A 72,089-nucleotide genomic window follows, 5' to 3' on the forward strand; every position below is an offset into this window, starting at 1 on the left:
GAGATATGTAGGATATGTGTATGTATATATAGGGTGTGGAATAGGTTAAATTAGATTAGGGTTTGGGGATTAAGGGTTAAAATGATGGGGTAGTGGGAACAAATCGTGGGTTTATGGGCTAAAATATGTTTTTTTTATGCACTTCAATTTTTTTTTTTCTGGCAGTCGACCCCTGAGCGGTCGCTCAGCAAAGCTGCGCGGGCGCCCAGCTTGCTGAGCGGTCGCTTTGCTGAGCGACCGCTCAGGGGGTCACTGGAAATTTTTTTTTCAGCCCCGTTTTTCTGATTTTTTTTGTGTTTTTGGATAGGTTATTAACTTCTAAGGGTTCCTGTAACAACAAATCAAGGGTTGCCTCCCACACAACGCTTCTTTTTCGTCATAAGCTTGACGTTGCGTACCTTTCTCAAGTAGTCAACATGATGGCACTAACCACTTCTCGGTTTGCCATGTCCCCATAGTAGTGCTTCAAACGCTGACCGTTAACCTTGAATGCTTGGTCCGGATCTTTCTCAAAAATTTCCACAGCTCCATGTGGAAACACAGTTTTGACAATAAAAGGTCCAGACCATCTCGATTTCAACTTCCCAGGAAAAAGTCGGAGACGAGAGTTGAATAAGAGAACTTGTTGCCCCGGCACGAATAACTTAGGATGTAGCTTCCTATCGTGCCACCTCTTCACCTTTTCCTTATACATTTTGTTATTCTTGTACGCTTGAAGTCGAAATTCATCAAGTTCATTAAGCTGAAGCATTCTTTTCTTACCAGCTGCATCTAAATCCAGGTTCAACTTTTTCAATGCCCAGTAGGCCTTATGCTCAAGCTCCACAGGTAGATGACATCCCTTACCGTACACCAACTGAAACGGGGACATACCAAGTGGAGTTTTGTATGCTGTTCTGTAAGCCCAAACAGCTTCATCGAGCTTTAAAGACCAATCCTTCCTTGACGGACAAACAACCTTCTCTATAATGCGCTTGATCTCTCTGTTAGACACTTCCGCTTGACCATTTGTTTATGGATGATAGGTAGTAGCCACTCGATGATTCACATTATAACGCTGCATCATAGAAGTGAACTTACGGTTGCAGAAATACGACCCTTCATCACTTATGATTACCCGAGGTGTTCCAAACCTTGTGAAAACCTGCTTATGAAGAAAATTTAGCACTGCCTTTGCATCATTTGTCGGTAAAGCTTTGACTTCTACCCATTTTGATACATAATCGACTGCCAGCAAGATGTACTGATTATTGCAAGATGAGACAAAAGGCCCCATGAAATCGATTCCCCAAACATCAAAGACCTCGACTTGAAGCATCACAATTAACGGCATCTCATCCTTTCTCGTCAAATTTCCCACTCTTTGGCAACGATCACACCTTAAAATAAACTGATGAGCATCCTTAAACAAAGTAGGCCAGAAAAAACCTGCTTGCAGAATACGAGCTGCCGTCTTCTCACCACCATAGTGTCCACCATAAACCGTGGAGTGGCAGTCTCGTAATATCCCCTCCGTCTCACAGAACGGGATACATCTCCTGATGATCGGGTCAGCTCCCTGTCTAAATAAATATGGTTCATCCCACATATACCACTTCACCTCATGCAGAAACTTCTTCTTTTGAGCTGAGGTCAATTTAGGAGGCATTACATTGCTGACGAGATAGTTTACAATATCTACAAACCATGGTTCTTGCTCCTGAACTGCAAACAACTGCTCATCCGGAAAAGATTCATTGATTAATGTCCTATCTTGTGAAGTAGAATAGGGATTCTCCAACCTAGAGAGATGGTCAGCTACTTGATTCTCAGTACCTTTTCTATCCTTGATCTCTAACTCAAATTCCTGAAGTAAAAGCACCCAACGAATGAGTCTCGGCTTCGAATCCTTCTTGGAAACCAGATAGCGAATGGCCGCATGATCAGTGAATACTGTTACTTTAGTACCAAGTAGATAGGATCGAAATTTCTCGAAACCAAAGACTATAGCCAAGAGCTCCTTCTCAGTAGTGATGTAGTTCATTTGGGCCCCATTTAAAGTCTTACTCGCATAGTAGACCACATGGAAGAGATTTTTCTTGCGCTGTCCCAAAACTGCACCTACCGCATAATCACTCGCATCACACATCATCTCAAACGGTTCTTTCCAATCTGGTGCTATAATAATTGGTGCAGTGATCAAACTCTTCTTGAGAGTCTCGAATGCTTCCCAACATTCATCATCAAATTTGAAAGGCACATCTTTCTCAAGCAAATTGCACAACGGCTTAGATATCTTTGAAAAGTCCTTGATGAATCTCCGATAAAAACCCGCATGACCAAGAAAACTACGGATTCCTTTCACAGAATTAGATGGTGGAAGATTTTCAATGACTCCCACCTTGGCCTTGTCCACCTCCAGACCCTTGTTAGAGACCTTATGCCCAAGAATAATGCCTTCACGCACCATAAAATGACATTTCTCCCAATTGAGCACCAAATTAGTTTCCACGCACCTTTTGAGTACGGCGCGAAGATTATTCAAACATTCATCATATGAATATCCAAAGACGGAGAAGTCGTCCATGAACACTTCGACATTATTTCCAATCATGTCAGAGAATATAGCCATCATACATCTCTGAAAAGTGGCCGGTGCGCCACCTAACCCAAATAAAACTCTGCGAAAAGCAAACGTGCCAAATGGACAAGTGAAGGTAGTCTTTTCCTGATCCTCTGGTGCAATACAAATCTGATTATACCCTGAATAGCCATCCAGAAGACAAAAATACTCATGACCAGCCAACCTGTCAAGCATCTGATCAATAAACGGAAGAGGAAAGTGATCCTTCCTTGTGGCTTTGTTCAATTTTCGATAATCCATGCATACTCTCCATCCTGTAACTGTTCGAAAGGGGATGAGCTCATTCTTTTCATTTGCTACCACAGTGATACCTCCTTTCTTAGGTACACATTGTACGGGGCTCACCCACGAACTGTCAGAAATAGGATAAATGATGCCTGCATCCAGCCATTTCAGAATTTCTTTCTTCACCACCTCCTTCATGATAGGATTCAGTCTGCGCTGCTGTTCAACAGTCGGCTTACTACCTTCCTCTAGCAGAATTTTATGCATACAATATGAAGGACTTATCCCCTTGATGTCTGCTATGGTCCATCCAATAGCCGATTTGAATTCTCTCAAAATCCTTAAGAGCTTGTCTTCCTCACTACCTGAAAGGTCAGATGAAATAATAACAGGTAAAGTAGATGCATCACCTAAAAAAACATACCTCAAGTGTTCAGGTAATGGCTTGAGCTCCAAGGTAGGTGCTTCCTCTATTGATGGTTTGAGCTTTCCTTCAGCATTCTTGAGGTTAGAAGTACCAAGAGATTCAAACGGCATGTCCAGCTTTCGCTTCCAGGGAGAAGCGTTCAGATATTATAATTGCTCGTTGCCATCTTCATCATCGCTGTCAAAATCCCCCACTAAGGCCTTTTCCAATGCATCAGACATTAGCATGCGATCGAGTTCCGAAGTAACCGCAGAATCAATCACATCCACTTTTAAGCATTCCTCATCTTCTGTAGGGAATTTCATTGCCTTGAAGACGTTGAATGTCACATCCTGATCTTGTACCCGCATAGTAAGTTCACCTTTTTACACATCTATCAAGGTACGGCCAGTAGCCAAGAAAGGTCTTCCCAAGATTATGTGAATCTTCTTATCTTCCTCAAAATCCAGAATAACAAAATCTGCAGGAAAGAAGAGCTTCTCCACCTTGACTAGCACATCCTCCATTATGCCCCTTGGGTAAGTAATGGAACGATCAGCCTATTGTAGAGACATGTATGTGGGTTTTGGATCAGGCAAATCCAACTTTTTAAAGATCGACAACGGCATCAGATTAATGCTTGCTCCCAAATCACAAAGGCACTTGTCAAAAGTTAACTTGCCAATGGTGCAAGGAATGGTGAAGCTTCCTGGATCTTTCAGTTTTGGCGGTAACTTTTGTTGCAGAGCAGCGCTGCATTCTTCCGTGAGAGCAACGGTCTCAAGGTCATCCAGTTTCACCTTCCTTGAAAGAATACTCTTCATAAACTTCGCATAACTAGGCATTTGCTCCAGAGCCTCATCGAAAGGTATATTGATGTGAAGTTTCTTGAACACCTCCAGAAACTTACCGAACTGTGTATCCAGCTTTTGTTGCTGCAATCTCTTAGAAAAGGTGGTGGAGGATAGAGCTGTTTCTCCCCTGTATTACCCTCAGGCAGAGTGTGTTCAACAGTAGTCTTCCTTGGTTCCGCCGCTTTCTCCTTTTGCTTAGCTTCTTCATCTCTAATTTCAGCTTCTCCTTCTTTTGTTTTTTCAGCATCAGCAACTTTTCCAGACCTTAAGGTAATAGCCTTGACTTGCACTTTAGCTTCCTTCCTGCCTGGTACTTCCGTGTCACTGGGAAGAGTGCCAAAAACTTGTTAGGGCGAAAACACGCGCTAGTATTCACGCAAGTATATGCGTTCGCAAGTAATATAGAATACTTTCTAGTTCGTTCCCTCAGAGACTCAGACTAAATTATTGTCTAATTAAACTCACTCACCAATGTATGATTACTTCTCAATGTTAAGATACTAACACTTAAAATTGTTGATTAAATATTAACTATAATTAACTACTTAATTAATCACTTAACTAACACTTCAATTTATCAATAATAAAACACTCATGAGATCACAACTTCATTATTACTTCCTTCTATAGCCATTGTTATTACCTTTAGCATGTGACAGTGATGATATTAATCGAATAACACGAAACTGATAAAAGCCAACTTTCATTGTACTAATACCATTCTACCAAGCATCCACAATTAAGATAGAAGTTGAATAGTCATCAATTATGTTGAGTTCCCATATGTCTACAGAAATTGACAACACAACGATTTAAGCACAAGTTATTCCTTTTGATTACATAGGGCAAAAAAAACTGTTAGAGTTACCCACTGTTAGGGCGAAAACACGCACTAATATTCACGCAAGTATACGCGTTCGCAAGTAATATAGAATACTTTCTAGTTCGTTCCCTCAGAGACTCAGACTAAATTATTGTCTAATTAAACTCACTCACCAATGTATGATTACTTCTCAATGTTAAGATAATAACACTTAAAATTGTTGATCAAATATTGACTATAATTAACTACTTAATTAACCACTTATCTAACACTTCAAATTATCAATAATAAAACACTCATGAGATCACAACTTCATTATTACTTCCTTCTATAGCCATTGTTATTACATTTAGCATGTGACAGTGATGACATTAATCGAATAACACGAAACTGATAAAAGCCAACTTTCATTGTACTAATACATTCTACCAAGCATCCACAATTAAGATAGAAGTTGAATAGTCATCAATTATGTTGAGTTCCTATATGTCTACAGAAATTGACAACACAACGATTTAAGCACAAGTTATTCCTTTTGATTACATAGGGCAAATAAAACTATTAGAGTCACCCACTAATCATGCACAACGTACATGAACCTATGCTAGCATGGCATGTTCTAAATCTCAAGATCCACCGTCGCTTTACAAGAGATTAACACCCTATCTTATATGTTCGCGACGCACATAAGACGAATATGCGCAACCAATACTAGATATCATGCAATCATCACACACTAAAGTATTAAACAATTAACTAAAGAATTCCATAATAAATCCGTTGTAACCCCATGATCACGATTAGCCCATAATAGAACTCATCGCCATCATGGGTTCATATGAAATCATGATAAACAAACACAAGAAAATAATAACTAAACTAATTATATTAAAACAGAGTACGTCACAAGAGTAAATAAGTCAAAGCAAGAAAACTAGCATCCAACGTTACAACGAAACAAGAATCACAAGAATATATGCTTCCTCTTCGTTGCGGTGTGCTAAATCGGTCTTCTTCCTTATCTCCTTCGCTTCTTGCGTAAAACACAATCTAAAACATAATCTCCTTAATAATCTCTATGAAAACGTCTCAAATCTACCTATATAATAGTCCCATAAAACTCAGATTACATAGAAGTTGGAAGCCACACAGAAGTAGAAGTCTAAAATAATTCAACTTTTTCCCCGACCTTGCGCGGCCGCTCAGCATTTCTGCGCGGGCGCGCAGGCCGCTGCGCGGCCGCTCAGCATTACTGCGCGGGCGCGCAGGACCCTACTGGAAAAATTCCAAGCTTGTTCCGTTTCTTCGCCGTAATCTGCCCATTCCTTTCCTCTCGCAATGGTGAACACATGCCAAGGCTTATTCTTGATGATTCCTCCCCCGAAATGCAACTAATACCCTGAAATGCATAAACACTAGAAAAACGCATTAAATACACATAATACTTGATTTCAAGACACCAATTTAAGCCATTTTAAGACGTTCTAAGTGGTATAAAATGCCACTTATCACACCCCCAAACTTAAATCGATGCTTGTCCTCAAGCGTCACAGACTCAAAACAAATAAAAATATGCATGAGTGCAATCTATATGAAAATGCAACGATCCCCCTTACTACAATTAACCAACCAAATTGTCACATCTCAACGAATGCAGTTAGACATCTAAAGATCAATAAACTCATGCAACCGGACAAACAGCCAGAAACGTGGTGTGTGCAAATGCTTAACAGATATGCTTCAGAACTAGACCAATTACTATAACTAGACTATCCTCAAGGCAATCCTACGATTATACAAAGAATAAAAATTCTAGGCACAAAGTGATATACAACACTACAAGAACTCTGGAGCTTACTACGGAATTGTGCTTTCTATTTACAACTCAAATGCTTATTTGACCGTGCAATGAGTGAGGTCCACAAAAGACTTATACAATGGTATCCATGTAACGAGCGTTAGGTTAGCGGATCCCAGACTCTAAAAGCCTTAGGTCACTAGGCACAAAGTCCCCTAAGAACTTAATAACTCGAATACCAAAGAGCCCACTCTTGATCAATTATGCAGAAATTTATTTATTTATTTATTTTTTTTTCATAACTTCTGAGCAAGTGCATTTCGCTCCATCTTACTCAACCCTAGACTACTCGCAACATAAGCGAGCCGGCTACTAGCCATTTGACACCTAGCCACAACTAGCAACAACTTCCATATTTTTTTTCTCCAAAAAAAATTTTCTTTTTCATGTTTTTATCACTAAGAACCTATAATCGAATTCTAAGCATAATAAATAGATTGACCTTGAAAACAACCAAATCATAACAACAATCTAGCCCTTACGTATTCTTTAAGACTCAGTGGACTTACAATTGTTTCTAGCATGCATATCAACCTACACAACTTAATATCACTTTAATGCTATCACTACACTCGCATCAATATCACAATTCAGTCGATAAATCATTGCAAAAGGGATCATAGTAAATGCATGAGCTACATGACATTCATAAAAAAAACTATATGGCATAAATTATGTAACTATATGAACTAACTATCATGAATATGCAACTAAATGACACACACACAATATTCCTTTAACTACCACCCCCAAACTAAAAATCTTCACTGTCCTCAGTGAAAGTAGTAGAAAGGAACACAGGGTATACCTACTCGGAGTCATCATCATCATCACCCTCAGCGGGTGGAGTATCAGGCGGCGGGTATGCAGAGTCCTCACCAAAAACTGGCCACTGGATATCAGCTCCAAGGCCTCGAAAAGCAGTCCCTAACGCAAGGGTGAGCTCCTGAGCAAACCTACTCTGCGTTTCATACATGGCATCCATCCGCCGTGAAAGCCTCCTATACTGGGCATCACCCATCCCAGCACCCTCCTGAGCTCTCGACGAACCAGCCTCACCACGCCCTGGCCTAGCCATAGTAGCACCTCGTGCTGGACGCCCTCTTGGAAGACGATAACCCAGCCCATGCTCCTCAGGCTCACCACCGGTCCACTCCTGCATCCCATTCAGAGTGCCAGAATCTATCAGAGCTGCTGGCAACTGCAACTACTCATGATCCGGCCAGTTCACTCCCACTGCTCGGCATAGCTTCGTAACCGTGGATGCATAAGGGATGTTCATATGCTTTGCTCCCCTCAAAAACTTCAGAATTCCTTGGTAGATAAACTCACCAAGGTCCACATAGTATTCCTCATTCAGAATTCCCCACAACAGCTGTGCTCTCTCAACTGTGACCTCGTGTGCATGTGAAGAAGGCAAAATATTAGCACATATAAATGCATTCCATGCACGGGCATACCTGTTCATGGCGATCGCCGGAAAGTGACGATACTCATTATTGGCTGGACTGCGGTTCCAAACTGTGCCCGGTCGACAGAGAGTCGCACAAATCAAATCCAAGTCAAAATCCTCAGCAGTCTTTTCATTCCAGTTCTCCTCCTCGGGCTTCCTCTCTCGCTGTCCAATCACACGGCGAATCGCCGCAAGATGATAATCAACCGTCAGCCCACGGACTACAGAAAACCCATTCTTTTCAGCCTTCGCGTTCGCGTAGAACTCGCGAACAACGCTCATCGGTACTGCTTCGGGTGACTCACAAAAAGCTATCCACCCCTTCTCTGTAATCATGGGCAACAACTCACCATCCCTCCCTGATGGTAAAAACCCCCTCTCCTTCAGAATCGGCTTCCCCAACAGCCTAGTGTACTCCTCCTCCGCAGCTCTGTCAGTTAACCGAGGCCTTGCAGCAGTGCCCCTCGAAGAATCAGCAGTAGGAACTGTGCTGCTGCTGTCAATAGTGCGTGCTCTCTTTGGTGCCATTGATTCGTGAATAGAAGTGTGTAAGAACTGATTTTTGATATTTGTGAGAGGGTTTAAGTGTAGGAAGTTTTGTGGGAGATATGTAGGATAGGTGTATGTATATATGGATTAGATTAGGGTTTGGAAATTAAGGGTTAAAATGATGGGGTATTGGGAACAATTCGTGGGTTTATCGGCTAAAACTATTTTTGTGTTTTTGTTTTTTTTTTCTGAACTGCAAAAAATTTTTTGGAACTCGACCCCTGCGCGGCCGCTCAGCATTTCTGCGCGGGCGCGCAGTAAGCTGCGCGGCCGCTCAGCATAGCTGCGCGGGCGCGCAGAGGGTCTCTGGAATTTTTTTTTTTCAGCCCCTGTTTTCTGATTTTTTTTGTGTTTTTGGATAGGTTATTAACTTCTAAGGGTTCCTGTAACAACAATTCATGGGTTGCCTCCCACGCAGCGCTTCTTTTTCGTCATTAGCTTGACGTTCCGTACCTTTCTCAAGTAGTCAACAAAATGGCACTAACCACCTCTCGGTTTGCCATGTCCCCATAGTAGTGCTTCAACCGCTGACCGTTAACCTTGAATGCTTGGTCTGAATCATTCTCAAAAATTTCCACCGCTCCATGTGGAAACACAGTTTTGACAATAAAAGGTCCAGACCACCTTGATTTCAACTTCCCAGGAAAAAGTCGGAGTCGAGAGTTGAATAAAAGAACTTGTTGCCATGGCACAAATAACTTAGGATGTAGCTTCCTATCGTGCCACCTCTTCACCTTTTCCTTATACATTTTGTTATTATCGTACGCTTGAAGTCGAAATTCATCAAGTTCATTAAGCTGAAGCATTCTTTTCTTACCAGCTGCATCTAATTCCAGGTTCAATTTCTTCAATGCCCAGTAGGCCTTATGCTCAAGCTCCGCTGGTAGATGACATCCCTTACCGTACACCAACTGAAATGGTGACATCCCTAGTGGAGTTTTGTATGCTGTTCTGTAAGCCCAAACAGCTTCATCGAGCTTTAAAGACCAATCCTTCCTTGACGGACAAACAACCTTCTCTAGAATGCGCTTTATCTCTCTGTTATACACTTCCGCTTGACCATTTGTTTGCGGATGATAGGCAGTAGCTACTCGATGATTCACATAATAACGCTGCATCATAGAAGTGAACTTACGGTTGCAAAAATGCGATACTTCATCACTTATGATTACCCGAGGCGTTCCAAACCTTGTGAAAATTTGCTTATGAAGAAAATTTAGTACTACCTTTGCATCATTTATCGGTAAAGCTTTAACTTCGACCCATTTTGAGACATAATCGACTGCCAGCAAGATGTACTGATTATTGCAAGACGAGATAAAAGGCCCCATGAAATCGATTCCCCACACATCAAAGACCTCGACTTCAAGCATCACATTTAATGGCATCTCATCCTTCCTTTACAAATTTCCCACTCTTTGGCAACGATCACACCTGAAAACAAACTGATGAGCATCCTTGAACAAAGTAGGCCAGAAAAAACCTGCTTGCAAAATACGAGCTGCCGTCTTCTCACCTCCATAGTGTCCACCATAAACCGTGGAATGGCAGTCTCGTAATATCCCCTCCGTCTCACAGAACGGGATACATCTCCTGATGATCTGGTCAGCTCCCTGTGTAAACAAATATGGTTCATCCCACATATACCACTTCACCTCATGCAGAAACTTCTTCTTTTGGCGGATGTCAAATTAAGAGGCATTATATTGCTGACAAGATATTTTATAATATCTGCAAACCATGGTTCTTCCTCCTGAATTGCAAACAACTGCTCATCCGGAAAAGATTCATTGATTAACGTCCTATCTTGTGAAGTAGAATCAGGATTCTCCAACCTAGAGAGATGGTCAGCTACTTGATTCTCGGTACCTTTTCTATCTTTGATCTCTAACTCAAATTCCTGATGTAAAAGCACCCAACGAATGAGTCTCGGCTTTGAATCCTTCTTAGAAACCAGATAGCGAATAGCTGCATGATCAGTGAATACTGTTACTTTCGTACCAAGCAGATAAGATCAAAATTTCTCAAAGCCAAAGACTATAGCCAAAAGCTCCTTCTCAGTAGTGGTGTAGTTCAATTGGGCACCATTTAAAGTCTTACTCGCATAGTAGACCACATGGAAGAGATTTTTCTTGCGCTGTCCTAGAACTGCACCTACCGCATAATCACTCGCATCACACATCATCTCAAACGGTTCTGTTCAATCTGGTGCTGTAATAACTGGTGCAGTGATCAAACTCTTCTTGAGAGTCTCGAATGCTGCCAAACATTCATCATCAAATTTGAAAGACACATCTTTCTCAAGCAAATTGCACAACGGCTTAGATATCTTTGAAAAGTCCTTGATGAATCGCCGATAAATACCCGCATGACCAAGAAAACTACGGATTCCTTTCACAGAATTGGGTGGGGGAAGATTTTCAATGACTCCCACCTTGGCCTTGTCCACCTCCAGACCCTTGCTAGAGACCTTATGCCCAAGGATAATGCCTTCACACACCATAAAATGACATTTCTCCCAATTAAGCACCAAGTTAGTTTCCACGCATCTTTTGAGTACGGCGCGCATATTATTCAAACATTCATCATATGAGTGTCCAAAGACGGAGAAGTCATCCATGAACACTTCGACGTTATTTCCAATCATGTCAGAGAATATAGCCATCATACATCTCTGAAAGGTGGCCGGGGCGCAACATAACCCAAACGAAACTCTACGAAAAGCAAATGTGCCAAATGGACAAGTGAAGGTAGTCTTTTCCTGATCCTCTCGTGCAATACAAATCTGATTATACCCGGAATAACCATCCAGAAGACAAAAATACTCATGTCCCGCCAATCTGTCAAGCATTTGATCAATAAATGGAAGAGGAAAGTGATCCTTCCTTGTGGCTTTGTTCAATTTCCTATAATCCATGCATACTCTGCATCCTGTAACTGTTCGAGTAGGGATGAGCTCATTCTTTTCATTTGCGACCACAGTGATACCTCCTTTCTTAGGTACACATTGTACGGGGCTCACCCACGAGCTGTCAGAAATAGGATAAATGATGCCTGCATCTAGCCATTTCAGAATTTCTTTCTTCACCACCTCCTTCATGATGGGATTCAGTCTTCGTTGCTGTTCCACAGTTGGCTTACTACCTTCCTCTAGCAGAATTTTATGCATACAATATGAAGGACTTATCCCCTTGATATCTGCTATGGTCCATCCTATAGCCGATTTGAATTCTCTCAAAATCCTTAAGAGCTTGTCTTCCTCACTACCTGAAAGGTCAGCTGAAATAATAACAGGTAACGTAGATGAATCACCTAAAAAAGCATACCTCAAGTGTTCAGGTAGTGGTTTGAGCTCCAAGGTAGGTGCTTCCTCTATTGATGGTTTGAGCTTCCCTTCAGCATTCTTAAGGTCAGAAGTACCAAGAGATTCAAATGGTATGTCCAGCTTTCGCTTCCAGGGAGAAGCATTCAGATATTGTAATTGCTCGTTGCTATCTTCATCATCACTGTCAAATTCCCCCACTAAGGCCTTTTCCAATGCATCAGACATTAGCATGTGCTCGAGTTCCGAAGTAACCGCGGAATCAATCACATCCACTTTTAAGCACTCCTCATCTTCTGTAGGGAATTTCATTGCCTTGAATACGTTGAAGGTCACATCCTGATCTTGGACCCGCATAGTAAGTTCCCCTTTTTGCACATCTATCAAGGTACGGCCAGTAGCCAAGAAAGGCCTCCCCAAGATTATGGGAATCTTCTTATCTTCCTCAAAATCCAGAATAACAAAATCTGCTGGAAAGAAGACCTTATCCACCTTGACGAGCACATCCTCAACTATGCCCCTTGGGTAAGTAATGGAACGGTCCGCCAATTGTAGCGACATGTATGTGGGTTTTGGATCAGGCAGATCCAGCTTTTTAAAGATCGACAAGGGCATCAGATTAATGCTTGCTCCCAAATCACAAAGGCACTTGTCAAAAGTTAGATTGCCAATGGTGCAAGGAATGGTAAAGCTTCCTGGATCTTTCAGTTTTGGTGGTAACTTTTGTTGCAGAACAGCGCTGCATTCTTCCGTGAGAGCAACGGTTTCAAGGTCATCCAGTTTCACCTTTCTTGAAAGAATAGTCTTCATAAACTTCGCATAACTAGGCATTTGTTCCAGAGCCTCAGCGAAAGGTATATTGATGTGAAGTTTCTTGAACACCTCCAGAAACTTCCCGAACTGTCTATCCAGCTTTTGTTGCTGCAATCTCTTAGGAAAAGGTGGTGGAGGATAGAGCTGTTTCTCCCCTGTATTAGCCTCAGGAAGAATGTGTTCAACAGTAGTCTTCCTTGGTTCCGCCGCTTTCTCCTTTTTCTTAGATTCTTCATCTCTAACTTCAGCTTCTACTTCTTTTGCCTTTTCATCCTCAGCTACTTTTCCAGACCTTAAGGTAATAGCCTTGACTTGCTCTTTAGCTTCCTTCCTGCCTGGTACTTCCGTGTCACTGGGAAGAGTGCCAGGTTGACGATTGAGCACTGCATTGGCTAATTGACCGATTTGATTTTCCAAGGTCTTGATAGAAACCGCCTGACTCTTGCACAACAGCTTAAGTTCCTCAAAATCAGCACTAGTAGGTGCAGCTGCACTTCCCTGTTGAGGATATGATTGCCTTGTAGCATACTGCTGTGGTTGCTGGAATCCAGATGGGTTAAACTGTTTACTCACCCCTTGCTGATATGGTGGCTGAATAGCATTCTGATTATTCCCCCAGCTGAAATTTGGATGATTTCTGTTATTAGGATGATAGGTCGCTGGCACTGGCTGCTGTTGTCGCTGATAATTATTCACATACTGAACAGATTCGTTGACAAGAGAACACTGATCCGTAGCATGAGAACCTGCACAAAGCTCACAAACCATAGCTATTTGATTAACTCCATACGTAGCCAGAGAATCAACCTTCATTGATAGCCCTTGGAGCTGGGCTGCAATAGCGGTGGCTGCATCAACTTCCAGAATACCTGCGACCTTGCCTGACGTCATCCTCTGAGTTGGATTTTGATGCTCATTTGCAGCCATTGTCTCTATAAGATTATACGCCTCAGTATAGCTTTTAGCCCATAAGGCTCCTCCAGCTGCTGCATCGAGCATGGGCCGAGATTGGGCCCCCAAACCATTATAAAAACCAGTGATTACCATCCAATTCGGCATTCCATGATGTGGACATTTTCTCAACATTTCCTTGTAGCGTTCCCAAGCCTCGCACATAGATTCTGTAGGTTGCTGCGCAAACTGAGTAAGAGCACTCCTCATAGCAGCAGTCTTTGCCATTGGATAAAACTTCACCAGAAACTTTTGCGCAAGATCTTGCCACGTAGTGATGGACCCAGCTGGTTCAGAATGTAACCAGTCTTTAGCCTTATCCCTCAGTGAGAATGGGAAAAGCCTCAACTTGATAGCCTCATCAGTCACGCCATTATACTTAAAAGTGCTGCAGATCTCAACAAAATTTCTTATGTGCATGTTGGGGTCTTCAGTTGCCGCTCCTCCAAAAGAAACAGAATTCTGCACCATCTGAATAGTGCCCGGCTTGATTTCAAAGGTGTTAGCTTGAATAGCCGGATGAAGGATGCTTGACTGAATATCATCAATTTTAGGCCGAGAAAAATCCATAAGAGCTGGATCATCTTGAACAATACGATCTCCCATGTTTACTGGTTCTTTCTGCTCAGCGCCTGAATCCGAATCCTCAAAATCTAACTTCTCCGGAATATCAAGAACTTCGTTTGTCTCCTCAGTTGTATCTAAAGTCCTCTTGCGAGCACGAGAACGAGTTTGCATAAACGCTTGCTAAAGTACCTGAAACACAACCGAAAAGAGTAAGTAACTACTACGTCCTAATCACTGAGTCCTAATGACCAATGATGGTAAGTACATAAACTAAACAAATACGCCGAGTCCCCGGCAGCGGCGCCAAAAACTTGTTAGGGCGAAAACACGCACTAATATTCACGCAAGTATACGCGTTCGCAAGTAATATAGAATACTTTCTAGTTCGTTCCCTCAGAGACTCAGACTAAATTATTGTCTAATTAAACTCACTCACCAATGTATGATTACTTCTCAATGTTAAGATAATAACACTTAAAATTGTTGATCAAATATTGACTATAATTAACTACTTAATTAACCACTTAACTAACACTTCAAATTATCAATAATAAAACACTCATGAGATCACAACTTCATTATTACTTCCTTCTATAGCCATTGTTATTACATTTAGCATTTGACAGTGATGACATTAATCGAATAACACGAAACTGATAAAAGCCAACTTTCATTGTACTAATACCATTCTACCAAGCATCCACAATTAAGATAGAAGTTGAATAGTCATCAATTATGTTGAGTTCCTATATGTCTACAGAAATTGACAACACAACGATTTAAGCACAAGTTATTCCTTTTGATTACATAGGGCAAATAAAACTATTAGAGTCACCCACTAATCATGCACAACGTACATGAACCTATGCTAGCATGGCAAGTTCTAAATCTCAAGATCCACCATCGCTTCACAAGAGATTAACACCCTATCTTATATGTTCGCGACGCACATAAGACGAATACGCGCAACCAATACTAGATATCATGCAATCATCACACACTAAAGTATTAAACAATTAACTAAAGAATTCCATAATAAATCCGTTGTAACCCCATGATCACGATTAGCCCATAATAGAACTCATCGCCATCATGGGTTCATATGAAATCATGATAAACAAACACAAGAAAATAATAACTAAACTAATTATATTAAAACAGAGTACGTCACAAGAGTAAATAAGTCAAAGCAAGAAAACTAGCATCCAACGTTACAACGAAACAAGAATCACAAGAATATATGCTTCCTCTTCGTTGCGGTGTGCTAAATCGGTCTTCTTCCTTATCTCCTTCGCTTCTTGCGTAAAACACAATCTAAAACATAATCTCCTTAATAATCTCTATGAAAACGTCTCAAATCTACCTATATAATAGTCCCATAAAACTCAGATTACATAGAAGTTGGAAGCCACACAGAAGTAGAAGTCTAAAATAATTCAGCTTTTTCCCCGACCTTGCGCGGCCGCTCAGCATTTCTGCGCGGGCGCGCAGGCTGCTGCGCGGCCGCTCAGCATTGCTGCGCGGGCGCGCAGGACCCTACTGGAAAAATTCCAAGCTTGCTCCGTTTCTTCGCCGTAATCTGCCCATTCCTTTCCTCTCGCAATGGTGAACACATGCCAAGGCTTATTCTTGATGATTCCTCCCCCGAAATGCAACTAATACCCTGAAATGCATAAACACTAGAAAAACGCATTAAATACACAGAATACTTGATTTCAAGACACCAATTTAAGCCATTTTAAGACGTTCTAAGTGGTATAAAATGCCACTTATCACCCACTAATCATGCACAACGTACATGAACCTATGCTAGCATGGCAAGTTCTAAATCTCAAGATCCACCGTCGCTTCACAAGAGATTAACACCCTATCTTATATGTTCGCGACGCACATAAGACGAATACGCACAACCAATACTAGATATCATGCAATCATCACACACTAAAGTATTAAACAATTAACTAAAGAATTCCATAATAAATCCGTTGCAACCCCATGATCACGATTAGCCCATAATAGCACTTATCGTCATCATGGGTTCATATGAAATCATGATAAACAAACACAAGAAAATAATAACTAAACTAATTATATTAAAACAGAGTACGTCACAAGAGTAAATAAGTTCAAAGCAAGAAAACTAGCATCCAACGTTAAAATGAAACAAGAATCACAAGAATATATGCTTCCTCTTCGTTGCGGTGTGCTAAATCGGTCTTCTTCCTTATCTCCTTCGCTCCTTGCATAATACCACGATCCTCTCTCTTAAAAACGTCTCCAAATCTACTTATATAATAGTCCCATAAAACTCAGATTACATAGAAGTGGAAGCCAAACAGAAATAGAAGTCCTAAAAAAAATTATCTTTTTTTCCGACCTTGCGCGGCCGCTCAGCATAGCTGAGCGGGCGCTCAGCTTTCTGCGCGGCCGCTCAGCATTGCTGAGCGGGCGCTCAGGACCCTTCTGGAAAATTCCTGAGTTTGCTCCGTTCCTTCGCTGTAATCTGCCCATTTCTTCCCTCTCTCAATGATGAACACATGCCAAGGTTATTCTTGATTATTACTCCTCTGAAATGCAACTAATACCCTGAAATGCATAAACACTAGAAAAACGCATCAAATACACAAAATACTTGATTTCAATTCACCAATTTAAGCCATTTTAAGATGTTCTAAATGGTTTAAAATGCCACTTATCAACTCCCTTGATAGAAATTGGTGGAGGAAGGTTTTCAATGACCCCCACCTTGGCTTTGTCCACCTCAAGACCTTTACTAGAGACCTTGTGCCTAAGAATATTGCCTTGTTACACCATGAAGTAACATTTCTCCCAGTTGAGAACCAAATTGGTTTCAACACACCTTTTAAGAACGGCGCCAAGATTTTGCAAGCACTCGTCAAAAGAATCACCGAACACAGAGAAATCGTCCATAAACACCTCCACATCCTGACCAATCATGTTAGAAAAGATAGCCATCATGCATCTCTGAAATGTGGCAGGTGCTCCACACAAACCAAAAGAAACTCTTCTGAAGTCGAAAGTCTCAAACGGACATGTGAAGGTAGTATTTTCCTGATCTTCTGGAGTAATGCAAATCTGATTATAGACTGAATAACCATCCAGAAGAAAATAATACTCATGCCCAGCCAATCTGTCAAGCATCTGATCAATAAAAGGACGAGGGAAGTGATCCTTCCTTGTTGCCTTGTTCAGCTTTCTGTAATCCATGCAAACTCTCCACCCAGTGACTGTTCGAGTAGGAGTGAGCTCATTCTTTTCATTAGCAACCACTGTGATGCCTCCTTTTTTCGGTACACTTTAAACTGGACTCACCCAAGAAGTGTCAGAAATGGGATAGATGATCCCTGCATCTAGTTACTTAAGAATTTCCTTCTTCACAACTTCTTTCATGATCGGATTAAGCCTTCTCTGTTGCTCAACAGTAGGCTTGCTACCTTCCTCTAGCAAAATTTTATGCATACAATAAGAAGAGATGATTCCCTTGATATCTGCTATAGTCCATCCAATTGCCGACTTGAACTCTCTCATAATTCTTAAGAGCTTTTCCTCATCACTACCTGAAAGGACAGATGCAATAATAATAGGAAAAGTAGATGCATCACCTAAAAAAGCATACCTTAAGTGTCCAGGCAATGGTTTAAGCTCAAGTATAGGAGCTTCCCCAATAGATGGCTTGAGGTGCTTTGGAGACTTGTTCAGCTCCTCCAATCTAAGAGATTCAAACGGCATATCCAGCCTTCGTTTCCAAGGAGAAGCATTCAAATACTGCAACTGTTCATAACCTTCATCGTCTTTACTATCTGAATTCCCCAACAAGGCCTTCTCTAAGGCATCAGACCTTAGCATTTGATCAAGTTCTGAAGTAACCACAGAATCGACCAATTCCACTTTTTTAAGTACTCCTTATTATCAGTAGGAAATTTCATGGCATTGAAAACATTGAACGTCACATCCTGATCCAGTACTTGCATACTGAGTTCACCCTTCTACACATCAATCAAGGTTCGGCCAATAGCCAAAAATGGTCTTCCCAAAATTTTGGGAATATTTTTATCCTCCTCAAAATCAAGAATTACAAAATTAGCAGGAAAGATGAGTTTTTCCACCTTGACCAAAACATCCTCTACAATGCCTCGTGGATATGTAATAGAACGATCGACCAATTGTAAGGACATATAAGTAGGCTTTGGATCAGGTAAGTCTAACTTCTTGAAGACAGAAAAAGGCATCAGATTGATGTTAGCTCCCAAATCACATAAACACTTGTCGAACGATAAGTTTCCAATGGTGTAAGGAATAGTGAAGCTTCCAGGATCTTTAAGCTTCGGAGGCAACTTCTGTTGTAGCACGACGCTGCATTCCTCCGTTAGAGCGACTGGACCGGAGCTCGGGCATTAGCGTGTTCGCCCCGTGAAGTGCCGACTGCCGCCCTTTCTAAGGCAAGTTTTTCTTAAGTCTTTTTCCTAATCTTTTCCAGGAGTGAGCATTTACCGGTTCAGAACCGAGAACCGAACCAAACCGATCAAAAATTGCGGTTCCGATTCGGTTCTTCACTAATTCGGGTCCGGTTCGGTTCTTGTTTTTCTAGAAATTTCGGTTCTCGGTTCGGTTCGGTTCTTAACATACTAGAACCGTAAGAACCGAACCGTATATAAATGAATAAATATAACTATATATATAAATATATGTATATATATTACGTATTATGTTTTCTTATTTATAATATTTTGATAAATTTTAAGAAAAATATGATTTTTATTGTATTTCTCGTTTCTTTAAATATATATGGAGTTTCGAATATTTTTATAATTTTTTTTCCTTCTTATAGATTAGAAAGTAATCGAATTTAAAATGATCCACCACTAGTAAATATTTTTTTTACTAAGTTACCCTTAATAAATAATCAAAACTAGTCAAAATTTAAAAAGTTAGAATATAAAATACTATGCAAAATAAATAAATAGAAAATAAAATATAACTTCGGTTCTTTCGGTTCGGAACCGAACCGAACCGGAATTTACGGTTCGGTTCTGGTTCGGTTCTTACATTTAAACGGGTCCGATTCGGTTCTTGAAATAATGCTATTTCGGTTCTCAGTTCTTTCGGTTCTGGTTTGGTCCGGTTCTGACCCGTTGCTCACCCCTAGTCCCGACTACTAGTTAGCGGGACTTTGGGCATCCGAAGGGATACCAGAGCCCCATAGTTTATCGTCTCTTCTAGAGACAAGTCCGGCATTAATAGGCGAGTCGGTTTGACCTCACGCCAAACACCGAACTCCTTCAAGTAAAGACCGGATATATAACACTAGTGTATATGGCTCTTCTTGATACTTGAATTGGTAGCACACTAATCCCCTCGGTCGGCCCCACGACCGATGGTATAAAATCCCAGACTCTTCCCGTTCTTCCGATAGTCGTAGTGGAACTAGAAAAGACGAGTTGACGGCTTGATGTCGGCCACCATGCAACGACACTGGAATGTGTTAATATGGATGAATCCATTCAGATCCATCTGGGCGAACGCGATTTTCATTTGTCTAAACAAATGTTTTAACAACTTTAGGAGGGGGACACGAAAACCACACTTTAAGGCCGCTTCGTAGATTCCGATGGCATGACCTCCACACCCTGAAGGGACCGGGGGGCAGCTGAAGATACGGTCCGAACTTTTGGGTTGGTAGAGATGGTAAGCCCCCTTCGGAATTTGATATTTGCCATAAAATGTCTCAATGTCTGCGGACCTCAGCTGCTTGGGGTTTTTCGCAGCCGGGAAAGAAATAATATCGCTGAAGTGGGCCGGACCGCTAGGTATCGGAGGACCTCCAACATATATCTGATCCATAATCATGCATTCGAAGATGAGGAATGTTAGCCGTGCACTCAGACCAAATGATAGAATAAAAGTAAAAAATTGTGTGAAGACGCCAAGTACAACACGCCAGGATCGGTCTGGGGACTCGAGGGATCGGCTCCCAGGGTATGTTCCGAAGCTTAGGCATCCTGAAGGATGCCTAAGGCCCACAACATGCCTGCATGCCATCTTTAAATCCCGGCAAGACCCTAAGTGAAAAAGAAAAAATAGGAAGAAGAAGAAAAAGAAAAAGCAAAGTGAAGACCTAGGTGCCAAAGTATGTTCTAAAGGCCGAAGACTGTTCCAAGGCTTAAAGACGCCGAAGAATGTTCAAGCCCAAAAACAACCCACTTTTCCTTCCCTAAAAAGCTTCATAAACCTATGTTTACCCTAAAACTAATGCAACTTAGAGATAGGGTAAAAATAAAAAAAAATATAGAAGAAAATGGACAGTAAACATGCCCGGGTAATACTCTACGCTACCACAGGAAATGCATGCAAATCGTATACCCAAAAGCAAAAAACAGAAAACATGGAACATTAAAGTAAAAGAAGATTCGCTTACTTGTGTATGAAAAGTGTGGAGGCTGTTGATAAAATTTTGATCTCGTATTGCCTGTGATTGGATGCCTGGAGTTGCTACTTTTCTTTTGTAGAGATTTTGGAGTTATAGAGAAATGTAAAAGAAAAGGTCGTAATTGAGGGCAACTATATAGGGGAACCAGGGACATGACCCTTGGGTTCCTCGATCCAGGAGACGTTGGTTTTGAAAGCAACGGTTGAGATCAAGTCGTCTGGAATTCAATGGTTAAGATGGGGTTGGGTGTTTCGAGACAGGACAACTGTCATCATTAAGACATGTGCAGGTTCCCAATCAATACTCGCCCCTGAAGAGAGCTAGTGGGCCGAAGCGTTTGGACTTCATCTTAGAAAATCATTCTCTGCCGAAGCCAAAGGACATGTTGGAGGCCCACTACGTTAGACCCATGTTTAAGGTTGGGCCGAAACGGAATCGGTGTGACGCAGACCGAAAGATGGTCGACACATGAAATGGAGATCCGGAGCAATCCAGTAAGGAAGACGACGAGGTCACCTGTCCACAACGTCCACTATCCCCAAAAGGTGGAACGAACCGAATGTAGTGGGCAGAGACGTTACCTCAATTCGGGGATATATACACAAAGGGAGGTTCAGTTTTCACACACACAAATATCGGTATTCTCTCGTATTCTAAATTATCCATTCTAAAAACATTAACTTATTCTTACACCGGAGGTGAATAATGGAGATCATCCCTCACAATATTCTTTTTGCAGGCCGAAGTCTACTTTCCGGACGAAGACGAGGTCGACAGAATATATGTTATAATACTAATAATTAATAATTCGTAAATTTTAAAAGTTGTCTATGTTATCTCTAAATTAAATTATAAAAGACACATAATTAAAAAAAGTATCATTGATATTCATTTTTTATTATATATGTATTTTAAATTTTTTCCAAATTTTGACAACTTAAATAAACAATTTCTTAATGATCATACAATTCTAATAGGTTGAGCTTGCATGTCACATACGACTTGGGGCTCGTTTGAGATTTTTTAAAAAATATAACTTCTGACTTAAAGTTGAAAAATGTCTTATAAGTGATATGAAATTCGTAACTTATAAGTTATTTAGGTGTTTGAATAATTTAATTTATAATTTACTTATAAGTTGGTGATGTGTTTGGTAAATTATAACTTATAAGTTATAAATTTTTTTAAAAAAATAATAATTTAATATAATAATTTAACAAATGAAAATAAAATTAAAAAGATAAAATATTAAAAAGGGATTTCAAAATACAAATTTTGAAAGAAAAGAAAATAGCTTAAGCTGCTATGTTGGTAGAGGAATGAGATACACTAATAAAAATGAAACAATTGTGAAATGAGAATGTAAGGCTGAACCAACTTTCAAATTTTCGTCATATATGAGAATATATGATCATTTGCTCAAGTGTCCCAAACAGTCCTCACAAACTAAAAATGAGCGTTTGGCCCATTTATGTCTCTTCGTAACCTCTATCGGTGATAGTCTAAATAATTTTATGTAATGCTTTAGATCATCTATAACCTAGCACTAAAAATCCAAATTTGGGTCTGTTTTTCCCGAACTACATCAAACCGGGGATCCCCTCCAAATTTGGATGATCCAAATATTTTTAGTATTATTATATTAATATTTTTTCTATTTTGTTAATATTATTAGATATAAATTAATTAAGATTAAAATGTACATTAAAACAACGATGAATAATAAAATACAATTTCAAATACATAAAGACTCAAAAACATGAAAATTAAAAACTAAAAGAAAATTAATACTTTATGTAATATTTTAATATTTTAAATTTATTTTTATGTACCGCTTTACTTTTTTTCAAATTTTCATGTAACATTTGTTCTTTACCTAATTATTTATGTTATTGTTATAATTAATAATAAAATTATTTTTTTTTCAAAGTATTTAAAATTAAAATACAGAAATATAATAATGAAGATTGAATTTGAATTAATATTTGGATCACAAAACTGGAATATGATATGAATCACCGGGTATGCGGCCCCAAACTTGAATCACCCGAATATCCAAATAAGTATGCATGGGTTGAGCTAATTTTTTTTTATATTATTGGTTTGAGCTTCATTATTGATGAGTACGCATGGGTTCAACTTGGAGCTTCATTTTTTTATGTGTTGCAATTTAATTTATATATTGATAACATATAAATTGGCAGGAGCGAAATTTAAAGTCCCGCAACTTCTTCATTTAGGAAAAAACCTATTTGCAAAAAAAATAAATACTGAAATTCCAATATAAAATGTACGGTGCTACTTTAATAAGTATTCTTAGGTAGGTATTCTATACCTGGCTGAAAATGTAGTATGGACTGACCGGCATGTCGTGTCCTGGGGATGTTGCGAGAAAGAGTACCCCATTATATGATCCCCTCTTTCGTCAAAAGATTTGTGGGTCCTCCACATGTCTCTCCTATACACTCCATAAACAATTTTTTTTTTTTTAATTCCCGGCAAGCTAATCGGTGAAACTATTTTTAGTTATTTACTAGCACTACTCTTTTAATGTCCCAACAAGGCAGGATATAAATCCAGACTCCTCACGCTTGATGTTGAGGCCAAGAGACCAGGTGAATGTGTATGTGAATTCTCTACGTTGAATACAAACAATTGTACTGCAACAGCCAGCAAGGTTATATAAACTTGCACAACTCTTTTAGCAGATTTCGCCTGTATAACTAGATCCTGGAGCCATTATGATGGTATGGGTATAAGTAGACTGCTTCAGACAATCTTAAGTTGAAGGTTCTGCACTTCAACATAATGTGCACAATACATAAGATAGAGAATTCTATCATACTTATCATACAAGTATATTTTGTAAATTTGAAACTGCCTATTCAGACTTGGAAGAAAAAAACCGAGAAAGAAGATGAAGGAAAAGGAAACTGCCTATTCAGCCAAATTTCTTGCAATTACTACTGCCACAGTGAAACGAGCGAAAAGGAATGTGTATATTCTGGTGCATTATCAGATATTTATTATCATAGAGGGTATGGATCAACATCCATAGCAGGAGAACTAGATTGTTCAAGTCGAATTCCTCTCAGTAAACTCTTTGCTTGTTCCCTCTCCTGCAATGATAATCCAAGCAATAATAGTGGCTTAATTTAAGATGTCATGAAATCAATACAAGAACATCATTTATAATGTTGCACATTGCAACTAATTTTGATAAAAAGAAAGAAGCAACTTACTGGCCCAGTATAATCAAGCAGACGGGTACAATATACTGCCGCTTCTTCGAATCTCTTTTGCTCTTTGCAGTGCTGAGCAAGAAACATCAAAGCTTTTACCATGTCAGGCCCTTCCCTTTCTTCGGTTTCCATCATTTTTAAGTACTTTTTGTAGTAGTGTGCTGCCTCTTCAGAACGCCCAAGCTCAGTGTGCAACTTTGCTAGCTGGGGAAGAGCAATTGCTTCACTGTCAGTGCAGTTTGTCGCCCTCCTGTAACACTTTATTGCCTCCTCAATCATATGAAGCTGATCGGATTCGTAACACTGACCCATGGCAATCCACAACCTAGAATCATTAGGCTGCAAAAACACTGATTTTTTGAAATAATGAAGAGCATATAATGGCATCCCCATCATTTCATATGCTTGTCCTAAGCCATACCATGCTCTATAATCACAAGGATTAATGTCTACAGCTCGCCGATATGCATCAACAGCTGCAGCGGTGTTTTTCATCTCAACATACTCATGTCCCATAAGTGTCCAAGCTGATAAATACTTGCTATCTAATTTAAGTGCTCTCCTGAAATACATGACCGACTTCTCATGCTGTCCCTTTAAACTGTAGTAATTCCCAATAATGCAGCATGATTCGGGCCTGTACTTATCTGTTATAAATACTCTGTGGGCAAGATAACTTAATGCTGCAAAGCACTCCCTTGCATAGAGCACATTAGAATAGACATCCATATCATCAACCCGATAAGGGTCATTTCTTAAAAGATCTTCAAATATTTCTTCTACTTGATCAAATTCCCTCAGACTGTACTGGACCTTGGCAATTTGAGCTTGGATGTAGTTGCTATACCCAAAAATTTCACCTAGATGCTCGTATTTTGCTAAGGATTCATTATGCATTCGGAGTTCATGGTATACACTGGCAAGAAAGAAGTCTTTCATCCAACGGTTATTTATATTAATGCTGTTCAATGTATCAGCTGTAGTGCATACAGATTGGAGCGCTCTCCAAGCACTCCAGTTCCACGGGTAGCTATTTACAGAATCCAGAAGTACCGCACGTGCACCATTCTCATTGCCTTTTTCTTTGAGAACAAGACCATAAAGGTACAGTCCAAAGGAATCAATTGTGCCCTTCTTTTCAAGCACATACAATTCCTTCTCAAGTGAAACCAGTTCCTGATTCACAGCATCACTCTTGCCCAGGGGTCCATCAAGCTCAATATTCTCTTCTTCTTTTCTCTTTTGTCCAGCCTATACAAAACAAAGAGGAATACATGGTAATTACAAATAAAGCTTTGTTGATTCCTATTTATATGTATAATGACTTCATTGTTAACAACTCTACAAAGGAGCTTTGTGTGAAGAAAAAATATTCACACATGAATAAAATATAGTAACACTCAGGAAGATTAAGCTTGAGACACGTATGAGTTTATCAGCATTCCTAATTTAGAGATTGTGCATTTATAACTATTCCACATATTCAAAAAATTGAATACCCTTCAAATAAATACAAATGTAGACCCTGATATTGGGAAGATAGGAGAAATATATAGCATGTCTGCAACGGCTCCATCCCGAGGTGAAGTACAAGTTTTTCTGTTGAAGTATCTATACATATCTTCAGCAACAAATAAAAAGACGCTATGTTTACCTGTAGGTACATAATACCCAGTATTTTAACAATTCAGGTACCTTCTAGAAAGTAATCAGCTAATCGGATAATTTTAATATGCACTCAAATAAAATTCATTTTTTTTATAAAAGTTGCTCAAATGATTTAATTAGCCATTAGGCCATTTTTCAGCAGCTTGATTTTTAATCCAATAGTATATTTAATTACTCACTTTAGAAATCCAATTACTATTCGACAAATTAAATAACATTTATACGGGACATGCCAAAATTATAATTACATGTAATTCTTTGTTTTTGGCAGTATAAATAATTTTAATTTAAAGAATAAAATTCAAACTAAAAAACAGATCATCAATATTCTGTAAGCACTAGTTATAATTTATACTTCCTTTGTCAGTTCCCTATATATGTGCCACACATTCCCTTTCTATTAATCTTTACCTGCAATATGAAGAAGATTCTAGTGCTTTTAAACACACACACACATACGCACATATACATTTCCATATATCACAAGGGACATTCTTGAATTCAATCTCTGCTTTGTGAGCTCTATCGCTCAGGCGTAAACTCTTTCAATTCAATCAGTGTCATTGAGGTATGTTTATGTACACTTCTTATATATAGGTTTATATTGATTACTTACTCTAAACTGAGATCTAAACTTTATGTACATTTGTACTCATACAGTGTACTTGTAGAGGTATGTTTTGGCCTGATTTGTTTTGTTTATGCCCGATATCCCCTATAAACGCCTAGATGTTCAATTTTTACATGATTAGAGCAATCAGCCCCCGCCTATCGTCAAGATGCTGACTTCAAAAATAAAGATAATTGATCGAGCTTCGAGGCCCTCAATGCCAAGTACCTTCGAGAAGACTAGTAGTCAACTAGTCATCTTCATGACTACCACGATGATACGTACACTAGAAAATGTAACAGTCATGGAAATATTCATGACATATTAGCCACCCATATGTAAAGGCCATGTGTCCAAAAACTTGGGTAACCATTTAAAAAATAGGAAACTGGAGGAAGGGATCTGGTCTAGCCATTCAGGGCAGATTGAAGAAAGAGGCTGGAAAGAGGGACAAAATCTATATCCGCAGAGAAACAGTAAAGACAAACAAATCCCTGAGGCCCCCTTAAAAAGTTTTCTGCTGTTATATAAATTTTTTCATACACATTCTGAGTGCCGTACTTGTAAATATAGAGTTCGCTCCTTAGTTTCCTTAAATTTCCTGCTTTCGTATCAAAAATTAAATCCTTATATATTTACTACTTTCCAATATAATTCTAGTAATATAACTAAATAAAGGGAAAAAAACTTTAATAACTATAATCATACTATTACCATCAATCTGCTCCACTGGTTTACATAAGTTCTTACATATTCAATAAATAGAAAAATAATAATTTACTTATTAAACGATGACGCAGATGTATAAATTCTGTTAAAAATGATTTATCTAGTAGATCCACGCAACAACATGATTAGTGCTTTGAAGGTAAATCATGGACACAAATTAAAGAACCAACACTTATTCTATGTGTAGTGAAGCACAAAGACATAAATACAAGTTCATATTATATATATATTTAAACAAGTGCAATTAAAACTCATAATCTTAAAACTAAAAATATTGTTTGAATAATAAAAGCAAATACAAATTAAAAAAATTATAAGAGCATCTCCAAGGGGAGCTATTTCCATTAGCTATATAAGTAGAAAATAGATATTATGTAAAATTTGTTTAAACCGTAAGGAATTGTGCTTCAGAAGTATTTAGCTATAATGATTAGCTGTATTTAAAAAAACAGTTTTTATTGTTATTTTCAAATTTCAACGGTTATATTTCAACCGTAATCTTTTATCAAAAAGGGTTGGTAAGAAATTATTAATAAATATTAATTATTTTTTACTTGATATAAGTGGAAATAATATATATATAACATATTTAATGATGTTATAATATTTAAATCACGATAAAAATTAGTTAACAAACATTACTTTTATATATTATAAAACATTTAACTAATTCTTTTTTATCCAAGTAATTTGTTAATAGTTTTTTATATAAAAATGTAAAGTAAAATTATAATATAAGTAATTAATAAATTTGGTTAACAGTGAGTTTTTTTTACAGTTTTTTGATAATAATTTTTTACAATTAATATTACCAAAAGTTAAAATATAAATTTAAATTAGTAATTATATATATTCAAATTTAGAGATACAAAGGATCCCTCCATTTTTGTAAAACTCCATTCAATTCTAAAAACCCAAACCTTAATTATAAATATTTGATGGACCCAAATGTTGTAGCGGAAAGGTGTACAGTAACGGGAAAATAAGCAGCTGGAGAATAAATTTAGAGGGAAATGACGTGGCCTGGATATAGATGATGGCCACTCATTCAACATATCTGGCATGCTTCTTTCTCGACATCTAAAATTTTAACTGACAGGTGTCTCCCTTGGAGTACTGTTTTTTTACACATTATGTATATTATTAATACATTTTTAAAAAAATAGGGTTGCCATGTAGACCTTATTGCTAACAAGTGATTGCCCTTGGAAATGGTATAAAAAGATATATTAAGAAACCCGTGCGCCACACGGCACACGGATTCAAGTTGTAATTATATCGTTATATATAATAAGCGTAAGAGAGTTCTTATCCAAAAACTTTAGACGTGTACCGCCAAAAAAATCTCAGCCGTTAATATGATATTTCTAAAAGTAAACGATCAAGATTATTACTATTTAGAAAAATAAGAGCACTAAAATCAATTGAAAAAAATTCGTAATACAATCATAAATAAAAATTAATTTATATTGTTTTACTACTATTTAAACACAATGCGATACAATATTCTAATACAATCCTATTTAGAATATATTTTATGGTTCAACCAATCATAAATATAAAATGATTGAATTGTTCTACTACAATTCAGACACAAAAATATGATACAATGATACAATCCAAGATAGATTATTATTAAATATTTTACTATATATCTATATAAAATACATCGCTAAAAAGGTTATTTAATTCAACGTCATTCAATTCAACATATGAATATTTCTCAATTTCTGCATAATTGTTGCAACAATATTTCAACAAACTATAAAAAAATAAGAACATCGAAACAACATCAGAAAAACAATATATGTACATTAAAAAATTATAAAAATAGATTGATGATTTTTAAAAAATAATACAGGTTCATTTTAGAAACCGTGCATCCCACGGTTATAAACTAGTATATTTAAACAAGTGCAATTACAAACAAAGATCACGAAAAGTGCAATTCCAAAAAAGATAATAATTTAAACGGGATATAATTCAACATAATCAACAAACAGATACCAGGATACTTGAACGAGTAATGAGATTCGAAACAAACCAAGAAAAGAGAATAACCGCGCAAGAAAATTGTTTTCTTGCCTGTCTGATCACGGAGCACATGAGCAGCACGCCTATACTCCTTACAATCGAAATAAGACTTAGCCAAAACATAGTAATCATTGTCCATCCCATCATTGTATTCGTCCCGCCGCACCGGAGTAGAGACATAGGAACCAGCACCTACGGCTGAAGAAGATTCATCAGTCCGGGACCGTCTTCGAGTGCTAGAATCCACTTTCAGGTACTTATTGCGAACCGGAATATTTTTTTCCTCGTCAATTACTATCCCCATCAACAGTTCTGCTGCCCTGTAAACCAATACAAGAATCATGCTAAAAACCTCCACAATTCACTAAATGTACAAAAAATTCACTAACCATATAAAAAAGATACACCCTAAACATAAAAGATATAATTCTAAGTCACTAAAATAATCAAAAATCACTATATATACATAAAATTAATAGTTGGACCAATTTGGGTTGTGTTCAATTGCAAGCCTACACACACACATGATATTTACAATAAATTCAAGAATTAATTAAAACAACATGAAGATCAAATTTTGATCAAATGGGTATTCACAAAACACAAAATTAACACAACATAAACATAGCCCATGTGATCAAAACATTCAATATTTGATCAAATTAAGAAAAGTAAAATTAGGGTTACCATTTAGAGGCAGAGTAAAGACAACGTTCATTAAGATCACGAATTGCAGATCGGAGCTCGTTTTTGTAAATCTCCTTAGTGCCCATTAATCGTCTTTTCTTGTATGGTTATGATAATTGTGTGTGTATATGTTGGATGTATATTCCAGTGCGGAGAGGAGTATTGAGAATTCAAATAACTACTGTCTCAGTTTTACACCACGTCCGCGCTTTCCCTTGTTATTCCCTTTTTACAAATTGTAACTTCAATCCAATAAAAACGGGTTTAATTCTTTATTTTGGTCCGTGATATAAAAAATTTCTTTTTTTTTTTTACGAAAAGCTGGAGTTTTATTAATTGCTCAAATCCAATTCAATACATCGTTTAACAGAAAATGGGATAGAATCCCTATTAAAGCTACGACCTGAATAATTATACGACTTCCTAGCAAGCTGATGGGCAGCCCTATTTGCAGATCGTTTCACATGATACAGACCAATTTTGTTCAACCTTCGAAGATACTCCCGACATTCTTCAATAACGTTTCCAAACTGTGACCTCATAGGTGTTATACTCCTGATTGCTTGTACAACTACCAGACAATCCGAGACCAGTGTAACATCCATCCACTTCATTCTGTCGATCCAGCTGAGCGCCTCCTTCACTGCCATTGCTTCTGCTAATACTGGGGTGACAACGCCTGCAAATATTCCTGTTTTGGCTTGAAGAAGCATTCCTTCAGAGTCTCTGGTAATTAAACCAAAACCTGACCCCTCTTTATCTTCAAAAACAGCCGCGTCAACTGATACCTTACCTGAGTTCTGCTGAGGATTGGCCCAAACAACATCCCCGTCTCCTTCATGAACAGGTTGAAGAAGAACTACCGATGACCTACTTTGGGCTAGTGACCATTGTGTAAGGTATTGCTTCGCTGCAGCTACTGTTTTGTTGACAGAAGAGAATCTTTGGTTCCAAACAATATCATTACGGTTACGCCATATTGCCCAGCAAAGTGAGATAATTACTGCACTCTCTCTTGCATTCACAGCTTGTAAGATGTCTTCCAGCCATGTACCAAAGTCTGCAAAAACCCTCCCCTGAGTATCCACTTTGATTGACAACCAACACTGTTTTGCAAAAGAACATGTTACTAGGCTATGCAGAATTGTTTCATTATCCTCATGACAAACTGGGCACTCCGTTTGGACTTGGACTCGTTTTGATTGTAATTGTATCAGAGTAGGGAGACAGTTAGAAATTTCTCTCCAGACTACATTGATAGTCTTTGGTGGTGCTCTGATTTTCCAAAGCTTTGCCCAGATACTTATCGAGTCTTCAGCCCTCCATGCTCCCTTCTTCTGTTGTAACCATTTGTACGCACTACGAACCGAATAATTACCTGTATCTTCCTGGTTCCAGAACAACATGTCATCACTGTTTATAATCGGAACTCGTGTGTCCAGGATACACTTCTGGTCCCTATCATTAAATTCAGATTTAATGATGTCCACATTCCACCTTTTGCTTTCACCCTCAAATAAATAATCCACTGTCTTTCCTTCCAAAGCCTGGGAAGTAGTCGAGACATATGGATCCGCATTATTCAACTACCAGGGTTGACCAATGATGTTAATCTTTTTACCCGTCCCAATTCTCCATCTGACTCCATCCACAATCAGGTTTTTAGCTTCACAAATACTACGCCATATGAAACTGGGGCTATGTCCCATCTCTGAGTTCAAAAAATCCTTATCTGCAAAATATCTGGCCTTGTATAATCTCGTGACTAGACTGTTAGGATTAGAGATAAATCTCCACCCTTGTTTACCTAGCATGGCAAGATTGAAATCACGAAAATCTCGAAACCCCATACCACCTGCAGATTTATGCTTTGTCATCCTCTCCCAACTCATCCAGTTCAACCGGGAGTTGTTTTTTGACGACGATTTCCACCAGAAGTTTGACAGCGTTTTCTCAATGCTCTTCGTGATTTCCAAGGGTAACAGGAAAACATTCATAGCATATGTAGGTAACGCCTGAGCCACCGATTTGATCAAAACTTCTTTACCTGACCTTGAGATAAAATTGCCATCCCAACTCTTCACTTTTGCACAGGCTTTTTCCTTGAGATAACCTAGCATAGCTGATTTGTTTCTACCCAAGATACTAGGTAACCCCAAATATTTAGTATTCACATCGGCTTCCCCCATTTGCAACTTCTGACATACCGATTGCCTATTATAATCCAGCACGTTCGAACTAAAAAACACTGAAGATTTTCCCCTGTTGATTTTTTGGCCAGATGCCTTCTCATAGACATTCAACAACTCGATAACTTTAGAAGCTTCGGTTGTGTTGGCTTTACAGTAAAAATAGGAGTCATCAGCAAATAACATATGTGAGATTACATGAGCTTTACGACAAACCTTAATCCCATGAATCCATTGATTGGCTTCATATTTGCTAATTAAAGAAGATAACCCCTCTGCACATATTATAAACAGATAAGGGGATAATGGATCCCCTTGTCGAATGCCTCTCGTAGGAATGATTGGCCCCATCTCGTACTCTCCATGCACTACAGAATAAGAAACCGTGGTAACACATTGCATTACAAGATACACCCACCAGTCACAAAAACCCAATTTCCGTAATATTGCCTCCAAAAACTTCCATTCGATCCGATCGTAAGCCTTGCTCATATCCAGCTTAAGTGCCATAAACCCCTCTTTGCCAAATTTCTTCCTCTTCAAATAGTGCATTACCTCGTACGATATCATGATATTATCAGAAATTAATCTACCCGGGATAAACGCACTTTGTGTGTCCGACACCACCACATCCAGCAGTTTTTTCATACGATTTGCTAAAACCTTCGTAATTATTTTGACTAGCACATTACATAGAGCTATAGGTCGAAGGTCTCCAACTACTGTTGGATTTTTCTTTTTTGGCAGAAGCACTACATTCGTTTCATTCAACCCTCCTATCATTATGCCCGTACGAAAAAAATCCCTCGTCATCTTGATCACATCCTTCCCCACAACATTCCAGTGTTTCTGAAAGAATGTCGGGGTCATACCATCTGGCCCCGGAGCTTTGTCTGGATGCATATGAAAGATGGCCTCTCTAACCTCCTCCTCCGTAATCTCCTTCATAAGTTGCACATTCTGTTCCTCAGAAATTTTTGGTTTAACACAATTGATCACCTCATCACTATCAACCTGAGAGGAACTGTATAACTCCTGGTAATAATTCGTGAGTAGCTCCTTTAAGCCATCTTGCCATTTCACCCAACTGCCGTTCTCATCTTTCAGTTTCTGAATTTTGTTTGTTCGACGTCGAGAGCTGCTAGCAGCGTGAAAATATTTTGTATTTTTGTCCCCTGATTGGAGCCAAAGCTGCTTTGATCTCTGTCTCCAAAAAATTTCTTTCTGATCAAGAACCAGATGAAGTTGTTGCTGAGCCTCTTTATATTTCTGTAACGACTGCACATCCCTCCCATTTCGATACTGTTTCAATTGCATCTTACATTCTTTAATTCTCTTACTAAAGCAACCTGTAACTTCTCTTCCCCAGACTTCCAGTTTTTCACCGCACTGCTGTACTTTATAAACGATGCTAGAATCCTCATTAACCTCCCAGTTGTCCTTGACAATTTGCATACACAATGGCTCTGTTAACCAAGCATTTTCAAAACGAAAGCGTTTTTTCCTTTGCCAACGCTGATTAACCTTGGGTTCCAAATAAATGGGACAGTGATCTGATGGTGACCCTTCCATCGTATACAGCTTAGCCATAGGAAATAAGTCGAACCAGTTGTGTGTAACTAAAGCCCTGTCCAGTCTAATTTCTAACCAGTTCTCCGTGTTACGACCTCTTTCCCAGGTGAATTGGTGACCATGTAAATCCATGTCTTGTAGACCTGTGTCCTCCAACACTGCGTTAAAACCATCTATCAAGCTTTGAGGGTATGCTGCTCCACCTTTTTTATCCAGTTGGGGGACTATGTTGTTCATATCGCCCAGGATACACCACGGCAAATTAGAATCCCTTGCTAAATGCCTCAACAAATTCCAGGTTCTTCGTCTCTGACTTCTATTAGGCTCCCCGTAGAAACCAGTTAAACGCCAAGCTTGCATGTCCTTTATGTTTAGCTCCACATCAATATGATTTTTCGATAGACTAAGTAGCTTAGCTTGACCATTCTCTTTCCAGAATAAAGCCAATCCCCCGCTGCGTCCTTGAGGCTCCACTACAATCATACCCTGAAAATTTATTTGCATTCTTATACGCTCCAACTGCATCCTACTACTCAAAGTTTCAAAAAGAAAAACTACAGTGGGTCTTTCTTGACGAATAATGTCTTTAAGGAACCGAACCTTCCAAGGTGACCCCATACCTTGGCAGTTCCAACTTATCGAACTCATGAGGAGTGGCGGGCCTGCGTTGCAGCACCCGCCAAAAGCAAGTTTTTTTGGTTCTGGTTTTCATCATCTAATGGGCTCATAACGATATCCTCATTACTTACATTATTATTTGGCCCGTTTACTTCTGAGACATTCACCCTGCGCCTTTTTGGGTCCGATAAAGCAAGCCCATTCTGTTCAACATTCTATTAGTTTTCAAAATTTTCTTCATTTTCTCGTTCTAACATCTTACTGAGAAAAATTCAATTACCAGCATTTTAACCGGTAAAAATTTTATCAAAGTCTAAAATATCTCGAAAAAGTCAAATAGATTAACATTATTGTTATATTTGACTTATTTGTCAAATATAAAATATTAGAAAATAATTATACTTATTATATGAAGGTTACATTTTATGTATTAACTATTTAATTAATATATATTTATTGGGGCAATTACTTTTTGGGATGTAGGTTTGTCAAAAAAACCCTATATATTGGATTGAATCCATAATGAAAAAATAGAAAAAAATGTTGGATTTTTTCTTATGTCCCATTTTAAAAACTCATTTACAGAGATATATCATTTCAAATCTTATTTATAAATATGTCCTATATTCTAAATTTTTAATAATTTTAAATTAATTATAGTTAATTTTACTAATTCATATTTTTTCTAATGAGATATATAACCTTTCTTCTTAATTTATTCACTACTACTGTCTAGAGATGCACAAAAAGTCCGGACCCGAAAATCTGGTCCGGCCCGATCCGGTCAAAACCCGGTCAAGCCCGGCCCGGTCAAAACCCGGTCAAGCCCGGCCCGGTCAAAACCCGGCCCGGGCTTCGGGCCTCGACGGGCCCTATATTTTTAGGCAAAGCCCGACCTGGTTAAAAGCCCGGACTTCGGCCTGGCCCGGCCCGATTAAAAGCCCGAAAAAACCCGGTTATAATCTGATTATTCTAATATATTTTCTTATATATTTATAAATTCATATTTACTATAAATATAAATAATACTTTAAACACATATATATTTACATATTTGTGATTAATAATATTATTTATATACTTCGTTGCATAAATAATGAAAAAAGATATAATAAGTACACTATATATATTTGGATATCATTGTCATGAATATTTGGATATCATTGTTATCATAACAATGATATCATTGTTATCATAACAATGATATCATTATTATCATTGTTATCATAACAATGATAAAATATAATATATAAACATGTTTATTTTTTGCCGAACTTAAATGTTTTCAACGAAGTAATGTTTTCCTAAAATATTTTATGTAAACTAATACATTTTTACGATGATCTAGTTGCTAACACATGTATTTTTCGGAATCTCTAATAATACTAGATCCGATTTAAATTAGAAAAAAGACCGGCCCGATCCGATCCGGCTCGATCCGGCCCGATCCGATCCGGCACGAAAAAAGGTCCGGTTAGGCCCACCTCGAGGGTCCAAACGGGCTTTGACATTTCCGGAAAGCCCGGCCCGGCCCGGTCAAAGTCAAAGCCCGAAAAGTCCGGCCCGGTCAAAGCCCGGGCTTTTTAGGCCCGGTTAAAGCCCGGCCCGATGGGCCTTTTGTGCATCTCTACTACTATCACCACATAAACAATTCCAGAAATAAAATAATTAACATTCACATGGCTTTGCAACAAAAATAATACATAAATTTCTAACATAAGTCCCACATGAGAGAGACTTTTTTCAATATTAATATGTTGGAGGGTCATACTAGCTTGCAAATTGTTAGCACCGATAAAATATGTTCAACACACACAATTGAGTCTATCTACACGCACACTGCTATTTCAGAAGCAAGTAGTCATTTTCTATAAATGTTTTAACTATTGAGAAGTATTAAAATATATGCAAGGCTTAATAATTACTTGGTATTATAAGTTAATTATTCTTTTAATCTTTAAATTATTATAAGTGAGTATTTATTTTATTCTTCTGTTGTACTGTATTTATAATGTATGATTATGCACATTTTGTTTGTCACTTCACAAATTATTTAGTTGCATCATGTTTGATTTAGGTTTAATAAAATAACACCGGGACTATGATTTTAAGTGATATCTTAAAGCTAATTTTAATTCGATTGTTATGGACATTTTAGTTATATTTCATTGATAATATTTATATATATATAAATCAATTATATGTACATGAGTTATATATAAGTTAAAAATTAACTACGAGACATATTTATAATTATTAACTAAAAAGGGATATATTTATAAAGTAACTTATTAATATGGGACATATTATAATAATACCCAAAAATATTTGTTCTTGATTTTATCGGAATCCCAAAAATCACACTTTTTATTTGTTTATTATACATCTTATTTATATATATCATATCAATGATATCAGAGCTAAAGTTTTTATTCATCTTTACTACTACGGGTTCATGATTTCCTTGGTTCTCGTTGAACAACCAGTTGTGTCATCCGGGATCATCACGTATTATCTCCATCAATTCGATTTAGATGCTAAGACCAGGGTACCTTATCATTGGAAATTATATCCACCAAATCAAATCAAACCAAATATACCCAGTAAGATATACGTAGCCTTCCCCTCATTCCGAAGAATGAAGAGCATGTTTACCGAAGAAGATGGGATGGTTAGAGAAAAACAGTTACAAAATTGGAAGTGTATTGTTTGGTATAATTAACTATAATTCATAAAATAAGATAAAAATCATATTAATCAAGAAAATCCTACTTGGAAAGACCTTGTTGCATGATTCGCACATACAGACCACGCCTAATTCTTGTAAACAAACGTGTGGCTTTTCCGCAAGTAAATCAACATCATACATGGATATTATTTTCAAATGAGAGTAAACATAATCAATAGATGAGATCCTGGTAGTTGGGTTTGGCAGAGAATGGAGAGCAGATGGGATAAGAGAAAAAGAGCAATTATGATTCCTACTTTAGCAAGGTAACTCAAATTGTACATTTTCAAAAATGGAAATTATATCCACCCTTTTGGTAAATATTTTACGTTTAGTCTCTATTTGGGCTCCATTGGATTTTTGGGCTACTTGAATGTAATTGTTGCAAAAATAACTCAGTTGAACGAAAATTTACATAATTAGTCCACTAAGCCACTTGAAGTGGCGTTGGGGGAACTCTCCGCCACTTGAAGTCACATAGTTCAGTTTTATTTTCTTTTTCTTTTTCTCTTCCCCTGTTGCCTAACTCAAATGACAGTGAAACGAGAAATTCATATTCAACAAGGTTTTTGAGAGAATTAAAAAGTATAATATATTCTTATAACATAATATATTTTTTTTGCATAATATTGTAGTAAAAGTACAATACTTGTACTTGAGAGAAAAAATTTAGGGAAAAATATTTATGAAGATATAATTGTTGACACCCGAAAATGATTCCTTAGAAGGAAAGTTGAACAATTATAACAAAGAGTGATTTTTAAATTTTTTGAAAATATATTTATTTACTCCATATATTAAATTTTGTGACTTCATATAGTAATAATTGTACACTACTTTAACAAAAAAAATCTAAGAAAAAATATATTTAGATAAATGGTTTTTAACCACCCGAAAATGGTATGAAAGTATAAGGAAATGGTATATAAGCTCTCGAAAATAATATAGTAAATTGAGAAAATATATTTTTCATAGAATGAGCATACTAAATTTAAAAGTTACAAATATATAAAAATGAGGAATTTTTTGTTTTCTCAAGTTAGGAATGCCATATATGATAATATTTTTTTGTAGACAACCTCATTTGCAAGTGTTTTTAATCAGAGAGAGTGATCCGAAGATAAAACTTTTTCTTCTTCAACATAACGTTATAATACGATTTGGATAATAACACATTAAAGTAATTAAAATTTTTGAATGATGTAAGGAAAATAAAAAATATAACAACTTCAAAGCAACAATACTTGAAAATACAACTCCTAGCTTGAAAGCAACTAGGGACAATTCGACCTTTGATTTAATTAAATTCGAGCGTCATTGATAGTTGTTTTCACTTCCCGCACCTTTTCCACCACCTGAGCATGAATCGCAACCAACTTCTCCTGATAATATGCCCACAATTCCATCTTTATGTCGTAGTATTTCCTGTCCATCTCCTTGTAAAGCTGTGAACAACTTCCAAAGTACGTCCTGTCAGCGGCTCGTCGAGCCAAACAAAGTAAGCACACGTACGGCTAACACATCGCTCCCAACGCCTACCGGCATATTCACCGGTCCACATATTAGATATCCCAGGTTCCACACCACAGAAGCACAATTGCCTCTCCATCACAATAATGGTTAAGATAAATATGAATGATACTATAAACTTATGTTAAAAATGATAAATGGAAACTGGTATTTATAGACAAACATTAAAGACAACCTTATCCCTTTTGATTCTGATCTTATCCCATCATATTTTTTCGTCATCCACTTTTTCTATATTATCAACATTGTAAAATTAATTTTCATTATGTTATATGAATTAAAACTGTATCACCCTCCAAACCCGAGGTATAGATTTGGGGCATTACTAATATTAACTACTCACTAATCCTGCACAAGCGGAATATAAATAAAATAATTACCCCGAACTACTACTACTCAGGATCTTTTCAAGGTTAAGGATTGAAAACAAGAACGACAAACCAATTTTATTATATACCAGTTTAAACAATCTATCTCAAGAACTCTCTTTGTTACAAAACTTTATTCTATTTACATTTTAAACTAAACATCTTTTATTCAAACTACAACTATTACTCTTCCTGCTACACCTGATCTGGTAACTCAAAGCTCTCTTCTGGGATAGGGACAAACACTCTTGGTATAAGAGGGTCCCGCTGCTTGATTCATTTCTTGACTACTCGGGTTCTAATGTTGGATTTTAATCGCAGCGGAGGCATGGCAAAACACTTTTACACACATAAAATCCAAATAAAAGCATATAAATCGTGGTAAAAACATAGGGATCGAATACTAACCTTTAATATACGATCCAAAAGCAACGATCGAAGATCCTTAGCAGCTGCTCCTCAAACGTGAAGCACTCCACCGGTATCCACCAAGAAAACGACGTTAAGGAGGAGGAGGAGGTGGAGTTAATTTGGTTTTCTAAAACTTTTTGGTTTTTGGGTTCGAATAAAAATAGGGTCTATAATAGTATATTTATAGGCAAAATTTTCAGCTGAAATTTTCCTATAAATATTATTATTATTATCCCATTTATTATTCTCATTAATAATTAAAACACCTTTTAATTATTAACCCTTTTTCTAAACACTTTAGAAATAATTCTCTCTCTTGATTTAATTTCCAAAAATTAAATCCTTAATTAATAATATTAAGAACTTTTCTTAATTAATTTATAATCAATTAAATCTCATTTAATCAATTATTAAATTTGCCAATTAATTATTTATTTCATAAATAAATAATTATTAGCCATTATTAATTAATTCCTCTACCATTAAATCATTCTCTTTTTATGGTGTGACCCTGTAGGTTCAATATTAAGCCGGTAGTAGAAATAAATAATAATAAAACTATTTTATAATTATTTATATAAATTCTCTAATTTATTAAATATGATTAATTAATTAATCATATTTATTCTACATCGTGAGGGATACTTCTCAGCATATCGCGACTATCCAGATAATATGAATTCACTGCTTAGAATACCAAAAACCTATTCAGTGAATAGTTACCGTACAATAAACTCCTTCTACCCTACAATGTCCCGATTAAATACAAGGCATAGATCTCGTGTCAAGCCTATCTAATTCAATCACTTGCTTACCATTTACTATGCGTAGTTCTATGCAAATTAGAAACTCCTTTCTAATTTCATTCACTCTGGCCAGAGATTCCTGAACTAGCATAAGTGGATCAGCCTTGAACATTCGCTTCCTTCACTGGAAGGGGTAGATCCTTTATTGATCATACACTATCTTCGTGTACAAATTCCTATACCCAGTAGAGCCCTAATAATTGTCCCTGGAGACTAAGAACTAAACCTAAGCATAGTTCAGTGTACACAAGATGACTATGATGACCTCAAGTCTAAGGATACTTGTACAACTATCACTATGTGAACAACTGCTGACACGTGAGTGAACTCCATCAGTTGTTCAGCTGTGCGAGTCATGTTCAGTGAACTTATTCTATAATAAGCACCTACATACTAGCTATAGTGTCACCACACAAATGTCTATGAGAACAGACATCCTTCATAATGAAGCAAGCATAGTATGTACCGATCTTTGTGGATTATTAATTACCAGTTAGTAATCCTATGATCAGGAACTATTTAAGTTTAGAGTTATCATCTTTTAGGTCTCACTATTATGATCTCATCATAATCCATAAAAAGCTTTACTCTAAACTATGGTATATCTTATTTAAACACTTAAATAGATAGAGCCCGTAATAAAAACAAAACAAGTCTTTTATTAATATCAATGAAATCAAAACAGATTACACAGGAAGTTATTCCTAAATCCTAATTCATGATTGGACTTAGGACATATTCCTTTCAATCTCCCACTTGTACTAAAGCCAATCACTCTGGTATCTAATACCCATCTTGCCTTTATGACGATCAAAGTGACTTTCATAAAGTAGCTTTGTGAGTGGGTCTGCTATGTTATTATGTGTGTCAACTCTAATTCAATACAATACAAGAAATGTTACCGCGCTCCCACTAACCCTTTTGTAGACGCATGGTTCATCTACGTTTTCGATAAAATCAAACTCTTTGATTGTCTCATCAAAACGGATATTCCATCTACGAGAAGCTTGCTTTAAACCACATATGGTTTGCAGTAGCTTACACACTAGGTTTTCATTTCTCTTGGAAAGAAAACCATCTGGCTATATGCCAGATCTCATAGTCGTAGTAAGCAGCAATCGCAAGCAAAATCCGAACTGATTTTAACAGGGCTACAGGTAAAAGATTTCATCAAAGTCAATCCATTGCCTTTGTTTGAATCCTTTTACCACAAGCCTGGCCTTATAGGTCTCCACCTGGCCATCTGCTCCAATCATTCTTTCGTATGCCGTATACATAGATTCCTTTTCGGATTTCATGGCACTATGCCATTTCTCCGAGTCAACACTACTCATAGCCTCATTATAGGTCACAGGGTCGTCATCATCAATGATTGACAACTCATTGTCATTCTTAATGACAAGGCCATATTACCTCTCAGGTTGGCGAAACACTCTCCCTGTTCTATGAATGGGCTGTTCCACAAAAGGTTGTTCAGTCAGAACAGGTGTTTCCACTTGATCCGTAGTAGTTTGTGCTTCTTGAACTTCATCAAGTTCAATTTTGCTCCCACTGTTTCCTTCAAGGATAAACTCCTTTTCCAAGAAGGTAGCATGTCTGGAGACAAACACCCGATGATCGGTGTAAACGTAATACCCTAAAGTCTCTTTAGGATATCCCACAAAACTACATTTTACGGATCGATATTCCAGCTTATCTGGGTCAACTTACTTGACATAAGCTGGACATCCCCAAATCTTAACGTGTTTAAGACTCGGTTTCCTTTCTTTCCATATCTCATACAGAGTTTGAGGAACAGATTTGGAAGGCACCTTATTCAGTAAATATGCTGAGGTTTCCAATGTATCACCCAATAGGAATACTGGAAGATTTGCATAGCTCATCATAGACCGAACTATGTCTAACAAAGTTCGATTTCTCCTTTCAGATACCAATCTAGAGGAGTCCACTAGAAGACTATACCATTTACTTTGAGATAATCTAGAAACACTCCATTAAAGTATTCACCACCATGATCTGATCGAAGAGTTATAATACTATGTTTGGTTGTTTCTCCATTTCATACTTATATTCTTTGAACTTTTCAAAGGCCTCAGACTTGTGTTTCATCAAACACATATCCGAATCCAGATCTATCATCTATGAAAGTAATGAAGTATGAAAATCCACCCATGGCTTGCATAGACATTGGTCCACATACATCTGTGTGTACCATTCCTAGCAAATTTGCAGCCCTCTCTCCATGTCTACTAAATGGAGACTGCAATGCCACAATGAAGTGAGATTTTCATCATCCCTTTTCTTTTATTAGTTTGTTCAATCTGAAGTAAATTATGTCACATTTATACAGACCATTATTTAAAGTACCACGTCCATAAAGAATATTATCTCTAAGAATAGAACATTAATTATTCTCAATAATAAATGAAAATTCAGCCAAGTCTAATATGGGAATAATATTCCTCACAATCGAGGGAACAAAATAACAATTATTTAAAATAATAGTCTTGCCCATAGGCATATGTAAATGAAATGATTCTACATCTTCAGCAGCAACTCTTGCTCCATTTCCATCAGTAGAATCACCTCCTCTTCCTCAAGAGTCCTACTTCTCCTTGGTCCCTGCAACAAATTGCAGATATAAGAACCACAGGCGGTATCTAATACCCAAGTAGAAATTTGATTTAATGACATATTCACTTCTATCATGAACATACCTGAATCAGAAGCGGTAGTCTCACTACCCTTCTTCTTCTTCAATTCTGCAAGGTAAACCTTGCAGTTCCTCTTCCAGTGCCCCACCTTGTTACAGTGAAAGCAAACAACTTTGCTCTTGGGGTCTTCAGCTTTTGGTGGAACCGGCATTTTCTCACCTACTTTCTTCTTCTTGGAAGGGTTCCTCTTCCTTTTCTTAGGATTGGAACCTTCACCAATTAGAAGAACAGAACTCTTCTTTGGGGGAAAATTCGATTCCGCAGTCTTTAACATGTTGTGGAGTTCAGGCAGGCTAACATCTAACTTATTCATGTGAAAGTTCACAATAAACTGCGAGAACGAACTCGGAAGCGATTGCAAGACCAAGTCTTGGCTCAGCTCCCCATCCATGGCAAAACCAAGTTGTCCAAGACGTTCAATCAAATTGATCATCTTAAGTACATGGTCATTCACAGATGATCCCTCAGACATCCTACAACCGAACAACTCCTTCGATATCTCTTATCGAGTTGTCCACCCCGCCACATCATACAACTCTTGTAGATGCATTAGGATAGTGTGAGCATCCATATGCTCATGTTGCTTCTGTAGCTCAATGTTCATGGAAGCTAGCATGATGCATTGAGCAACATTTGCATCATCTATCCACTTACGATACACAACATGTTCATCATTATGTGCATCACTAGCAGGTTCAGTAGGCTTAGGTGAGTCAATCACGTATTCCAGCTTCTCAATCCTGAGAACAATTCTCAAGTTTTGAAGCCAGTCAGCATAATTAGGACCAGTCAATTTATGAGCATCCAGTATGCTCCTGAGTGATAGTGCAAAAGACATAATGTACAAAGTAAATCTGTAAATGATAAACACATAACAACACTTAGTAAATATTCGATTTCATTTTAAAACATTATATGAATCGGGTCTTTATTCATAAGTGGCTCCCACTAGTTTACCTAATTTATTCAACCCCCTACGTGAAAAATTAAGCATTCATAATGCTAGTGGGAATAGGATCCTACATTCCATTACACAACCCCAGCTGTGGCACGAAACGCCATGTAATGTTCAATAGGCAGACAACTCTTGTCAATTACATCTAATGTTATTCCCTAATCAAACTTTAGCCTCTTGAATAATTGAGTCACGGCTGTGGCACGACAAACTCAATATTCTAAGTCAAGTCTAACCCAACATTCCGTACAATTGTATCAGTCCCCAAAGGCCCACGGCTGTGGCACGTAACGACCTTTAGATTCTTATTCAATGTACACATCTCTATGTAATAGACAAGTATTTCTTACTTCGAAATCAAAGCCCTCGGCTGTGGCACGAAACGACAATGATTTAAAAATAAGAACTACTTTTCTATCATGTTGGAAGGCTATGACCGACACAAGCCCGTTGTGTCATTGGCCAATTACTACTTGATATTATTTAATTTTAGAGGGATTATATTACGTTACAATCATAATCATATTATAAAGAGATTCATCCTTTTAAATTAAATGTTTCAAATCAATAATTAATAATCAGATGATTCCCAGATCGGGTGGAGCATTGTCAAGAGGCGTCACTTAATAACCCTTTCTTACAGATTGAAATCTGTTGTTGACAGAATCATCCTTTCTCTCATATCGAAAATTCATATTCAATTACGTGTTTCACAAACACAAAATCTCATGATTGTATTCATAATATTGTTATTAAGGTTATGAAAAAATTTCACTATACTAGGTTGTCTAACAAACGCCTTATGTTCATTTAAGTTCACCTAAATCTATCATCGCATGATAAACTAAGAATATATCAAATATATAAACATGAATAAATATCAAGGTAGGCATGTTACATCATCTAGCATATTAGTCAAAGCATTATACATCTCTATGTATCACATGAAGCATTTAAAATCAATTAAAACAGTCAAAAACAGCTTTAAAATACTTCATGGAAATATAAACAGTTTAAAACTTTTATATAAACTAAAATTTGATCACACCATTAGATCCGTCTCGGAAAAACAAATCCAACGATATATTGCACGCCCAAAACGGAGTTACGAAACTCCTAGAAAATCAAATTTAATGTGAACAGTCGGGCTGTAACGCATTACAGGAACGTGTTACAAGCCCTGTAACGCATTCCGGTGATGCGTTACAACCCTTTTAAGCCATTAAAAGGTGTAATGCATCCTCTTTTTTTTCCTTTTCTTGCAGCAGCCGCCTTATTCCTCGAACGCCGTGCATGTCAGCTTCTGCAGTCCTTTTCTGTGTCTTCTCTTCACAGAGTAGGTAATAGCAGACAACACAAATATATATATATATATATATACTATATATACATATATTTACTTATTTAATTACGAATTTTAATTGCAACAACTTCAAAAATTCATAATAAAAAATCTATACATCATAAAATTATAAAAAAAAATACCCAGACGATCTACAACACTTGTAGAACCCATATCTGAAAGGAATATGTCCTAAGTCCAATCATGTATTAGGATTTAGGAATAACTTTTATGTAATCTGTTTTGATTTCATTGATATTAATAAAGACTTGTTTTGTTTTTATTACGGGCTTTATCTATTTAAGTGTTTAAATAAGATATACCATAGTTTAGAGTAAAGCTTTTTATGGATTATGATGAGATCATAATAGTGAGACCTAAAAAGATGATAAATCTAAACTTAAATAGTTCCTGGTCATAGGATTACTAACTGGTAATTAATAATCCGCAAAGATCGGTACATACTATGCTTGCTTCATTATGAAGGATGTCTGTTCTTATAGACATTTGTGTGGTGACACTATAGCTAGTATGTAGGTGCTTATTATAGAATAAGTTCACTGAACATGACTCGCACAGCTGAACAATTGATGGAGTTCACTCACGTGTCAGCAGTTGTTCACATAGTGATAGTTGTACAAGTATCCTTAGACTTGAGGTCATCATAGTCATCTTGTGCACACTGAACTATGCTTTGGTTTAGTTCTTAGTCTCCAGGGACAATTATTAGGGCTCTTCTGGGTATAGGAATTTGTACACGAAGATAGTGTATGATCAATAAAGGATCTACCCCTTCCAGTGAAGGAAGCGAATGTTCAAGGCTGATCCACTTATGCTAGTTCAAGAATCTCTGGCCAGAGTGAATGAAATTAGAAAGGAGTTTCTAATTTGCATAGAACTACGCATAGTAAATGGTAAGCAAGTGATTGAATTAGATAGGCTTGACACGAGATCCATGCCTTGTATTTAATCGGGACATTGTAGGGTAGAAGGAGTTTATTGTACGGTAACTATTCACTGACATGTTCTTGGTACTCTAAGCAGTGAATTCATATTATCCGGATAGTCGCGATATGCTGAGAAGTATCCCTCACGATGTAGAATAAATGTGATTAATTAATTAATCATATTTAATAAATTAGAGAATTTATATAAATAATGATAAAATAGTTTTATTATTATTTATTTCTACTACCGGCTTAATATTGAACCTACAGGGTCACACCATAAAAAGAGAATGATTTTTTGGTGGAGGAATTAATTAATAATGGCTAATAATTATTTATTTGTGAAATAAATAATTAATTGGCAAATTTAATAATTGATTAAATGAGATTTAATTGATTATAAATTAATTAAGAAAAGTTCTTAATATTATTAATTAAAGGATTTAATTTTTGGAAATTAAATCAAGAGAGAGAATTATTTCTAAAGTGTTTAGAAAAAGGATTAATAATTAAAAGGTGTTTTAATTATTAATGAGAATAATAAATGGGATAATAATAATAATATTTATGGGAAAATTTCAACTGAAAATTTTGCCTATAAATACACTATTATAGACCCTATTTTATTCTAACCCACATCAAATCAGAAAACCCAAAAAGTTTGGAAAACCCAATTCTCTCCACCTCCTTCTTCCTCCTTAACATCGTTTTCTTGGTGGATACCGGTGGAGTGCTTCACACTTGAGGAGCAACTGCTAAGGATCTCTGATCGTTGTCTCCGAATTATTTTAAACGGTTAGATTCGATCCCTCGAATTTTTATTCACGATTTATATGCTTTTATTTGGATTTTGTATGTGTAAAAGTATTTTTCCACGCCCCGCTGCATTTAAAAATCCAACAATGGCATCAGAGCATAGGTTGTATGCATATAGATCTGTGGTAAAAATTTCAGAGTTTTATGTGCTTGTATGAATTAATTATGATTTTTACAAGTTATATTAGGGATTAATTTTGTCTGATGAGAAATTGTTTCTCAGAATAATTTTGAATGTTGATCTGGGTTCTACAAGTGTTGTAGATCGTCTGGGTATTTTTTTCATAATTTTATGATGAATAGATTATTTATTATGAATTTTTGAAGTTGTTACAATTAAATTCGTAATTAAATAAATCATATATATATATATTATTTGTAAGTATGTATGTATATATCTGCACTTTTGCTGCTGTGTATTTGTCTGTTGAGTGCTGCTGCACGGAGAAACAGCAGGTACAGGTCTGACATGCACGTTTTCCGAGGAAAAAGACGGCCGCTGCGGCGAAAAAAAAAATATAGGGGTGTAACGCATTCCGGGAATGCGTTACACACCTGTGGCGCATTAACGGAATGCGTTACACCCTTGTAACGCAGCACCGGAACGCGTTACAGGGCTTGTAACGCGTTCCTGTAATGCGTTACAACCCTTCTGTTGATTTTAAAATTGATTTTCTGGGAGTTTCGTAACTCCGTTTTGGGCGTACAATATACCATTGGATTCGTTTTTCCGAGACGGATCTAATGGAGTGATCAATTTTAGTTTATATAAAAGTTTTGAACTGTTTATATTCCATGAAGTGTTTTGGAGCTGTTTTTGATCGTTTCAATTGATTTTAAATGCTTCATGTGATACATAGAGATGTATAATGCTTAGAATAATGTGCTAGATGATATAAAATGCCTACCTTGATGTTTATTCATGTTGATATATGTGATATATGCTTAGTTTATCATGCGATAATAGATTTAGGTGAACTTAAATAAACATAAGGCGTTTGTTAAACAACCTAGTATAGTGAAATTATTTCATAACCTTAAGAACAATATTATGAATACAATCATGAGATTCTTGTGTTTGTGAAACACGTAATTGAATATGAATCGGGTCTTTATTCATAAGTGGCTCCCACTAGTTTACCTAATTTATTCAACCCCCTACGTGAAAAATTAAGCATTCATAATGCTAGTGGGAATATGGATCCTACATTCCATTACACAACCCCGGCTGTGGCACGAAACGCCATGTAATGTTCAATAGGCAGACAACTCTTGTCAATTACATCTAATGTTATTCCCTAATCAAACTTTAGCCTCTTCAATAATTGAGTCACGGCTGTGGCACGACAAACTCAATATTCTAAGTCAAGTCTAACCCAACATTTCGTACAATTGAATCAGTCCCCAAAGGCCCACGGCTGTGGCACGTAACGACCTTTAGATTCTTATTCAATGTACACATCTCTATGTAATAGACAAGTATTTCTTACTTCGAAATCAAAGCCCTCGGCTGTGGCACGAAATGACAATGATTTAAAAATAAGAACTACTTTTCTATCATGTTGGAAGGCTATGACCGACACAAGCCCGTTGTGTCATTTGCCAATTACTACTTGATATTATTTAATTTTAGAGGGATTATATTACGTTACAATCATAATCATATTATAAAGAGATTCTTCCTTTTAAATTAAATATTTCAAATCAATAATTAATAATCAGATGATTCCCAGATCGGGTGGAGCATTGTCAAGAGGCGTCACTTAATAACCCTTTCTTACAGATCGAAATCTGTTGTTGACAGAATCATCCTTTCTCTCATATCGAAAATTCATATTCAATTACGAGTTTCACAAACACAAAATCTCATGATTGTATTCATAATATTGTTATTAAGGTTATGAAACAATTTCACTATACTAGGTTGTCTAACAAACGCCTTATGTTCATTTAAGTTCACCTAAATCTATCATCGCATGATAAACTAAGCATATATCAAATATATAAACATGAATAAATATCAAGGTAGGCATGTTACATCATCTAGCATATTAGTCAAAGCATTATACATCTCTATGTATCACATGAAGCATTTAAAAGCAATTAAAACAGTCAAAAACAGCTTTAAAACACTTCATGGAAATATAAACAGTTTAAAACTTTTATATAAACTAAAATTTGATCACACCATTAGATCCGTCTCGGAAAAACGAATCCAACGATATATTGCACGCCCAAAACGGAGTTACGAAACTCCTAGAAAATCAAATTTAATGTGAACAGTCGGGCTGTAACGCATTACAGGAACGCGTTACAAGCCCTGTAACGCATTCCGGTGATGCGTTACAACCCTTTTAAGCCATTAAAAGGTGTAACGCATCATTTTTTTTTCCTTTTCTTGCAGCAGCCGCCTTATTCCTCGAACGCCGTGCATGTCAGCTTCTGCCGTCCTTTTCTGTGTCTTCTCTTCACACAGTAGGTAATAGCAGACAACACAAATATATATATATATACTATATATACATATATTTACTTATTTAATTACGAATTTTAATTGCAATAACTTCAAAAATTCATAATAAAAAATCTATACATCATAAAATTATAAAAAAAATACCCAGACGATCTACAACACTTGTAGAACCCAGATCTGAAAGGAATATGTCCTAAGTCCAATCATGTATTAGGATTTAGGAATAACTTTTATGTAATCTGTTTTGATTTCATTGATATTAATAAAGACTTGTCTTGTTTTTATTACGGGCTTTATCTATTTAAGTGTTTAAATAAGATATACCATAGTTTAGAGTAAAGCTTTTTATGGATTATGATGAGATCATAATAGTGAGACCTAAAAAGATGATAACTCTAAACTTAAATAGTTCCTGGTCATAGGATTTCTAACTGGTAATTAATAATCCGCAAAGATCGGTACATACTATGCTTGCTTCATTATGAAGGATGTCTGTTCTCATAGACATTTGTGTGGTGACACTATAGCTAGTATGTAGGTGCTTATTATAGAATAAGTTCACTGAACATGACTCGCACAGCTGAACAATTGATGGAGTTCACTCACGTGTCAGCAGTTGTTCACATATAGATAGTTGTACAAGTATCCTTAGACTTGAGGTCATCATAGTCATCTTGTGTACACTGAACTATGCTTTGGTTTAGTTCTTAGTCTTCAGGGACAATTATTAGGGCTCTTCTGGGTATAGGAATTTGTACACGAAGATAGTGTATAATCAATAAAGGATCTACCCCTTCCAGTGAAGGAAGCGAATGTTCAAGGCTGATCCACTTATGCTAGTTCAGGAATCTCTGGCCAGAGTGAATGAAATTAGAAATGAGTTTCTAATTTGCATAGAACTACGCATAGTAAATGGTAAGCAAGTGATTGAATTAGATAGGCTTGACACGAGATCCATGCCTTGTATTTAATCGGGACATTGTAGGGTAGAAGGAGTTTATTGTACGGTAACTATTCACTGACAGGTTCTTGGTATTCTAAGCAGTGAATTCATATTATCCGGATAGTCGTGATATGCTGAGAAGTATCCCTCATGATGTAGAATAAATGTGATTAATTAATTAATCATATTTAATAAATTAGAGAATTTATATAAATAATGATAAAATAGTTTTATTATTATTTATTTCTACTACCGGCTTAATATTGAACCTACAGGGTCACACCATAAAAAGAGAATGATTTTTTGGTGGAGGAATTAATTAATAATGGCTAATAATTATTTATTTGTGAAATAAATAATTAATTGGCAAATTTAATAATTGATTAAATGAGATTTAATTGATTATAAATTAATTAAGAAAAGTTCTTAATATTATTAATTAAAGGATTTAATTTTTGGAAATTAAATCAAGGGAGAGAATTATTTCTAAAGTGTTTAGAAAAAGGATTAATAATTAAAAGGTGTTTTAATTATTAATGAGAATAATAAATGGGATAATAATAATAATATTTATGGGAAAATTTCAGCTGAAAATTTTGCCTATAAATACACTATTATAGACCCTATTTTATTCTAACCCACATCAAACCCGAAAACCCAAAAAGTTTGGAAAACCCAATTCTCTCCACCTCCTTCTTCCTCCTTAACATCGTTTTCTTGGTGGATACCGGTGGAGTGCTTCACACTTGAGGAGCAACTGCTAAGGATCTCTGATCGTTGTCTCCGAATTATTTTAAAAGGTTAGATTCGATCCCTCGAATTTTTATTCACGATTTATATGCTTTTATTTGGATTTTGTATGTGTAAAAGTGTTTTTCCACGCCCCGCTGCGTTTAAAAATCCAACAATGGCATCAGAGCATAGGTTGTATGCATATAGATCTGTGGTAAAAATTTCAGAGTTTTATGTGCTTGTATGAATTAATTATGATTTTTACAAGTTATATTAGGGATTAATTTTGTCTGATGAGAAATTGTTTCTCAGAATAATTTTGAATGTTGATCTGGGTTCTACAAGTGTTGTAGATCGTCTGGGTATTTTTTTCATAATTTTATGATGTATAGATTATTTATTATGAATTTTTGAAGTTGTTACAATTAAATTCGTAATTAAATAAATCATATATATATATATATTATTTGTAAGTATGTATGTATATATCTGCACTTTTGCTGCTGTGTATTTGTCTGTTGAGTGCTGCTGCATGGAGAAACAGCAGGTACAGGTCTGACATGCACGTTTTCCGAGGAAAAAGACGGCCGCTGCGGCGAAAACAAAAAAAAAATATAGGGGGAATGCGTTACACACCTGTGGCGCATTCACATAATGCGTTACACCCTTGTAACACAGCACCGGAACGCGTTACAGGGCTTGTAACGCGTTCCTGTAATGCGTTACAGCCCTTCTGTTGATTTTAAAATTGATTTTCTGGGAGTTTCGTAACTCCGTTTTGGGCGTGCAATATACCGTTGGATTCGTTTTTCCGAGACGAATCTAATGGAGTGATCAATTTTAGTTTATATAAAAGTTTTGAACTGTTTATATTCCATGAATTGTTTTGAAGCTATTTTTGATCGTTTGAATTGATTTTAAATGCTTCATGTGATACATAGAGATGTAAAATGCTTAGAATAATGTGCTAGATGATATAACATGCCTACCTTGATGTTTATTCATGTTGATATATATGATATATGCTTAGTTTATCATGCGATGATAGATTTAGGTGAACTTAAATAAACATAAAGCGTTTGTTAGACAACCTAGTATAGTGAAATTGTTTCATAACCTTAAGAACAATATTATGAATACAATCATGAGATTCTTGTGTTTGTGAAACACGTAATTGAATATAAATCGGGTCTTTATTCATAAGTGGCTCCCACTAGTTTACCTAATTTATTCAACCCCCTACGTGAAAAATTAAGCATTCATAATGCTAGTGGGAATAGGGATCCTTCATTCCATTACACAACCCCGGCTGTGGCATGAAACGCCATGTAATGTTCAATAGGCAGACAACTCTTGTCAATTATATCTAATATTATTCCCTAATCAAACTTTAGCCTCTTGAATAATTGAGTCACGGCTGTGGCACGACAAACTCAATATTCTAAGTCAAGTCTAACCCAACATTCCGTACAATTGAATCAGTCCCCAAAGGCCCACGGCTGTGGCACGTAATGACCTTTAGATTCTTATTCAATGTACACATCTCTATGTAATAGACAAGTATTTCTTACTTCGAAATCAAAGCCCTCGGCTGTGGCACGAAACGACAATGATTTAAAAATAAGAACTACTTTTCTATCATGTTGGAAGGCTATGACCGACACAAGCCCGTTGTGTCATTGGCCAATTACTACTTGAAATTATTTAATTTTAGAGGGATTATATTACGTTACAATCATAATCATATTATAAAGAGATTCTTCCTTTTAAATTAAATATTTCAAATCAATAATTAATAATCAGATGATTCCCAGATCGGGTGGAGCATTGTCAAGAGGCGTCACTTAATAACCCTTTCTTACAGATCGAAATCAGTTGTTGACAGAATCATCCTTTCTCTCATATCGAAAATTCATATTCAATTACGTGTTTCACAAACACAAAATCTCATGATTGTATTCATAATATTGTTATTAAGGTTATGAAACAATTTCACTATACAAGGTTGTCTAACAAACGCCTTATATTCATTTAAGTTCACCTAAATCTATCATCGCATGATAAACTAAGTATATATCAAATATATAAACATGAATAAATATCAAGGTAGGCATGTTACATCATCTAGCATATTAGTCAAAGCATTATACATCTCTATGTATCGCATGAAGCATTTAAACGCAATTAAAACAGTCAAAAACAGCTTTAAAACACTTCATGGAAATATAAACAGTTTAAAACTTTTATATAAACTAAAATTTGATCACACCATTAGATCCGTCTCGGAAAAACGAATCCAACGATATATTGCACGCCCAAAACGGAGTTACGAAACTCCTAGAAAATCAAATTTAATGTGAACAGTCGGGCTGTAACGCATTACAGGAACGCGTTACAAGCCCTGTAATGCATTCCGGTGATGCGTTACAACCCTTTTAAGCCATTAAAAGGTGTAACGCAACCTTTCTTTTTTCCTTTTCTTGCAGCAGTTTCCTTATTCCTCGAACGCCGTGCATGTCAGCTTCTGCCGTCCTTTTCTGTGTCTTCTCTTCACACAGTAGGTAATAGCAGACAACACAAATATATATATATATACTATATATACATATATTTACTTATTTAATTACGAATTTTAATTGCAACAACTTCAAAAATTCATAATGAAAAATCTATACATCATAAAATTATAAAAAAAAATACCTAGACGATCTACAACACTTGTAGAACCCAGATCTGAAAGGAATATGTCCTAAGTCCAATCATGTATTAGGATTTAGGAATAACTTTTATGTAATCTGTTTTGATTTCATTGATATTAATAAAGACTTGTTTTGTTTTTATTACGGGCTTTATCTATTTAAGTGTTTAAATAAGATATACCATAGTTTAGAGTAAAGCTTTTTATGGATTATGATGAGATCATAATAGTGAGACCTAAAAAGATGATAACTCTAAACTTAAATAGTTCCTGGTCATAGGATTACTAACTGGTAATTAATAATCCGCAACGATCGGACATACTATGCTTGCTTCATTATGAAGGATGTCTGTTCTCATAGACATTTGTGTGGTGACACTATAGCTAGTATGTAGGTGCTTATTATAGAATAAGTTCACTGAACATGACTCGCACAGCTGAACAATTGATGGAGTTCACTCACGTGTCAGCAGTTGTTCACATAGTGATAGTTGTACAAGTATCCTTAGACTTGAGGTCATCATAGTCATCTTGTGTACACTGAACTATGCTTTGGTTTAGTTCTTAGTCTCCAGGGACAATTATTAGGGCTCTTCTGGGTATAGGAATTTGTACACGAAGATAGTGTATGATCAATAAAGGATCTACCCCTTCCAGTGAAGGAAGCGAATGTTCAAGGCTGATCCACTTATGCTAGTTCAGGAATCTCTGGCCAGAGTGAATGAATTTAGAAAGGAGTTTCTAATTTGCATAGAACTACGCATAGTAAATGGTAAGCAAGTGATTGAATTAGATAGGCTTGACACGAGATCCATGCCTTGTATTTAATCGGGACATTGTAGGGTAGAAGGAGTTTATTGTACGGTAACTATTCACTGACAGGTTCTTGGTATTCTAAGAAGTGAATTCATATTATCCGGATAGTCGCGATATGCTGAGAAGTATCCCTCACGATGTAGAATAAATGTGATTAATTAATTAATCATATTTAATAAATTAGAGAATTTATATAAATAATGATAAAATAGGTTTATTATTATTTATTTCTACTACCGGCTTAATATTGAACCTACAGGGTCACACCATAAAAAGAGAATGATTTTTTGGTGGAGGAATTAATTAATAATGGCTAATTTTTTATTTATTTGTGAAATAAATAATTAATTGGCAAATTTAATAATTGATTAAATGAGATTTAATTGATTACAAATTAATTAAGAAAAGTTCTTAATATTATTAATTAAAGGATTTAATTTTTGGAAATTAAATCAAGAGAGAGAATTATTTCTAAAGTGTTTAGAAAAAGGATTAATAATTAAAAGGTGTTTTAATTATTAATGAGAATAATAAATGGGATAATAATAATAATATTTATGGGAAAATTTCAGCTGAAAATTTTGCCTATAAATACACTATTATAGACCCTATTTTATTCTAACCCACATCAAACCCGAAAACCCAAAAAGTTTGGAAAACCCAATTCTCTCCACCTCCTTCTTCCTCCTTAACATCGTTTTCTTGGTGGATACCGGCGGAGTGCTTCACACTTGAGTAGCAACTGCTAAGGATCTCTGATCGTTGTCTCCGAATTATTTTAAAAGGTTAGATTCGATCCCTCGAATTTTTATTCACTATTTATATGCTTTTATTTGGATTTTGTATGTGTAAAAGTGTTTTTCCACGCCCCGCTGCGTTTAAAAATCCAACAATGGCATCAGAGCATAGGTTGTATGCATATAGATCTGTGGTAAAAATTTTAGAGTTTTATGTGCTTGTATGAATTAATTATGATTTTTACAAGTTATATTAGGGATTAATTTTGTCTGATGAGAAATTATTTCTCAGAATAATTTTGAATATTGATCTGGGTTCTACAAGTGTTGTAGATCGTCTGGGTATTTTTTTTCATAATTTTATGATGTATAGATTATTTATTATGAATTTTTGAAGTTGTTACAATTATATTCGTAATTAAATAAATCACATATATATATATATATATTATTTGTAAGTATGTATGTATATATCTGCACTTTTGCTGCTGTGTATTTGTCTGTTGAGTGCTGCTGCATGGAGAAACAACAGGTACAGGTCTGACATGCACGTTTTCCGAGGAAAAAGACGGCCGCTGCGGCGAAAACAAAAAAAAAATATAGGGGTGTAACGCATTCGGGGAATGCGTTACATACCTCTGGCGCATTCACGGAATGCGTTACACCCTTGTAACGCATCACCGGAACGCGTTACAGGGCTTGTAACGCGTTCCTGTAATGCGTTACACCCCTTCTGTTGATTTTAAAATTGATTTTCTGGGAGTTTCGTAACTCCGTTTTGGGCGTGCAATATACCGTTGGATTCGTTTTTCCGAGACGGATCTAATGGAGTGATCAATTTTAGTTTATATAAAAGTTTTGAACTGTTTATATTCCATGAAGTGTTTTGAAGCTGTTTTTGATCGTTTGAATTGATTTTAAATGCTTCATGTGATACATAGAGATGTATAATGCTTAGAATAATGTGCTAGATGATATAACATGCCTACCTTGATGTTTATTCATGTTGATATATGTGATATATGCTTAGTTTATCATGCGATGATAGATTTAGGTGAACTTAAATAAACATAAGGCGTTTGTTAGACAACCTAGTATAGTGAAATTGTTTCATAACCTTAAGAACAATATTATGAATACAATCATGAGATTCTTGTGTTTGTGAAACACGTAATTGAATATGAATTTTCGATATGAGAGAAAGGATGATTCTGTCAACAACAGATTTCTATCTGTAAGAAAGGGTTATTAAGTGACGCCTCTTGACAATGCTCCACCCGATCTGGGAATCGTCTGATTATTGATTATTGATTTGAAATATTTAATTTAAAAGGAAGAATTTCTTTATAATATGATTATGATTATAACGTAATATAATCCCTCTAAAATTAAATAATATCAAGTAGTAATTGGCCAATGATACAACGGGCTTGTGTCGGTCATAGCCTTCCAACATGATAGAAAAGTAGTTCTTATTTTTGAATCATTGTCGGTTCGTGCTACAGCCGAGGGCTTTGATTTCGAAATAAGAAATACTTGTCTATTACATAGAGATTTGTACATTGAATAAGAATCTAAAGGTCGGTACGTGCTACAGCCGTGGGCCTTTGGGGACTGATTCAACTATACGGAATATTGAGTTAAACTTGACTTAGAATATTGAGTTTGTCGTGCTACAGCCGAGACTCAATTATTCAAGAGGCTAAAGTTTGATTAGGGAATAACATGAGATGTAATTGACAAGAGTTGTCTGCCTATTGAACATTACATGGCGGTTCGTGCTATAGCCGGGGTCGTGTAATGGAATGTAGGATCCCTATTCCCACTAGCATTATGAATGCTTAATTTTTCACGTAGGGGGTTGAATAAATTAGGAAAACTAGTGGGAGCCACTTATGAATAAAGACCCGATTCATATAGTGTTTTAAAATGAAATCGAATATTTGCTAAGTGTTGTTATGTGTTTATCATTTATAGGTTTACAATATACATTATGTCTTCTGCACTATCACTTAGGAGCATACTGGATGCTCGCAAATTGACTGGTCCTAATTATGCTGACTGGCTTCGAAACTTGAGAATTGTTCTCAGGATTGAGAAGCTGGAATACGTGATTGACTCACCTAAGCCTACTGAACCTGCTAGTGATGCACATAATGATGAACATGTTGTGTATCGTAAGTGGATAGATGATGCAAATGTTGCTCAATGCATCATGCTAGCTTCCATGAACATTGAGCTACAGAAGCAACATGAGCATATGGATGCTCACACTATCCTCATGCATCTACAAGAGTTGTATGATGTGGCGGGGAGGACAGCTCGATATGAGATATCGAAGGAGTTGTTCGGTTGTAGGATGTCTGAGGGATCATCTGTGAATGACCATGTACTTAAGATGATCAATTTGATTGAACGTCTTGGACAACTTGGTTTTGCCATGGATGAGGAGCTGAGCCAAGACCTGGTCTTGCAATCGCTTCCGAGTTCGTTCTCGCAGTTTGTTGTGAACTTTCACATGAATAAGTTGGATGTCAGCCTGCCTGAACTCCACAACATGTTGAAGACTGCGGAATCGAATTTTCCCCCTAAGAAGAGTTCTGTTCTTCTAATTGGTGAAGGTTCCAATCCTAAGAAAAGGAAGAGGAACTCTTCCAAGAAGAAGAAAGTAGGCGAGAAAACGCCGGTTCCACCAAAAGCTGAAGACCCCAAGAGCAAAGTTGTTTGCTTTCACTGTAACAAGGTGGGGCACTGGATGAGGAACTGCAAGGTTTACCTTGCAGAATTGAAGAAGAAGGGTAGTGAGACTACCGCTTCTGATTCAGGTATGTTCATGATAGAAGTGAATATGTCATTTCTACTTGGGTATTAGATACCGCCTGTGGTTCTCATATCTGCAATTGTTGCAGGGACCAAGGAGAAGTAGGACTCTTGAGGAAGAGGAGGTGATTCTACTGATGGAAATGGAGCAAGAGTTGCTGCTGAGGATGTAGAATCATTTCATTTACATAAGCCTACGGGCAAGACTATTGTTTTAAATAATTGTTATTATGTTCCCTCGATTGTGAGGAATATTATTCCCAAGTTAGACTTGGCTGGATTTTTCATTTATTATTGAGAATAATGAATGTTCTATTCTTTGAGATAATATTCTTTATGGACGTGGTGCTTTAAATAATAGTCTGTATATATGTGACATAATTTACTTCAGATTGAACAAACTAATAAAAGAAAAGGGATGATGAAAATCTCACTTTGTAGTGGCAATGCAGTCTCCATTTAGTAGACATGGAGAGAGGACTGCAAATTTGCTAGGAATGGTACACACAGATGTATGTGGACCAATGTCTACGCAAGCCATGGGTGGATTTTCATACTTCATTACTTTCATAGATGATAGATCTAGATTCGGATATGTGTTTGATGAAACAGAAGTCTGAAGCCTTTGAAAAGTTCAAAGAGTATAAGTATGAAGTGGAGAAACAACCAAACATAGTATTATAATTCTTCGATTAGATCGAGATGGTGAATACTTGAATGGAGAGTTTCCGGATTATCTCAAAGTAAATGGTATAGTCTCCCAGTGGACTCCTCCAGATTGGTATCTGAAAAGAGAAATCGAACTTTCTTAGACATAGTTCGGTCCATGATGACCTATGCAAATCTTCCAGTATTCCTATGAGGTTATGCATTGGAAACCTCTGCATATTAACTGAATAAGGTGCTTTCCAAAATCTGTTCCTCAAACTTCGTATGAGATATGGAAAGAAAGGAAACCGAGTCTTAAACACGTTAAGATTTGGGGATGTCCAGCTTATGTCAAGTAAGTTGACCCAGATAAGCTGGAATATCGATCCGTAAAATATAGTTTTTTGCGATATCATAAAGAGACTTTAGGGTATTACTTTTGCACCGATCATCGGGTGTTTGTCTCCAGACATGCTACCTTCTTGGAAAAGGAGTTTATCCTTGAAGGAAACAGTGGGAGCAAAATTGAACTTGATGAAGTTCAAGAAGCACAAACTACTACGGATCAATTGGAAACACCTGTTCTGACTGAACAGCCTTTTGTGGAACAGCCCATTCATAGATCAGGGAGAGTGTCTCGCCAACCTGAGAGGTAATATGGCCTTGTCATTGAGAATGACAATGAGTTGTCGATCATTAATGATGACGACCCTGTGACCTATAATGAGGCTATGAGTAGTGTTGACTCAGAGAAATGGCATAGTGCCATGAAATCCAGAATGGAATTTATGTATACGGTATACAAAAGATAGATTATAGCAGATGGCCAGGTGGAGACCTTTAAGGCCAGGCTTTTGGAAAAGGATTCAAACAAAGGCAATGAATTGACTTTGATGAAACTTTTTACCTGTAGCCCTGTTAAAATCAGTTCGGATTTTGCTTGCGATTGCTGCTTACTACGACTATGTGATCTGGCATATAGCCAGATGGTTTTCTTTCCAAGGGAAATGAAAACCTAGTGTGTAAGCTATTGCGAACCATATGTGGTTTAAAGCAAGCTTCTCGTAGATGGAACATTCGTTTTGATGAGACAATCAAAGAGTTTGATTTTATCAAAAACGTAGATGAACCATGCGTCTACAAAAGGGTTAGTGGGAGCGCGGTAACATTTCTTGTATTGTATTGAATTAGAGTTGACACACATAACAACATACAGACCCACTCACAAAGCTACTTTATGAAAGTCACTTTGATCGTCATAAAGACAAGATGGGTATTAGATACCAGAGTGATTGGCTTTAGTACAAGTGGGAGATTGAAAGGAATATGTCCTAAGTCCAATCATGTATTAGGATTTAGGAATAACTTTTATGTAATCTGTTTTGATTTCATTAATATTAATAAAGACATATTTTGTTTTTATTACGGGCTTTATCTATTTAAGTGTTTAAATAAGATATACCATAGTTTAGAGTAAAGCTTTTTATGGATTATGATGAGATGATAATAGTGAGACCTAAAAAGATGATAACTCTAAACTTAAATAGTTCCTGGTCATAGGATTACTAACTGGTAATTAATAATCCGCAAAGATCGGCACATACTATGCTTGCTTCATTATGAATGATGTCTATTCTCATAGACATTTGTGTGGTGACACTATAGCTAGTATGTAGGTGCTTATTATAGAATAAGTTCACTGAACATGACTCGCACAGCTGAACAACTGATGGAGTTCACTCACGTGTCAGTAGTTGTTCACATAGTGATAGTTGTACAAGTATCCTTAGACTTGAGGTCATCATAGTCATCTTGTGTACACTGAACTATGCTTTGGTTTAGTTCTTAGTCTCCAGGGACAATTATTAGGGCTCTACTGGGTATAGGAATTTGTACACGAAGATAGTGTATGATCAATAAAGGATCTACCCCTTCCAGTGAAGGAAGCGAATGTTCAAGGCTGATCCACTTATGCTAGTTCAGGAATCTCTGGCCAGAGTGAATGAAATTAGAAAGGAGTTTCTAATTTGCATAGAACTACGCATAGTAAATGGTAAGCAAGTGATTGAATTAGATAGGCTTGACACGAGATCCATGCCTTGTATTTAATCGGGACATTGTAGGGTAGAAGGAGTTTATTGTACGGTAACTATTCACTGACAGGTTCTTGGTATTCTAAGCAGTGAATTCAAATTATCCGGATAGTCGCGATATGCTGAGAAGTATCCCTCACGATGTAGAATAAATGTGATTAATTAATTAATCATATTTAATAAATTAGAGAATTTATATAAATAATGATAAAATAGTTTTATTATTATTTATTTCTACTACCGGCTTAATATTGAACCTACAGGGTCACACCATAAAAAGAGAATGATTTTTTGGTGGAGGAATTAATTAATAATGGCTAATAATTATTTATTTGTGAAATAAATAATTAATTGACAAATTTAATAATTGATTAAATGAGATTTAATTGATTATAAATTAATTAAGAAAAGTTCTTAATATTATTAATTAAAGGATTTAATTTTTGGAAATTAAATCAAGAGAAAGAATTATCACTATGCGCCACAAGGGTGTAACGCATTCCGTGAATGCGCCACAGGTGTGTAACGCAAAATTTTCAGCTAAAATTTTCCCATAAATATTATTATTATTATTATCCCATTTATTATTCTCATTAATAATTAAAACACCTTTTAATTATTAATCCTTTTTCTAAACACTTTAGAAATAATTCTCTCTCTTGATTTAATTTCCAAAAATTAAATCCTTAATTAATAATATTAAGAACTTTTCTTAATTAATTTATAATCAATTAAATCTTATTTAATCAATTATTAAATTTACCAATTAATTATTTATTTCACAAATAAATAATTATTAGCCATTATTAATTAATTCCTCTAACATTAAATCATTCTCTTTTTATGGTGTGACCCTGTAGGTTCAATATTAAGCCGGTAGTAGAAATAAATAATAATAAAACTATTTTATCATTATTTATATAAATTCTCTAATTTATTAAATATGATTAATTAATTAATCATATTTATTCTACATCGTGAGGGATACTTCTCAGCATATCGCGACTATCCGGATAATATGAATTCACTGCTTAGAATACCAAGAACCTATTCAGTGAATAGTTACCGTACAATAAACTCCTTCTACCCTACAATGTCCCGATTAAATACAAGGCATGGATCTCGTGTCAAGCCTATCTAATTCAATCACTTGCTTACCATTTACTATGCGTAGTTCTATGCAAATTAGAAACTCCTTTCTAATTTCATTCACTCTGGCCAGAGATTCCTGAACTAGCATAAGTGGATCAGCCTTGAACATTCGCTTCCTTCACTGGAAGGGGTAGATCCTTTATTGATCATACACTATCTTCGTGTACAAATTCCTATACCCAGTAGAGCCCTAATAATTGTCCCTAGAGACTAAGAACTAAACCAAAGCATAGTTCAGTGTACACAAGATGACTATGATGACCTCAAGTCTAAGGATACTTGTACAACTATCACTATGTGAACAACTGCTGACACGTGAGTGAACTCCATCAGTTGTTCAGCTGTGCGAGTCATGTTCAGTGAACTTATTCTATAATAAGCACCTACATACTAGCTATAGTGTCACCACACAAATGTCTATGAGAACAGACATCCTTCATAATGAAGCAAGCATAGTATGTACCGATCTTTGCGGATTATTAATTAACAGTTAGTAATCCTATGATCAGGAACTATTTAAGTTTAGAGTTATCATCTTTTAGGTGTCACTATTATGATCTCATCATAATCCATAAAAAGCTTTACTCTAAACTATGGTATATCTTATTTAAACAGTTAAATAGATAGATCCCGTAATAAAAACAAAACAAGTCTTTTATTAATATCAATGAAATCAAAACAGATTACACAGGAATTTATTCCTAAATCCTAATTCATGATTGGACTTAGGACATATTCCTTTCATCTAATGGGTTTCATTCTCTTACTTTAATTAAAAAATAATGTGAATAACAACAAAAGGAGGTGAGCCAAAATTGCTCAACAAGCCTGCAACAATGCATAAATAGTGTAAAGAGAGAAGAACAAATGAACCGTAACCTGCTGGTTTGAACAACCATCTGTTTCTGTAAAGAATGATAATTTGCCATTACTGGCGAGTGCCAAATGAACAAGAATGGAAACAAAAACCAACATATGCACTATAACCTGTTGATCAGTCCGGATACAGCGCGGATCTATACCCAATTGCATAGATCCAACCAACATAAGGAGTACTCAGGAAACAATGGCCTAATAATCAAATGTCTGGGTAATACCCAGCCCGTATCGTAACCATCCAGTCCAAAGCTCAGCATCCGGAATAATCGGAATGCTTTTGATGTATCCCAACATCAGGATATATCAGAGTATATATAACAAGAATAAAATTATTGGAATATGAATAGAGGATTCAATAAATTGGGAAAAATCAAGAATCGACATGAAATAGAAACAAGAATCAATAATTGTGTATCAGTATGTGTGAACAATAATTATCAAGGTGTAATTGTTATGGAAAATGGGGTATATTTCACTATTCTAAACTTAGAATAGGGGAAAAACTTGCCTGGTGTGCACTTCACCTTGCATGACTCACCGTCTTCCGTCTCTTGCTTGATTTGTTTTGTTGATACTGAATCTATCATGGAAAGATATTTGTTTAGATTACTTATCTCATACGCGTATCTCGAATTGGTACCACGTAGCTCTAATCGTCTACCCATACAATTTTATCTGACTCGTATATATAATATAACACATAAAGTTCACATAATCACGTAAAGCACATAACACATAATTGATTTTAGACTTATAATTATTTTTAGAATTGATACTAGACTTGAACTCGCATTCACAAACACTATCTGGTTCGCTTTATAATTTTTTTCGGGATTTATTAGGCTCGATTCTACCCCTAATAGGGCCTACAAGGAATTAATCATCACAAGACGACTCACTTTCGGAAGAAATTATGACTTATAATTATTTTAATGGATTCGTTTCATTTTTCTGAGTCTAAGGGTCTTCGTTTTACTCAAATCGGACTAACGGTATAATTACTACGAATTAAACAAGATTTAATTAATTAATAATCAATTATGAATAATTAATTATAATTAAATAATCTTTAATTATATTCTTAAATAATTATTTAATATTTATTATATTTTAAAATAATTAATCCTTAATTATTAGGATTACTTATAATTTATTACAATTCCTCGCAAATTATTATCGATTATTAAATTAGATCGACTATTTACAAATAAATAATCGATACGACTAACTATTATGATATTCTTCGAATAAATAATTATCGTTCGAATAATAATTCAACTCAACAATCAACTACTCGTATAAATACGAGTTACTCGCATTATTCGAATAATTAACGAATTATTATCGTATTTTTTTGATTATTTTTATCCTTATTTATTAATTAATTACTTAATTATTAAATAATAAGTAAATAAATAAATTATTTGATAAATAAATAAATAATTAATTATTTTCAAATTTCTAAATTAATAAAATAATTCAGAAATTATTAATAATATTTTTCAGAATTTAAAACTAATTTTTATTTGATTTTTAGAACTAATAAAACTGATTTTTGAATTAATAGAATATAAATAAAATAACAGAAAATCCAGAAACACAAAACAAGAAAGGGTTTTCAGGGTTGGGGGATCAAATCCGGGTTGTTTCCCGGGTCGAAACCGGGTCGACTCGGGTCGACGAAGAACGCGTGCCCAGAACCTATCACGGCGGGGAAGTTTCCGGTGAACAGAAAATCGGCCCAAAATGTCAGGTTCGGTCTCGTTTCTCCTTGATTTCAGTCAGCCATAACACCGTAATAACATCCCTGCCTTCCCCTTCCTCGTTCAACGTCCACGAAACCGGAATCGCAAGGACACCGCCGGCAACAGCGGTTTTCCGATGACCCCAAAACCGAAGCCAAACTCGACGAAATCAGTATGGTTCGATTGCAAACAAAACGATCTACAAGCCTATATCATCAGAATCTTCTAACAACTAACACTAATCAAAACCCGAATTCATTAATTAACCCGAAAATTACGAATTAAAAATCGACTAATCTAACAGCAAAAATGAGTATATGAACTGATAGAGAATCAAAAGAGCTTCAAAATGACTACTTACATGATCGATTTGATTAACAGAATCACCTTCAAAATCTGATTTGATTCCAAGAACTCCAAACCCTAATTTCAGAAAATTGGGGATATTCTTGATTTTTGTGATTTTTTTTATGATTAATTAATAATTAATTACTAATAAGCATCTATTTATATTTATGAAAAATAATACCCCCAAATAAAATTAAGGGGCTAGTTACACTCCTAATAAAAATATTTGGCCCCAATTTTTATAATTTTTGGGTATTAATAATGAATTTTTTAAAAGTCCAATAAATACAAAATAAATGCTAAAAATTCTCAAAAATTGCGAATATTACAAAAATGCAAAGAAAAATGATGTATAATAATTTCATGATCATATAAAAATAAAAATGTGATTTTTGTGGGGCTTTTGGCACCCAAACGGGTCCGAAAAAGTCATTTTTCGCGAAAAAGGTAAATTTGTAAAACATCTAGGGGTTCAAAATAGTGATATGGTATAGGTCGTTTTTGGAAAAATAGGACCAATATTTTTATTTGAAATACGGGCTTTTAAAACACTGTTTGAGCTGTACGGGCTTTGATATAAAACATATAACTTACGATAAAATACTCAATAAATATCCAAATCACATTTGGATCAAAACGGATAACACGTAGCACATAACAGTCAGGATTTTACGACTCAACACACTTAATCACATAATAATACACATAATTATCTTTATTAGAATATAATACAAACGTAATTTTCTCGGTCGTTACAAGAACAGAAGTCACATGCATTCTTCTTCAATTAATTTGAAATGACTACTCACTATGTGTATTGAAGTTTGAAAAAAATCACTCTAATTGTATAGTCACTTAAGCATGTGAATAAAGATTGAACATACAATTTGAAATTGCTTGCTGATGTTGATAAAATTTTAGTGGTTACTTCTATTAGTGATTTTGTAGTGATTACTTTTATCAATTATAGTATATGCTAAGTCACATGCAAGTCCGAATCCCTTTGGATTCACTGCTTATTTCCCTAGATTTTTTTGGTCATTCACTTCTTCTATATTATCACATCATTAATTGCTTGTAGGTGTGCAAGCAATTTAGTACATCAAGAGTCACTTGCAAACGTATCTCCTTAAATCTAAAACTTATGTCATACTTTATCACAAATTTGTTTACTCACATCACTTGGTCAATAAATATTTCAACAATGCAGAATCAATTTGGTTTTTCTATATTAAGTCACAGTAGGAAAAAGTAATTATGTCATCAACTTTTTCTATATTATCAACATTGCAGAATCATTTTTCATTACATTATCTGAATAATAACATAAGTCACATGCATTCTTCTTCAATTAATTTGAAATGACTACTCACTGTTTGTATTTAAGTTTGAAAAAATTCACTGTAATTGAATAGTCACTTCAGCACGCGAGTAAAGATTTTACATCGCTTGCTGTTGTTGATAAGATTTCAGTGGTTACTTTTATCAGTAATTTTGTAGTGGTCGCTGTTATCAGTTATAGTATATGCTAAGTCACATGCAAGTTCGAATACTTTTGATTCACATCTTATCCCCTTAAATTTATTTGTCCTTAATTTTTTCTATATTATCACATCATCAATTGGTTGTTGGTATGCAAGCAATGTCAACATTGTTTCTAAATCTTTTGCCATACTTTATCACAAATTTGTTTTGTCACATCACTTTGTGATTAAATATTTCAAAAGTACAGAAGCAATTTGCTTTATGTTGTCATTAATAGTTACAAGTCTGAATTACAGCGAAAGTCACATGCTTCATTCTTCAAATAATTTTAAATGACTACACATGGATTGTATTGAAGTTTTAAAATATTAACTCTAATTGTATAGTCTGTTCAGCACTTGAACGGTCATTCAAAGTAGCTTCACACTTGTGATAACATTGTAAATTTATTTATTTATTACCAAATCACTTATAAATAGAGAGCTACAACCTCATAAGGTCACACTCGTAAAAAGTAATTATATCTTCACTCCCAAATTTGATAACTATTTTTGTGAAAAAATAGCTATTGTAGCGCATTACTAGAAGGGTGCTAACGCATGCAGATGTTTTATCAAATGTCCCAACGGTGTTTGCATTTACAAACATTGGATCGAAGAGTTGCTTGAACCCCGTGCAATAGTTCTCATTGAAATGGTTAGGGACAAAATTAACTTGCAAAATGTAGCCCACCGTGCAAAAATTCGTGAGTTGCAGCGCAAAAATGTGAAGGCAACGAGGGAATTCCAGAAAAAGAAGGCGTTCATCGACTCCCACACCTGGAACATCAATGAAGATGATTATGACTCCGATGATACAGATGAATGACCTGCTTGATATATTGCTGGTTATTATATATTTGTATTGTTGCATCTTACTAGTTTCTATTTGTGTATCGTGTTGTCGTTGTCTATGGACAATGTAAGTGTTCTATTTCCGTATTATTATGTAATTGTGTGTTTTTTAATTTCAATTAAATACGTGGTATTGTCATTTGAATACCACAACTCATTTTTGGATTGTATCGAAGTAGGATATAAATATTTTAATACTTGCCAATAATTTTAAATTTAATTTAAGAAAAAACGTGTTTTATAGGTCCTGAACATGCATTCGTGAACTAGTTTAAAAACATTTGAATTACAATATATTGGAAGGAATATTAGTAAGTTGCTCCGATGTTATGTGATGGCATTTGTGTTTTAAGTTAACTTTGTTGTAATAAATAAATAAAGATAGAAATAACGTAAGAGAAGAAATAAGAGTACACATAATTCAAAGGGAATCATCGGACATATAATCGTTGGATAGGTAGTTCTGATTTTGTAATAGGCCGTGTTGCTCCGCTTTTGTAAGCTCTCTCCTAATAGCACGAAGTGAATCTTGCGCCAGTTGAAACATATAATGACGACTCCTACTCAACAACATTCGATTATTTTCCTTTCTAATACGTGCCATAACATTAATCACTTTTCACCTAAATTGTGACCAACTAGGACTTTCCCCGACTTCAGAATACACTGTAAGGTATTGACGAACCGGAACCCTTACACCCATAGCAATCAGGTCATCTCTCAACCAGTCGGATTCTTCGCGTCGATAAGTCCATTCGTGATGTACACCGATAATGTACTCTTTTGCATCACTAACCTTAAGACTACGATAATCATCATCTCTTTCTATGAGCAAGCAGTTGTGATTTGTGTTATATGACATTTTAGTAATGTTGTTGTGCAAGACATGCCTGTACTTTAACAAGACTAAGTCAAATTGACAACCCTAAGTAAGTTGTATTGTAATCTTAATTTGCATTTGTACTTGTAATATCTAAAATCTATAAAAATGTAAAAGAGCAGACTGAAGTCTTTTTGTTTAAACAGTATCAAGCCTAAGGATTCTATCTGGAAGAAGATCAAGAAGATCATGCCTCAGAAGAATTATGAAGAAGCTTGGAGTTGAATAAATCTGTTTGGATAAAAATATTCTAAGTCAAAGATCTTTACAAGTCACAGATTTAGTGTTATAGAGAAGTCACTCGAGAACTCCAAATGACTTATCGAGAAGTCAGAAAAGCTTATATAGAACTCACATAGAGATATCGACAAGACAAATTGAAGACATGGAGATTAGAGATATCGACAAGTCATTTCTTCACTAGAGAACTCAGAGTTATCGAGAAGTCAACATTCATTAGAGAACCCCGAGTTATCGATAAGACAAATTCCACTAGAGAACTCAGAGATATCGACAAGCCAAAATTCACTAGAGAATTCCGAGTTATCGACAAGTCAAATTTGACTAGAGAACTCTGAGTTATCGATAAGTCAATAAGCCACTAGAGAACTTAGAGATATCGATAGGTCAAAGTGAAGATATGAAGACTAGAGATCTCGACAAGCCAAATTCTCTTATAGAGTACTCAGAGACCTTTACAAGTCAAATTAACTATGGAGTATTAGAGATCTCGATAAGTCAATATACTTATCGAGATGTCAAGTTCTCTACAGACCAAATAAAGATCTCGAGGTAAAATCTCAAAGTACAATTTGCAGACCAGTTCAGTAATTAAGATTAACAATCAACAAACAATCCAAACAGCTGGATTGACAAGTCTACAAAAAGTAGCTTGAAGGATGTGCAAGATCAATGGTGAAGATTAACTGACAAAGGAAGATCAAAGTAAACACATGATGCTAAGATATGCTAAGCCACAAATGGAAGATACACTTTTCAAAAAATGGAAATAACAAGTGACATTTTACTAAAGGTTATAGCATGTCTTATTGTACACTGTGTAAACCATCAGTTAACTAAATTATAAAGTTAACACTGGTCCTTTAGTCAGTTGTAACAATTCAGATAAAAAAAATCTTGTAATACTCTCAAGAAGTAGCTAAGCTCTTTATCAATAAAGAGCCTAGTAATTTTATAGCAAATCGGTCTTAATTTTAATATAAAATTAAGTGAGTTTGAAAGATCCGTGTTCTTTATTATTACATGTTTAATTTTAGCAAGTAACACATCTCACTACAAGATTTAATTTACTTTGTTCTACCATAAAAAGTTCAAGAAAAGCATAAAAACAGTAAAACACATTCACCCCCCTCTGTGTGTTATTCATTTCCTAACAAGTGGTATCAGAGCAATATCTGAAAGTAAACAGATTCAAGATATTGGAAGAATGAATACACAGAAGATCAGTAGCATCAAAATTCCTACCTTTGACAAAGCTAACTACACTCTTTGGAAAAAGAAAATATTGTTGTTTTTCAGGATGGCCAATCCACTCTATATTTATATTCTCAAAAATGGGCCCTTTACTCCTATAGTTAGAGCTGGAGAAAAATCATATGGTGATATGGTCATTCCAACTCATTATACTCCAAAAGACCCTTCTGAGTACTCTGAGCCTGAAAAAGAGAAAGTTTCCCTGGATAGTGGCTTGCAACTGATATTCTGTGACACTGCTAAGGAAATCTGGGAAAAGATTGAAATACTCTGTGAAGGAACTGAGGAAGTTAGATCTAATCAAAGAAGGATATTGATTTCACAATATGAGGGTTTTTATGGTCAAGCCAAAAGAAAGTATAACTGATGTGTTTGAAAGATTCAATAAGCTGATAAATGACTTGTAACTCCATGACAAATACTATGAAGCTGAAGAAGTGAACTTAATGTTCTTGCTTACTCTTCCTGATCATTTGGAACAGAAAATCTCAGCAATCAGGGAAGGGAGATACTTGAGCAGAATAACACTGAAAGTTCTATATAGAATTCTTAAAACATATGAAGTAGAAATGATTCAAAGGAAATCATTGAGATCTGGTCAAGGACATGTTGTAGATGACTCAAGTGCTTTAATTGTCAATGAAAGCCAAACATCTAATGATGAGCCAAGATCTCCAACTCCAGTTACCTTACCAAGTGAGCAAATAACAAATGACTCACAGGAACAAGTCATTCTGGAATTGGAAGAAAATAAGTTCTACACTCTTGATGAACTGGATGAGCTAGATCAGTCAATGGCCTATCTGGTAAGAAAGTTCTCTAACATTAGAGTAAAGAAGCCAAGATTCTTCAAGGGTAAATGACAGTATTTTAACAAAGACAGCAGTTGGAAAGGAAAAGGGAAGTACACATCTGATAGCAAAAATGGGTACAAAACTGGATCTGTTGACATATCAAAGATAAGGTGCTTCAACTGTGATGAATTAAGCCATTTTGCTACCGAATACAGGAAACCCAAGAAGCAAAGAATGACAAAGCTTATCTTGAATTGGAAGCAAAGTATGAAGCTCTTCTGAAGAAACAACAAAGCAAAGCTTATATTACAGAGGGAAAAAGTTGGGATGATTCTGATAATAATGAAGATGAGGAAGTTGGAAATTATGCTTTAATGTCCTTGGAGCAAGGAGAATCATCCTCATCAAAATCACCGGTACCAACTCTCACTACCATTGATTTAACTGTGAGTCAATATAAGGAAACTGTAGAAAAGATGAGCACATAAATGTTTCACCTTCATACAAGTATGGTTGCTGCTAATGAAGAAGTTATCAGATTGACAAAGATAAATGAGAAGCTTGAAAGTGAGAAACAAGAAACTGAATTGTTGTTGGTAGAGTTTGAGACTGTAAGACAAGAAAATGCATATCTTAAGAACAAGCTCAAGTGTGCAAGTGAAATAGAAGCAGTGCTAAGGGAGAAGCTGGAAAAGAATGAAGTTAAATTGAAATCCTTCAAGAATGCATCTAAGTTAATTGGATAGTACCATTAGAAAAACAATCCATTTGCAAACATTTCCATTGGTCTTGATTATGATGCCTTGAACATCAAGAAGAAGAATATAGGTGACAAAGGGAAAGCAACAGAAGCTGAAAATGTTCCAACCATCCTGAAAAAGGTTGATTCACCTATGTTCAAGGCATGTAAAGTAAATTTCAGTGAGAAAGAGTTGATTATCAAGCAAGAAATTGCTGATGAAGATAAAGAGAAGAAAAATGCAGAAGCAACTCCATCTCCCAAAGCTGAAGAGAAGCTCATGGATAAACAAAGCTCCAAGACACTTGTCAAAGAAACCAAGACTGAAGATGCAAGAAAGAAAAAGAAAAATAGAAATGGGAAAATTGGGATAAACAAAAGCAATATTTTTGCTTATGTTGCAGATGCTCCAAGAAAGAAGTGTGAAAATATGGCTCTATAAATCATCTAACTCACCTTTGTAAAAAGGTTATTAACAAGCCATCTGAAGGAGCATGTAAATACAATGAAGCAGATGCAAATGATCCCTACTAATTCTGTGACAAGTTTGAATATATCCCTTGCAACTTGAAAGTGACGAAGAGTTGCCACAAACTGAGAGTAGATCTTAAAGAAATAAAAATTGGGTCTACATCAGATAGGGAAAATGCACAACAATCATTGAATTCTATTTTATCTGAAATAACTCATTCTACTTCTGCTAAATCAATTAATAAGAAGAAAGTACCCAACACTGCTTGGGTTGCTAAACACACTTAAAACTCATTGTGTGTAGGGAAAAGTGAAGAAATTCATATGGATCATTGACAGTGGGTGCTCTAGACATATTACAGGTGATAAGGTCTTGCTATCACAGTTTGAG

The 72,089-nt window shown here is 36.0% G+C and overlaps 1 protein-coding gene and 1 non-coding gene across 3 annotated transcripts; one reads left to right on the plus strand and one right to left on the minus strand.

Moving 5' to 3' along the window:
* The first annotated feature begins 13,983 nt into the window (after positions 1–13,983).
* On the plus strand, positions 13,984–14,090 carry LOC141694127 (small nucleolar RNA R71). Its single transcript, XR_012563455.1, has one exon. It is a non-coding gene; the product is annotated as a small nucleolar RNA R71 (small nucleolar RNA).
* A 9,581-nt stretch (positions 14,091–23,671) lies between these two features.
* Positions 23,672–30,086, minus strand: LOC141693799 (anaphase-promoting complex subunit 8-like). 2 transcript variants are annotated; one of them, XM_074498965.1, is made up of 4 exons: positions 29,863–30,086; positions 29,186–29,495; positions 24,135–25,385; positions 23,672–24,011 (listed from the first exon to the last, which is right to left on the minus strand). In XM_074498965.1, exons 1-4 carry the CDS (start codon positions 29,946–29,948, stop codon positions 23,922–23,924), a joined length of 1,737 nt encoding a protein of 578 aa, XP_074355066.1. In that variant the 5' UTR covers positions 29,949–30,086; the 3' UTR covers positions 23,672–23,921. The 2 variants fall into 2 exon arrangements, with proteins under 2 accessions (XP_074355066.1, XP_074355067.1); XM_074498966.1 differs by lacking the exon at positions 29,863–30,086 and having other exon boundaries at positions 29,227–29,359.
* Between the last annotated feature and the right edge of the window lie 42,003 nt (positions 30,087–72,089).

The sequence above is a fragment of the Apium graveolens genome, chromosome 10 (assembly GCF_009905375.1).
Source record: "Apium graveolens cultivar Ventura chromosome 10, ASM990537v1, whole genome shotgun sequence".
NCBI lineage: Eukaryota > Viridiplantae > Streptophyta > Magnoliopsida > Apiales > Apiaceae > Apium > Apium graveolens.

Excerpts from the sequence above, each read along its gene's own strand:
- LOC141693799 (XM_074498965.1), bottom strand. The coding sequence starts at position 29,948 with ATGGGCACTAAGGAGATTTACAAAAACGAGCTCCGATCTGCAATTCGT. Across the intron at positions 25,386-29,185 it reads GCGGTTATTCTCTTTTCTTG|GCTGGACAAAAGAGAAAAGA; the intron begins GTTTGTTTCGAA and ends TGTTTTGTATAG. Across the intron at positions 24,012-24,134 it reads TGCTTGATTATACTGGGCCA|GAGAGGGAACAAGCAAAGAG; the intron begins GTAAGTTGCTTC and ends TTATCATTGCAG.